Source organism: Cupressus sempervirens, chromosome 11 (assembly GCF_028749045.1).
Source record: "Cupressus sempervirens isolate cs-2001-9-10 chromosome 11, ASM2874904v1, whole genome shotgun sequence".
In the NCBI taxonomy this organism is placed as follows: Eukaryota; Viridiplantae; Streptophyta; class Pinopsida; order Cupressales; family Cupressaceae; genus Cupressus; species Cupressus sempervirens.
In genome coordinates, this window is record NC_143128.1 from 268,398,408 (window position 1) to 268,470,496 (window position 72,089).

The 72,089-nt window shown below is 33.4% G+C and overlaps 1 pseudogene; it reads left to right on the forward strand.

The window, feature by feature from the left end:
• Window positions 1-30,806: 30,806 nt before the first annotated feature.
• On the forward strand, window positions 30,807-46,612 carry LOC149529166 (putative protein S-acyltransferase 22; annotated as a pseudogene).
• The last annotated feature ends 25,477 nt before the right edge of the window (window positions 46,613-72,089 follow it).

The window sequence follows — 72,089 nt, forward strand, 5'->3', positions numbered from 1 at the left end:
TTGTGTTTATTTTAAGAGGTTGGATGATGATAGCTACATTATTTTATGCTTATATGTTGATGATATGCTTGTAGTTGGGTCTAACATGGATCATATTAAGAGGCTAGAATGCCAATTAGCACATGCATTTGCTATGAAGGATTTGGGGCCAACAAAAAAAATCCTTGGTATGAAGATTTGTAGAGATAGGAAGAATAAAACATTGACACTATCTCAGGCTGATTATGTTGAGAAGGTGTTGCAACGTTTCTCTATGGAGAATGCTAAAGCTATCAACACACCTTTACCTGGTCATTTGAAGTTGACTAAGGAGATGTGTCCCAAGACATAGGAAGAGGAGGATAAGATGTCCAAGGTACCCTATGCTTTAGCCATAGGAAGTTTGATGTATGCTATGGTATGTACCAGGCCAAATATTGCACATGCAGTGGGAGTTGTTAGCAGGTATATGAGTCATCCAAGAATTGAGCATTGGAATGCAGTCAAATAGATTCTCAGATATTTGAGAGGCACATCCAATAAGTGTTTACACTTTGGGGGCTCTACTACTAATTTATAGAGCTATGTTGACTCAGATTTGGTAAGGGATATTGATACTAGGTAGAGTACTATAGGTTATGCCTTTATTGTTGGTGGGGTAGCCATGAGCTAGGTTTCTAGGTTACAGAAGATTAATGCTCTATCTACTACCAAGGAAGAGTATGTTGTTGCTATAGAGGCAGCCAAGGAGATGATATGGCTTCAATTCTTCTTGGAAGAATTGGGACATTCTCAGAAGGATAATTATTTGTTCATAGATAGTTAGAGTGCTATTCATCTTGCAAAGAATTCAGCTTTGCATTCTAAGACCAAACACATACAGTTGTGGTGCCATTTCATTCGGTCAGTTTTGGAGGATGGACAGTTAAAGCTGGAGAAGCTATATACAAATGACAATCCAACAGATATGTTGACAAAGGTCGTAACAAGGGAGAAGCTGAACTCCTCTTCCAGTTCGGTTGGTCTTCTAGACTAAACATGAATAAAAGAACAACAAAGTCCAGGGTGGTTTGATCGAGTGGGAGCTCCATGTGGTAGCAATATTGCTATAGGATCAGTCTCCAAGTGAGAAATTGTTGTTTAGTGTGGAGCCTGATCAATCCCCAAGTGGGAGATTGTTAGATTGTGGTGACTGATCAGGAAAGTACTGTACATACTTCATAAATTTTGAAAATTTTTTTTGGGCCATGGTCGACATGTTGTAACCCTAAAATGACATAAAATACTTGTATAAAAGGGTTTAGGGTTAGGTATTTTTCATTATGTTGTGATGAAAAATTGCTTCTTGTGGTGATATTGAGCTATAAGGGATTATAGATTGTAATCAAGTTGTAATCACTGGATTGTAATAATATCAGACTTGCAGTTTGGTGGATGTAGCCCAGGGATTGGGTAAACCACATTAAATCTTGGTGCCTTGTGTTCATTTTTGTGTGATCTATTATTTTTCTATTATTGGTTATATTTGCATGTAGTTTTTATTTCTGTCCATGGTTTTATCCTAACAAAAGATTACTCAAATTAAGACTAGAAGAAAGTCGTACGAAAAGTGTTTGTTGAGCCTTGTTGAGCAAGCTGAGCAGAAATAAGTAGAAGCTTGAAAAATAATAGGTGCTGAGTAAAGAGGAAAATCAAGACAAGCCGAGTGATTGTTAGTATATGCCAAGTAAAGTTTAGTTGATGCCGAGCATTAGTAAACTTTAGTGTTCACCAAGTAAACTAGCATTGGACAAGTGGAAGAACAATATAGAAGCTGAGTGACAACATATCAATGTTGAGTGCTAGTATTTATGTTAAATCAAAGATTTGATGAATTTGAGCTGACCATTTTGTTTTCTTGAATTGTATGAAGCATGTGGAAGATAACAATGATGAGATGATGGGGCTTCAACCTCTTACCAATCAAAAGAAAAAAAAAACTATGATGAGATGGTGGCACATAATTCAAGATAACCATTTTGTGGAAAATTTAAGGAAGATTATAGAAGATGTTTCTAGAGGAACCAAATGGAAAAGTGGGTACATTCATTATATCCTACCTAATTCTACCTAACCCTAAAATAGATGATTGTGGTTAAGTGGAAAAAGATCTTAATTCTATATTTATAGATAGAGCTGGTCAAAAGGAAAGGTTGTCATATGTGAGAACCTAAGGAAGATAAGGAGTCTAGGGTATTGCTTCTTTCAGTGGCTGAACAAAAGAGATTGCAATTGACATGCAAAGAAAGAAGGCTTAAGAGTATGAATGCTTTAAGGGTCAACCAGCTATCAGAGGTAAAGTGTGTGAATGCCAATTAGAATGGAGGATTGAAACAAAGATCTATAATATGTAAGTGAGTTGTAATTTATTATTAGATCAAGCCTTACTGTTACTTTTTAATCATTGTATCAGTCTAGGGTAAATCCTTTGGATTAAGGTTGACCTAACAGTCATTTGTAAATCCTTTAACTGAGTGACATTCTAATGGAATGGTCTAAAGTCCTCTAACAAGGCTCACTCCTAATAGGGTTATTGAAATCCTTTAACCAGGTCACATTTAATAGTGTGTATTGTAACCTTAACAAGGTTGGCCTTTCACAGGGCATCATTTCAGAAGAGTGAGAATTAGTAACATGTTACTGGTATTTTTTTCCAAATTGGGTTTCCACATAAAATCCTTGCGTCGAATCTATTATTTTTCATGATTACATTTCTACAAAGTTGTTTTGACCTAGGACAATAACCTACAATGTTTAAGTATTGTATGATCTAATGGATGCATGCATAATACAATTTTATGGATATGGGTCTACTAAGAATTGGAAAGATTTATTTGTACATCTAGACCTTGGATAACTAATTCACTCCCCCTTAGTTGTTCTAAAGAATTCTAACATGTTGTTTCTATTAGTTTATGGTGATTGATTAAGAAAGTACTATATATACTTCATAAATTCTTAAAAAAATTGGACCATGGCTAACATTGTGGCCGACATATGGCCAACATGTTGTAACCCTAAAGTGGCATAAAATTGCTTGTATAAAAGGGCTTAGGGTTAGTTGTTTTCATAAGGAGTGATGCAAAAATTGGTTCAATTGAGTTGTAAGGGATTACAATTTGTAATGAATTTGTAACACACTTGTTGTTTGGTGGATGTAGCCCAGGGATTGGGTGAACCACATTAAATCTTGGTGTCTTGTGTTCTTATCTGTGTGATCTATTATTTTCTGATATCATTTATATTTGCATGTAATTTTTATTTTTGTCTGAGGTTTAATCCTAACAAGTGGTATCAAAGCAAGGTTATTTTTTAGTTATCCTCTGCAAGTTAGTCTCATAGTTGAGTCAGAGTCTCATGGTTGAGTGGGAGTGATGGCAGACGAGGGTAAGCTGAGGGTTGACAAGTTTAAAGTGCAAAACTAAAAAACTAGGAAATTATGACAAATGAGATCTGAGATCTTTTAGACAGAAAGGAACTTGGAAGTATTCAATTATACCTAGCATCATCAGTGGCATTTAACATTACAAAATAAAAGATGATGGAAGAGTTGATGGAAACCCTAGCAAAATTGTATGAAAAGTCCTTTGCTTGAAATAAGGTATTTCTCATGAAACATTTATTTAATATGAAAATGGTAGAAAGTGTATATATTACAGATCATTTAATAGAGTTTAATACTATTACTAGTCAGTTATCTTCCATGGGTATTAATTTTGATGAATAAATTAGGCTCTTTGGATTTTGTGTTCTTTGCCTAAAAGATGGAATGACTTGGTAATGGATGTAAGTAATTATGTTTTTGGATATAATACCCTAAAATATGATCATGTGATTAGTGTTATTTTGAGTGAGGAAACTTGTAGGAAATCCTCAGGTGGGTCTCCATCAAGAAGTACTTTGAATGCACAAAGCATAGGCATAATGGCTAAGAGGAAAAAATTCTCAAAATTGTGAGAAATAAAGAGGAAAGGCAAAGGGGAGGAGGTCTCAATCAAGAGGACCAAATGACTACGGCTACTATGGGAAACTAGGGCATAAAAAGAAAGATTTTTGGACTCAAAAGAAAAATGAAGGAGATAAACCAGATGGAGACAAGGAGGGAAATGTGGTAAGTAACAAATTTGAAGAGGATGCTTTGCTTCTATCTTTAGAAAGTGTTGATGATTCATGCGTTTTAGATTCTGGTGCTTCATTTCATGCTACACCTCATAGAGGTTATTTCATTGATTATGTCCAAGGGGATTTTGGGCTTGTTTATTTAGGGGATAATGAACCCCATCAGATTGTTGGAAAGGGAAAAGTTATGATTAAGTTGTAGAATGGGAATTATTGGCTACTACATGAGGTTAGACATGTTCCAAGGATGAATAGGAATTTAATTTTAGCTGGGCAACTCGGTGATTAGGGTTGTCTAGTTTCTTTTAATGATAAAAATTGGAAGGTTTCAAAAGGTTCCCTTGTAGTAGGAAGAGGTGTGAAAATAGGCATCTTATGTCTTTGTACAGGTCATATTGTTCCTTCTATTTTGATTATTTCAGAGAAAAATGAATGTTCTAAAACAATTGTTGCAGTTGAGTAGGGAGAACAAATAGTTGATGTAGATTCTAATACAACCCTATGACACAACAGACTTGGGCACATGAGTGAGAAAGGTATGAGAGTACTTCATTCAAAGAAAGTTTTACGAGGTCTAAAATGTGTTAATATGGATTTCCATGAAAGTTATTTGTATGGAGAACAAAAGAGAGTGAGTTTTGTGAAGATTGGGAAGGAAAATAAAAGGAAGAAATTAGAGCTTGTGCATACAGATGTATGAGGACCAGCTCAGGTATCTTCCCTCAGTGGCTCTCATTATTATGTTACATTTATTGATGATGAAACTATAAAAGTATGGGTTTGTTTCCTTAGATAGAAATCTAATGTATTTCAAACTTTTAAGAAATGGAAATGCTTGGTTGAGAATGAGATTGGTAAGAAATTAAAATGTCTCAGATTTGATAATGGCAGTGAGTATTGCAGTCATGAATTTGAAGATCATTGCTCCACTAATGGTATTCATAGATAGAAAGTTATTCCAAGGGCTCCATAGGAAAATGGAGTGGCTGAACACATGAACATGACCATAATGGAGTGTGTAAGGAGTAGGAGATTGCATGCTAGGTTTCCCTTGCACATGTGTGTAGAGGCTATCAATACTATTGTATATTTGATTAATAGAGGTCCCTCTACTCCTTTGGGTCATGGTATTATAGAGGAAGCATGGATTGGTAAGAAGGTGAGTTATTCTTTTCTCAAGACCTTCAGTTGTGAAGCTGTTTCTCATATAGATTTTGAAAATAGAACTATGCTAGAAGCTAACTCAAAAAAATGTGCATTTGTTGGATATGGCATTAATGAATTTGGTTATAGGCTTTGGGATTTTGAAATTTATAAAATTGTAAGAAGTAGGGATGTCATATTCAATGGGAAAGTGTTGTAGCAACATGAGAAGAAAGAAGATGATTATGTAGTGTTGGATGATACTCCAAAAGATGATGTTCCAAAAATTCCTCATGACGTGGAACAATTGCAACAAAAAATACCACACAACTCCATGAATGTTAGATGGTCAACAAGGCTGAGTAGACCTCCAGAAAGATTTTCTCCTTCCTTGTATTCTATTTTACTTACTAATGCTAGTGAACCAGAATGTTATGATGAAGCTATGTAGGTGGATACTAAGATTCAATGGGAGTCTACCATGAAAGACAAAATGGACTCTTTGCTGAAAAATGAGATATGGAATTTATGCAAGTTTCTTCTAGGTAAAAGGGCTTTATAAAATAAATGGGTTTATAGGTTAAAAGAAGAAGATGTAGGTCAGAAAAAGATTTAATGCCAGGTTAGTTGTAAAAGGATTTGCACAAAAAGGGCATTGATTTTGATGAGATATTCTCTTCTATTGTTAAAATGACTTCTATCCATACTGTTTTAAGTATCATGGCTACTAAAGATTTTCATTTAGAGTAGCTTGATGTTAAAACAACATTCCTTCATGGTGATTTAGATGAAGATATATATATGGCACAAGAACAAGGGTTTTAAGTCAAAAGTAAGGAGAAATTAATGTATAGATTGAAGAAAGGTTTATATGGTTTGAAGCAAGCACCTCAGCAATGGTATCTAAAATTTGACAGTTTTATGTATGAGCATGGATATAGTAGGTGTCATTCAGATCATTTTGTTTATTTTAAGAGCTTGGATGATGATAGCTACATTATTTTATGTTTACATGTTGATGATATACTTGTCATTGTGTCTAACATGGATCATATTAAGGAGCCAAAATGCTAGTTAGAACATGCATTTTCTATGAAGGATTTGGGGGCAGAAAAACAAATCCTTGGTATGGAGATTTGTAGAGAGAGGAAGAATAGGAAATTGACACTATCTTAATATTATTATGTTGAGAAGGTGTTGCAATGTTTCTCTATGGAGAATGCTAAAGTTGTCAAAACACCTTTACCTGGTCATTTGAATTTGACTATAGAGATGTGTCCAAAGACACAAGAAGAGGAGGATAAGATGTACAAGGTACGCTATGCTTCAACTGTAGGAAGCTTGATGTATGCCATGGTATGTACAAGGCTAGATATTGCACATATAGTGGGAGTCATTAGTAGGTATATGAGTCATCCAAGAATTGAGCATTGGAATGCAGTCAAAAGTATTCTCTGATATTTGAGAGGAACATCTAGTAAGTGTTTACACTTTGGGGGCTCTACTACTAATTCATAGGGATATGTTAGCTGGGATTGGGTACGAGATATTGATACTAGGCAGAGTACTACAGGTTATGTAATTACTATTGGTGCGATAGCTGTGGGCTACATTTCTAGGTTACATATGGTTGATGCTTTATCCACTATAAAGGCAAACTATGCTGCTGCTACAGAGGCAACCAAGGAGATGATATGGCTTTAGTTTTTCTTGGAAGAATTGGGAAACCCTTAGAGGGATAATTATTTGTTTATAGATAGCTAGAGTATCATTCATCTTATAAAGAATTTAGCTTTGCATTAAAAAAAAAACACATTTAGTTGTGGTACCATCTCATTTAGTTAGTTTTGGGTGATGGATAGTTAAAGTTGGATAAGATACATATAGCTGACAATCTAGTGGATATGTTTACAAAGGTAGTGACAAGGGAGAAGCTAAATTCTTCTTCAGATTCGGTTGGTCTTCTAGACTAAATAGGATTAAAAGAACAACAAAGTCTAGGGTGTTTTGATCTAGTGGGAGCCCCATGTGGTAGCGGTATTGCTACAAGATCAGTCTCCAAGTAGGAGATTGTAGTCTACTATGGAGTCTGATCAGTCCCCAAGTGGGAGATTGTTAGTTTGTGGTGACTGGTTAGGAAAGTACTGTACATACTTCATATGGTTGACATATGGCCAACATGTTGTAATCCTAAAGAAACATAAAATTACTTGTATAAAAGTGCTTAGGGTTAGGCATTTTCATAAGGAGTGATGCAAAAATTGGTTCTTAAGATGGTATTGAGCTGTAAGGGATTACATATTGTAATTAGGTTGTAATCACTAGATTGTAATAATATCAAATCTATTGTTTGGTGGATGTGGCCCAGGGATTGGGTTATGTTCTTATCTTTGTGATCTATTATTTTCTAATATTTTTTATATTTGAATGTAATTGTTATTTTTGTCTGAGGTTTAATCCTAACACTTTCTCTCTTTCTGTGATAGGTGTTTGCATGTAGGTGATTCTTGGGAGCTATGGGGTTGATCTTTCATCAACTTCAACACTAGCAAGACAAAAAGAAGAATCTACAAAGGAAAAAATGGATACTCAAACACTCATTACTCTTGCTAAAAGGGGAATGCCTTTTCCAACCCTTCCAAAATATGGAGCAAGTAATCAAGTAATTACATATGCTACTCCTACTTCCTCTAGTATACAAAAATCTAGTATTCCTAATCCAAAGCATCAAGCTAAAACTTTTAGTTCTTCATTGGCTAATTATTTTCAAGCATTTGATATCATTTATTATGCTAAAAAAAATATAATCCAAATGTATGAGGTTGAATACCTACAAAATTATCTAGATCAGATGGAAAGGCTTAATAAGTTTGTTAAAGAGTCTCAACCTAGTCAAACACATGGCTTCAAAACCTAAAGGACTTCCAAATAGCCTAGTTACTATTCCCTCAAGTGTTCCTAGAAAGATAGAAGCTTTCTATAATTCCTTGTTAATCAAAGGTTTTAAGATGAGTAACTATGTTATTGATTCTGGCACTTCTGATAATATCATGCTATTAAAGGTAGCTGCAGCACTTGGTCTTACTTTAACAAAGACTTTTGAAATTTTTTATTCCACGGAGAATAAACAAGTTCCTCTTCAAGGTTAAATTAAGGGTGCTTAGTTTGCATTCACGTCCTTGTTAGAGTAATTATTTGTTCTAACTTATTAATTAAATCACTTTGATTTAATTAATTAAGTTGCCTATTACTCTAGTTTTCTTAAGCTATCTTGTAGGTGCATATAATTAATATTTTATTAATTATATTGTGCAAACCTAGCTTTTTTAGGCTTTAGTTTCCCTTTTTAGGTTTCGTGATTCCTTTATAAGGATTCACCTCTTTGTATTTTAAACATTCACTTATTGGATTATATGAGATATTGCTCTTTGCATGTCCATAAGATGGATTTGGCTTTTTGGCCTCCTTGATTTTTCCTTGCCTCTGTTCTTTGCTTCATCCATGTGACAGGGTTATGCATGCAGGTGGTCTTGGGAGATTAGTTTTTCACCTAATCTTACATGGTATCAGAGCTAGCTTGCTGCTCGCTGTTCGTGGTTTGTTGAAGCATTTCAAAAGCTACATTTTTTGGAGCAGTGGGAGGCCGTACGGACAGCTTTTTAATTTTTTTTTTTGGGGCACTTTGGGCTCAAACAGACACTTCCATTGGATTTGAAAGGCCATTTGCAGTCAAAATCCATATAAAATTTGTCCATTTTGGACGCCGTTGGTCTGGGAGGCAAATTTTTTATCCGACAGGGCCGTACAGCCCCCTGCACGCAGTACGAGGCATCAAAAATCAAAAAAATTGCAAAAAAAATCCTTTTTCGACTATCTTAGCCGCAAGCGGTTATTTAACCGCAGTGGAGCCGCTAGCGGTCATCGCTGACGGCCACCGCCGCTGCTCCGCCCCGCGGTGGCCCTCCAACCTCCTGCCGCTCGGCCGCCGCTCCGCCGGTGGTGGAGGGGTTTTTTAAAAGATTTTTGTTTTTTATTATTTAAAAAAAAAAAAAAAAAAAAAAAAAAAAAAATTTGCATTTTTAGAGGCCCTGGAGGTTTTTTCTCCGTAACTTGAGCATACGGGCGTATTTTTTCAATCCGAAAAATGTGCCAAAGAGCTGGTTCTGAGACAAAGATGCTGGTAAAGGTGTTTTTGAGTTTTGATGCAGTTTGGTTTCCTGTTTTGTTAGTCAAAGCTGGATGTTCTAGTTTGCACTCCGGGAGGCGTATCTTGAGCTTCCGATCTCTGATTTTGGACTTCTTTATATCGTTGGAAAGCTCTTTCTGTGCTCTTTTTAGTGATGCTAGTTGTTGTTCCAGATTCTATTCTAGGCACATCCTATTTAGTCTTTTTCTTTTTAGCATTCTGGTGGATATCCTGTTTGTTTCAGGTCCGGGGATCGATTTTGTTGCTTTAGTTGCTTCATTTTGGGCTTTGCCTTCTATTGTTTCAGCCTTATATTTTTTTTTGATCATTGTTGATATTCATTGTAAGCATCTTTATGCAACGCACTGAGATAAAGTGCCACTCTTGCGTTTCGGGATCCTTTTCATCATTGTGATTCGTTGTACTCGCACTATTTTATAAAGTGCCATGGGGGGGATAGTTGTTTGCCGCTTATAGGCCCTCTTTCTCTAATTCCTCATGCAGTGTCAATGAAACGTGCCTTTATTGGTGTTTTGTACCTCACTCTCGATGTGTTTGGCTCCTGTGTTGTAGGAGATTCTTGGCCCATCTTTTCAGCTGCCTGTCACCTCACCTGCCTTAAGGGGAGGTTATATTGCTGCTCTATGATTCTTTGGTTGATGGTTCATGCCTTCTATTTCCATGGAGGTTCCTTTGGTTGATGGTTCATGCCTTCTATTTCCATGGAGGTTCTGCAGATCAACATTTTGACAGAGTTTTGCGGTTCTTCATGCTTGAATGATTCTCTTCTGATCTCTTTGTTCCTTCTTCTAGAACATTCTTTTCTATCTCTTTTTGGAGTAGGGTTTTTCCCTGTGGTTTTCTCTATTTCTCCTCTTTATAGAGATTTTTTTGTGATTGGGTACCTGATCTGGCCTTGTTGCCAGGACCCAATTCTCTTTCATAGCTATGCTAGGTTAGCTTCCTCCCAAGCTTCGCTTAAGGGGGGGTGTTAGAGTAATTATTTGTTCTAACTTATTAATTAAATCACTTTGATTTAATTAATTAAGTTGCCTATTACTCTAGTTTTCTTAAGCTATCTTGTAGGTGCATATAATTAATATTTTATTAATTATATTGTGCAACCCTAGCTTTTTTAGGCTTTAGTTTCCCTTTTCGGGTTTCGTGATTCCTTTATAAGGATTCACCTCTTTGTATTTTAAACATTCATTTATTGGATTATATGAGATATTGCTCTTTGCATGTCCATAAGATGGATCTGGCTTTTTGGCCTCCTTGATTTTTCCTTGCCTCTGTTCTTTGCTTCATCCATGTGACAGGGTTATGCATGCAGGTGGTCTTGGGAGATTAGTTTTTCACCTAATCTTACAATCCTTCCTTGGAAATAAAGTCAAAATTACTATTCTGGTTGCTAATGTTCCTGCTTCTTATGGCATGTTGCTAGGCTATAATTTTTGTAGAGATGTCAGAGGAGAACTTAATATGGATATGTCTAAAGCAAGAATACCTGTTAAGGGTGTTATGCATAAACTACTTCCCAAAAGAGAAACCAAGTATACAGTCATCAAAGGAAGATCCTCATGCACAAATTATTTTTGAATCAATTGGAATGGGAAATTATTATCTTCATGTTGATGAAATTTCAGAATTTTTTGAAGATTATCATTCCAATGATTCTATTATATATTGTATTTTAGATAGTGATAGATTTGAAGATGCAAATGAAGAAGTAATGAAAGTTTTAGTATCAATAATTCCTACTACTACGGTTGAGAAAGTGATGCTTCCTACTATGGAATAGGAAGATGTTACAAGTGCTTTCTAAACAAGTGATGAACTTGTTTAGACTAATGTCCTCTAGATTTTAGAATTTGATGGTAGTTGCACATCAATTAGTGCCAGTGCTGGGGTGGTCCTAGTCTCACTAGAAGGATAAATATTCCCTTATTCCTATAAGCCATAGTTCAATAACACCAACAATATTGAAGATTATAAAGCATTGATACTTGGTATTAGTGCTACACAAATTAAAGGAATTCATAATTTGCATGCTCGAGGTGATGCTGAGCTCATGGTATGTCGAAATCAATTTCAAACAAAGAATGAAATGATTAACCATTAAAAAATTTAGTTTGGGATTATATTTATGGATTTGATGATTTCAATATTTCTATGGTTCCTAGAGAATTTAATGCTAAAACTAATTCTTTTACTATGTTGGCAACACTCTTAGTTCCTCATGAGAGTTTTGAACAAGACAAATATTCTATCTAATTGGTCTTTCATCCCAGTCTTCTAGAAAGATGTGAGCATTGATAAATCTCCAATATGATCATCAATTTTTTAATTTCTTGGAGATGAAAGAAAATGTTGATGATCTCTATTTTAGAGGAATTAGTTTACCTCCTCGAGAGAGTGTTCTTGGCAAGGATCCTATCACATGGGAAGAGTTCATTCAGCTCAAAGGTAACAAGATTCCTCATGGTTTAGTTTCTTTGGAAATATTGTTTGGTAAGTATGATCGATATGTCAAGAATCAACAAGAAGCTAGATCAAGTTCAACAATAGAATTTGAGAAAGATAATCTTGGAAAAGGTGCCCATCCAAAGTTTGTGAGGATTGGCAAGCATTGCACTTCTGAAGAAAGGGACCATTTCATTGATCTACTAAAATAATAGAGGATGTCTTGGAATATTCATATGATGATCTCAAGTCTTTTCATCCCGAGGAGTTGCAACATGAAATTCCTTTAAAAGCAAGTGCAATTCCATTCAGGTAGAAAAAGAGACAGTATAATCCCAAGAATTCTTGTACTATCTTATTAGAAATTCAAAAGATGTTGGATAGAAAAATAATTTTTCCAATTCAATATTCTACTTGGGTGGAAAACATTGTTCCTATGAGGAAAAATAATGGCTAGATTCATATCTATGTGGATTTTCAAAATTTAGATCAAGCATCTTTGAAGGATAAATATCCATTGTTGATCATTGATCATGTTCTATAAATAGTTACCGATTCACAAATTTTATCCATGCTTGATGGTTTTTCTATCTATAATTAGAGTGAGGTCAAAGATGAGGATCAATATAAAATGTACATTTGCATACAACAGTATGACCTTTAGGTTAAATAATTGCATGTGCTACTTTTCAACAAGTAATAGATTTTTCCTTTTGTGATATCAAATACAGGATCATTATAGTATATCTGGATGATCTTACTATTTTTTCTAAACAAAGACAAGATCATGTTCACCATCTACGTCAAGTATTGGAGAATCACCAAAGACATAGGATTTATTTTAATCCTAAGAAGTCTATGTTCAGAGTTATAGAAGGAAAGCTTCTAGGATATTATTTTTTGAAGAAGGAATCAAGATTGATCTGAAAGGGTGAAACCTATTCAAAGTCTTTCTCTATAAACTAATAAGATAGTTGTTCATTCTTTCTTTGGAAAGGTGAATTTTTTGAGAAGATTCATTCTAGTTTTTACAAAAAAGATTCGTCATATTTCAAATATGTTGAAAGGATTTGCAATGTTTTATTGGAGTCCTAAAGGAAAGGAAGCCTTTCAAGAAATCAAGGAATCAATTGCACATGCACCAGTGCTAGATTGTCTTAATTTCTCCGAGGATTTTATCGTGTACTATGTTAGCTCTTCTCATGTAGAAGAATGCTGAAGATATAGAATCTCCGATTGTGTTTATGAGGAGTCCCCTTAAATCATATGAGTTGAAATACTCATTGGTTGAAAATAATGCCTTTTAGGTGGTGAAAGAAGTTAATTCATTCAAATTTCATATATTGAATTCACATGTGGTGGCTCTTGTCCCAAATACAATTATCAAATCCATTTTGACACAATAGGAGTTCAGAAATAAAAGAGGCAATCAGATTGCTAAAATTCAAGAGTATTATATTGAAATTAAGCCTACAAATTTAGTTCAAGGTAAAGGCTCATGTTAGCTCATGGCTGAAAATGAATCAGAGTAGGAAGAATTACCTAAAACATTACCAAAGGTTTTGTTTGTTAGTACAACTGATGAATGGTATTTTGATATAACATATTATCTTACATATGGTGAATGTCCTTCATATTTTTCTTATAATCAAAGAAGGAGTTTTAATCTTAGAGTCATTATTTTTGTTTGCTAGGATAATTGTTTATATATATATGCATAGTTGATGACATTTTCCTTCATTGTATTGATAAAGTACAACAACTTAGGTTGTTGGAATGTTTTCATCATTTAGCTTGAGGAGGCCATTTTTTAGTACCAATGACTTCTTATAAGAACTTACTAGAAAAGTATTAATAGGCAACTCTTTTTCAGGATACTTATGAATGAGTACATAAATATGAAAGATGCCAATATTTTGTTGGCAACCAAAAGTTAGCAACACTTCTATTGAAGCCAATGTCAATTGATGAACCGTTCCAACAGTTGGGTTTAGATTTCATTGATGCAATTAATCCAACATCCAATGAAAGCCATACTTATGTTTTGACTGCTACTAACTGCTTCACCAAGTGGGTGGAGGAGATTCTTTTGAAGAATGCAACATCATCAGTGGTGTGTTCATTTCTAAAATAGAATATTATTTCCCATTTTGTAATACCTAATAAGATCATTTTAGGCAATGGTTTAGTTTTCTCATCATCTAAGATTATACAATTTTTTTTTTGAACATGGTACTACTGTGGCTCATGCATACAATTATTATCCACAAGGAAATGGATAGGCAGAGTTATTAACAAGAACTTGATCACAATCATTCACAAATTGTTGGATGATAATAAGAGAACTTGGCACAAATAAATGCTTGATGCTTTGTGGGTAGATATAATTATACCAAAAAGACCTTTTGGCATGTCACCATTTCAACTTCTTGATGGTTTAAATTCAAAAATCTCCATAACTTTGGAGCTTCGTGCTCTCAAGTTAGTAAAAGCAATAGAGGACAATTTTTTTGAAAGTTCCTTGAATAAAAGAATCATGTATATTTAGGAACTTGAAGTACAAAGAACACAAGTGATGGATAGACTTGTACATCAACAACAAGTAAAAAACTTGTTTCATAAAAAGGCTAAGCATAAAGAGTTACATGTTGGAGACCAGGTTCTACTTTGGGATAAAATGCAAGAACCAAAAGACATGCATGACAAGTTTTAATCTGTTTGGCATGGTCCTTTTAGTATTCACTCAGTTATAGGGGAAAACACTTTCCTGTTGGCATACTGTGATGGAACTCCAACTAAGTACCCTTGTACATAATGTCCAAGTCTTTTTATTTTATAATTTTTGTTTTTAGTTGCCTAAATCTATATCCCAATGGTTTAGATAAAGGAACTTAGTGGTATGGACTCTATATCCCTCTTTTTTTCTAAGAACAATGAGGTATGTTCCCTAGCTAGAGCAAAATTGTCCTTAATTTTTGATATCACAAAATTGAGGGAACCCTATGGAATTTTCTCATGGATTCTTTGGTGTATCCTCTTTGCTAAAATGCATTGATAAGGTTTCATGAAAACAATTCATTATCCTCAAATTTTTCTTTGAATAGTATTATTTATGTGTTCTTTTGAAAGTTTTCCATTGAGATTATCCCCAATTGTTTGTAGGTAAGAGTTTTCCTTCTTGCACTATAAAGACTCAATGTTTGGTTATCTTCCTTTTCTTTCCTTTGTCTTTTCTTTATGTTGTAAATATTTTTTGATTTTCTTTGCCTTATATGAATAACCCTTGGAATTTCGCTCGATTTGAGCTAACTGAGGTCAAAATTAGAATTGTTTAGCTCAAGTGATTAGGGAAAAAAGTGGGGTTTTTTTTAGGTCAACAACATGTTTTTATATTAAAAACCTCATTAAAGTGGACATTTTATTGACAATTTCCTACATAAGATTATATCTAGTATTTAAAGTGGATTTTGTGGTCCATTAAAAAATTTCAGCTCATTCTTAGTTGGCTTGACCATAGTTTTTATATGTTTTATGAAAATAGTTATTTTCAAGACTATTTTTCATGTTAGTTTATTAAAAACTATGGTTAAATATTAAATATAATTACAAGAGATAACTTAAGTGCACAAGTAGAATTTTTATTTCATATTACATATATCCACATGAAAAATAATTCATGAAAACCACTGTCAATAAATTCTAAGTCCCAAAATCATTAATAGTGTGATTTTTAAATGGGATTGCAAATGTAATTGTGTTTAAAGTTCATTTTTAATAGTTAAATGCATATGTGTTTTTAATCACCATTTAAAGTAGGTTTTTTAAACCCACTTATACATAAATGCAAAATGAAAATGAGTTCTTTGTTCATTTTAAGCATAGGTGGTGATTTTGGGCCCAAATAAATATGTTTTTAATTAAAGAAAATGCTTTCCTTTAAGTCTACAAGCATTAGTGGTGTTTTTTGAGCCAACTACATATGTTTTGAACATATGTAAATGCTAATAAGAAATGTATTTTGACTTATAAGATCCACCTCAAGCAAAGTGGCAATTTTATATCATATTGCATATTTTTCTCAATATGCTTATATCTCCAAAAAACACGTCCAAATACTTAAGTGGCGACTTTTCATTATTTTACATATGCAAAAATCCATGTGTTTTCTTTCAAAAGGTGTCTATTGGTATTCATAATAAAAAGTGGCAATTTTTGTAGACATTGCATATGTTTTAAAAAAACAGATATATTTGCTCTCTCAACTTGCGTTTCTCTTGAAAGCCTTAAGTGGAAATTTTTGTTAAAAATGCACATATTTTGGGATATGCATTTGCCTCCAAAAAAGTGTTTGAAAGAATCATTTGAAAAATTCCTTATGGGTGGCATTTTTCTTCACTAGTGCATGTAGTTTGATATATATGTTTGTATTCAAAAAACACATTATTACTTTCAATCATTTTCAATGAAGGTTTTGGCTTTATTTCTAAGTGTTGGTGCCATCTAAAACCCCATCCGTATATGAGAATAATATTGAAAAGTGTTATACAACCAAAAAAACCCATCTTTATCAAATACAAAGACATTTTTGAAGGTTTTTCTAGGACAACAATTTTTGACAGAAATGCATATGGCTCCCCATATGCATTTTGACTAAAATAGCTTATTTAGGGCATCTTCTTTACTCAAAATGTCTCATACATATGCAATTTTTGCATTGAATCACTTTGAGGAAGCATTATAGGGTAAGTAAATTTATTCCAAGATTAATTTTCATCATTTTCAATCTACTTTCTTGCCCTAGACATCATTTTTATGTGACTTTGCATTTGAAGTTGCTAAGTCAAAATTTGTTCCACATTTTGGACATTGCATTTCTCTAACCATATCCACATGTCCAAAATAAAACCATGTTATGAGGATTAAGAAATCTATTTAAGTCTTGGATTTGGATAAATATAGAATCTATAAATCTCTTGGATTCTTTTCATATTTTCTCAAGATTTGGACAAGGTTTTGTCTTTCTCATTTTTGGTGGAGTTGAGGTAATTTTCCTTGCATATTTTCTCTAAGGCATTTGCACATATTTGTTTAAATGTTCTTGCAAGTCATTGACATTTCCATTTTCAAATTTTCATGACTTTCATTCTTGAAGTTGTTCCTGCTATCTTTCATCTTCTTCTCTAAGTTGCATATGCAAGTCCTCATCTTACTTGCATATGCAGTTGGGTGTAAAATCCCATTCTAAAAAGAAAGATAAGTTTTCCTTTCCCTTACATGCAAATCCAAGTCAAAACCCCACCATTACACATTTCATATACCTCCATATGGTTTCCCTATGGTTGAAGCCTTTCCCACATGTTTTCCTAATTGAATATAACATTTTGCACTAATTAAAACATGAGTTGTTCAATGTATAATTTGATTTTCTCCTTGCTTACTTAAATTCAAGCTTGCTGATCGTACATGTAATTCATCCTAAAAACTCATTTTAGGCTATTTTACTCACAATTTAGCCATTTTGAGCTTGACCCATTTTCTTATTCTTTGTCCTCATTCATTCCATCTGATATCCCCACTGATACCTTGTTCAAAATTCATCAAAATATTTATATGGATCCATCGCATGAAGATGTTCTCATTGTATGGGATTTTCATGTAATAGTTGTGTAGGCATAGCATTTTCCAATGTCAAAGGAATCTACTCCACCAAAGGGAAAAGTCAAAAATAAGATGAGTTACCAATATGACGAGTATCATAACTCCATCCCTTCATCACAAGTAACCTCATATTGTGATGAAGTACATGATACTAATATTTAACATATCAACATTGAAGACTTTCTTGCAAGGGTTGAGGCTACATCTATCGAATATATAGTGTGGATCAACCAGATTCATATTCATGAATTTTTCACTTTCCCCTTGGTAGATCATGAAATAGAATTCATCCTGGTATGTGCAATAAACTTTGATGTAGCTTCATGAACCATCAAAGATCAAGATGGAAATACTATCATTACTCTTGTTCCTAAGACCATTGATTGTATATTTAATGTTCCTTACACTCCAGTTGTTACAAATATTAGAAGGAAGTAGGCTATGGAGTGATGGAATGAGGATACTCCATATTGTACCAAGTTTTTGAATGATAACTAGCTGATTAATAAGAGACCAAATATTGTTAGATGGCCAGTTAAGGGAGTACACAGATGTGATTTCAAAGAAGAAATCAATCACCTCATCACACTTCTCAGTCATTTAGTAGGGCTTAAGGACTCAAACACCTTTGAACTTTAAATGTATGAATAAATCTAAATCATAATATGGTAAAAAATAATGTTCATTGGGCTGAATTGGTGAGTCACTTAGTATGCAAACAATTGGTGAATGTTCTGTCAACTGGTGTGTTCAAAATGAACTCCTATATAGTATACAATTTTGTTGCTCTAGGCACCTTTTTTGGTTTATCAACTAGAAATGATAGGTCTATAGTTCATGTATGGGAATATTATGAGAAATTTCCTTTGAATAAAATTTAGATACACTTCAAAAGTTCAAGATGCCTTCTTTGGGCATTTTATGTGTTTGTTTGATAAAGAGATTCCTAATAAGAGAGTATCCGATGAGGAATGGAACAACGTTAATAAGTATGGTTTCATGTTTTTCTACAATTCCCCAACTTTACATATTTATGAGTTGGCTGCTCCAAGGGAGAGCCATACACACTACCAAGTTATCCCACCAATAGATTTATATTGATGGAGTTAGCAAGACAAGTTATGGAAGTAAAGGCTTATCAGTCTATTTTACATTGACTCGAAGTAGGGATCTCATCTCAAAACCAATTGAAGATTAGAGGATAATCAATAGAAATTATACCTAAGGTCAATAATATGTTGTTTGAACTCCAAAGGATCATGCTAAAAAAGTTTGCAACTAGGAATTTTTTTGATTGGAGGGGATTGCATGACAAGTTGATGAAGTAGTTCTTGCACATACTGTTGACATATCAGTCAAGTTTTTTATTAGTGATGCACACTTATTCAGATTGTATATGATTACTGAACTCATTGTACCATTTTTAGTTGTTACCAAGAATTTTAGTTGCTACTGAATCCTTTGAATAAGTCCTAGTTGTTACTGAGCAGAGTCAGTTAATGTGAAGAGCAATAGTGTAAACTGTGCATTTCAGTTGATGCCAAGTTTATCAATGGTTACCAAGTAGTACAATGCTTACTAAACTCACAGTTCATCTAATGCAAATCTAGTGTTAATGGAGCCATTCTATTTCAACCAAATGATTTAGTTTATACTAAGCTCAAGGTGATAGTGTTTACTAAGTATTGGTATGGTAAACAAGCGATTCAGTTTAAGCCAAGTTGCACAATATTTATTGAGTCACCAGTGTAGACCAAGTTCAAGACTACTTAGAAGTGATCAATATGGACCAAGCTTCTACATCTACCAAGTGCATGATGATGCCAAGAAATGATAGTGGATGCCATGTATTAGAACCTCACTGAGTTAGTCTTTAGAACTTGAGTGTATTCATATGGGCCAATTTTGTAATATTTGTGTAAACTTGTATGATGGCCAACTTTGTAATTTGTATAATTGGATCGATATACATGTAATGCATTGTATCATATCTAGTATATGTATGTGTGTGAAAATATGAAGATGTGAATGAAAATTAAATTAAAGAAAAGTAGAAGAGGTGAATTACAAAGGCTACAATAGTGTAAGGAGTAGCAGAGACATATCTATCACAGAAAGGTGATTTGTACACAATGGAATCTCATTCAACAAACCAAGTTGCAGATCATAGATCTACTACTACTTCATTCTAATTGGTGATCCAATTGAATCCTTTAACAAGGTAGACCTAACAATCTTTCATAAATCTCTTTACTAAGTGCATACTTCATTGTATGTTTGAAAATCTTCTCACAATGTGGACCTAGTAGTCCTTATTGCTCCTAACAGGGAAGATCATTAGAAGTGATCAATCTAAGCCTTAACATGCCAACTTTATACTGCAGTACTAAAGTTGTGGGTATCATCCCCATCCCTTTTTAACTTTCTATTTTAAGGGTTTCTTGATCACCAAATCTTTGTGTCTCAGTGTTATGAATGCTTTCATGATTCCAGTTTCTTATGCAAGTAATTAGATCATAATTTATATGATGGATTAAATGCTAATTGAATGGTTGGATTAAGAGTTGAAATTGTTGAAGTTTTAGAAGTTACTAATTCACCCCTCCCCTCTCATTAAATTATCTTAGTCTTGAATATTTCCAACAATTGGTATCAGAGCATTATGGTTCTTAGGAGAAATCTTAATAACTTGAGCAAAGATCAAGGCTATGGAGATATTCAGACTTGTCAAAGCTATTGATAATGAGAAGCTAGATTTAGAAATGGCCATTTCCCAACTCAAGAAAGCAAAAGATCAAAACTCTCAATCCTTGAAAAGAAAAAAAAACTTGCAATTCAAATGAATGATCATCTATACATTGAAGAAATAATTGAAGACCTTCATTCAAGTAATTTAGATGAAGCAAATGAAGCAATTAAATAACTCTTAGAAAAGAATGGCTCCCTACAAGAAGAATTAAGAAAGCTAAGAAGAGAATAAGAAATTGAGTCGGTAAGGTTATGTGAAGTCTTGGAATAGAGAAACAAGATAAAAGAAGAGATAGATGGAAGGAACAATGAAATCTAGAAACCATCCCTTTAGGAAGTAGACCTTATTGATAAGCTCTCCAATGCAAATGAATAAATTATGAGCCTAAGATTTGAAAATGAAAGAATGAGGAATGATCTAAATTCTGAAAGGCAAATAAATGAAAGAATGAGAAATTATCTAAAATTTGAAAGAAAAATCAATGAAAGATTGAGGAATGATCTAAACTTTGAGAAGAAAATTAATGAAAGAATTATGAAATCTCAAGCAGATATGAATCAATTGAATGAGAAAAAACTCTATAGGCAAAAAGGAAAAGCATGAATTGGATATACAGAAGAAGGAGAATCATCCAAGAAAGGAGCTCAAAAGAATCAAAGACCTACTTGCCATCACTATGGTAAGATAGGTCGTACATCAAACAAATGTTGGAGTAATGGAAAATGGTATAATTAAAATCAACATGGTCATAAGGCTAATGAATTCAAAGAGAAACCAAGATTTGAAGGCAAATGTCACAAATGCAAGAAATATGGACACAAGTCATCAAAATGCAAAATCAATGTATTGAATCCAACAGAGCAAATTGTGAAAGCAATATTTGGATGGGACTACAACACCTAGTGTAGATGTCATTATTGTGGAAAATTTGGATACATTGGAATAAATTGTGTAAAACATCATTTGAGGAAAAGAGACACCACTAAAAGATGTTTCATTTGTATAGAACTTGGTCATCTTGCCAAGAACTATATGAATATTGGTAAAATTGAAGATGAAAAGAAGGCAAAGGCTAATAATGTCTGAAAGAAGATGAGACAACAATGGATTCCTAAATCTACCAAGGATACAAGTCCAAAAAATGATGGTCAAGTCACTCAAGAATTGGGTGAGTTACCATTTCTAATTAAGTTCTCAAGGGAGAACTAGAACTAGGATATCAAAGATGACATCCAAATTAGTTCCAGTTGAAAGGTGACAAAGATCTAAATTTGTATGTAGGATACAAAGGGATCACTGAGTGAGATCGATATCAATTATTACCAAGTTACCTTTTCTACTGAGTGTGGTCGGGTCATAGACTCTACCGAGTAAGGTTGGGAGTAATAAAGATACCTATGGTTAACAAGTCATGAAGACATCACCGAGTGGTGAATGCCAAGTAGTAGATGATAATCTTTCAACATATCTAAATTTGTACCAAGCATTAATGGAAATTTTTTAATAAAAGGCATGGAATCAAAATCATTTCTTATCGTGAAATTTTGAGTGCTATTATGAAGAGTGATTTTTAGTGTGACTAAAGCGATTTGAGCAAATTTCCAGTGAAAGTTTGTTGAATTCTCTCAATCTATTGAGTGAAAATTGCATCCATCAGCAATAAGGTTAAGCGAGGATCTAACATGTTGGTTTGTGGAGTTGAGTGGAAGGCACAAAATTTCAAGTTCACTCCTACAGTTGTCGAAACCCTAGATCCAAGTGGTGTGCAATCCCAAATTCCTCCAAAGGAACTCCTTATCAATGATATTTGCACTCATTTCAAATGCATTATTCAAGAGATTGGTACACTAGAAATGGATGATGCCCTAGGTCAGCTATGTGTGAATGGAGTCCTAAAACTTGAGCATCAAAATCTAGAAACCAAAGGGTTGACACACATCCCTCACATGCGCCATGAATTTCAAATCAAATGGATTAGGTTTATCCTCAGTTGAGTACGGGTAGCTATGGTTAGAACAACCAATTTTGATAACTTCACTGGCCTCCCAATGATAGCCAAAACCAAATTGACAAAAACCCTAGGTTAGGCAGAATTGGAAAAGAAAAACCCTAGCTGAATGGGATGGCAGAGGAATGAAAATCAACAATCTCACTGATGCAGAATTAAAGTTTGGAATTCATGTTATTGTGCACAAGATAGACAATTCAAGTAGACTGAATAATGTGTCATGTAAAGCTATGGAATTGCATACAAGGTGGTTAAGAACAATTTATCATATGACCTTGTCGACCTATTATTGAAGTAGCTCAACAAGAACATGGAAAGCATAAGAACATCAAAGTCAAATCCATGTAAGTTTGGTTCTTTGTTAAATTCTCTATACTTTTATGTACATAAATTATTCCCCTCTAAAGGCACTATAGTTTGGAGAAAAGATGTGCTTGTGCTCTATCAAATTAATGAGTATATTGCCAAGATGGTTGAGAAATACAACAACATCATGGACAACTACTTTGATGCATTTAAAGAGAAAATGAATAATAGGTTTAGAATTCCCAAGAAGCTATTTGAAGACTATAAAGATGATATATGTTTTATGGTGGATAGTGACAAGGTATATATTTAGGTAGCTAAGCCTAGAATTGTGTGGGTAAAACCTCTTGGTTATGAGGTCAACATTGATGAAACAAAGGATATCATTGAAGATCTTATCAACGAACCAGTTGATCCTAAGGTTGCATATTTTGGAATGTATGATGAAGCAAAGGCCAAGATTGAACTTGAAATAAAGCTCCCTTAGGCAATCAACAAAGGGAAAAGAAGGATTATAAAATTGAATTAAGTTCACCCCTTTTGTTAACCAAGGGGAAAGGTGAGGATGAGCAAGGTGAAGAAGCAGAGGATGAGGAAGAATTTGAGGAAGAAGAATCATTAAAGAAGAAAGGCAATGTGATCATCACCAAGCCAACAATACCATCCACTACAATATGCACCAGGAAGTCAAGAAAGAAGGCTAACAAAGAAGGAGGAGACATCATATTCAATAGACCTCTACCCACCTTCCAGGATAGATTAAAGCAATTGAAAGATGGAGCTAGTATAATAAATTTCAAGGCTTTGAAATATGAAATTAGGATAGATGAAGAGAAGAATAAAATAGAAGATCTGGTCATAGACAAGATGGGACAATGGAAGTACTCCCCTGACTAGCTTGCTTCTTAGATTCCCAATATTTTAATGGACAAAATCAAGCCAAGATGGGAACATGGTATGCAAATAGTCAAAGACATATATGGGAAAACCTTAAGGCTGTTATTACCAAACATATTAGATGTAGAGGTGAAAGAGCCACTAAATAAGAATGAAGGAAAATTAACTCTCAAATTCAATAGTTGTCTAATTTTGATGAAGGATATTAAGTATGTTGTGAAGAATGCAACAAACACTTGGAAAAATGTTTATCATCTTTACAAACCAAGTGATTTTCTAGTTGATGTCAAGGATGATGATGATGATGATGATGACAAGGATGAAGAGGATGATGAATGATAAACACATGTTCTTATAGTTGATTATGAAGAATACAAGGAGCAAGAGGCTACTGAGGAAGAAAAGCAAGATGATGAGGAGATTGACCCAGTCAAGATAGCTGCAATAGTCATTGCCTCACTTCCTCACTCTCCAAGAAAGCTAGTGTCAACATCAAGTGTGGAGAAAACATCAACAAGTTTGATTGTGACAACTAGTGACATCTCAAATTTCCAATCACTCTTTGCTCATACTTAGCTCAACACATCATTAATAGAAGTAACCTCTACTTCATCTATCGAGCTGCAAACTCCTTCTTATCAACCAAGCTGGCAAAATCATCTTTGGATATGTTAGTTGTAAGCACACTAGTTTTAGGTTCTACAATTTTGGCTACATCAATTTTGAGTTCATCAAGTATTTCTGTAAGTATTCCTTTAGTTAGTACAATATCAATTTTTACTACAAGCCCTAGTATTTCTATCATTGTTTCTATTCTGTATATAAAAGCAATAAGTGTAAGGATAGTTAATCCCAAGGTTCAATTGAGAACAAATTTTTTGGGGAAAGGAAATGAGATAAAGGAAGAAATTGATTTAGATGAGGAAATAGTAATCCCCAATTGGGATATTTACAAGCTTACTCCAGACCAAATGCAGACATTTGGTGAACTCCTCCAGAAGAAGGCTAAACAACAAAGGCTAAGAGAGGAGAGAGATAAATAGTACAAGATAATTGAAGATGCTAAGAAATTTTGGTAGAGGCCATAGGTATTGAGATTGATTCTTCTCAACCTATCTTGTATTAGCTAGTAGAAGCAGTCCAAAAATTTAATGAAGACACTGATGGACAAGATAAGATGGTGCAGAAGGCTGAAAATTTTTTTGACAATAAAGTGCTAGAGCACATTTCTCAAAAAAAACCATTCATCAAGTAGAGATTTCTAAAATTTTGGGAAATTTAGAAGCATCATGTTCAAATGTGTCATCACTTTTTGGGAAACTATGTGATGTTTATGAGTTTACAAAGCAAATAAAGGATAAATTGTCCAAAATAGATGAAGATCTAAAGGCCAGTGCTTAGCAGTTGCAACTTGACCCTAGTTCAAGCTCTGCATACTTCAAGAAAATAAGATTTTTCTCAAATATGCAAGTAGAATTGCTAAGGGAAGAAGCAAGGATCAAATCCATATTATTTGACATATAGAACATGATCCTTCCCAACATGGATGCACTGCAAAAGCATATTACATATTCAAAAACTCTAATCCATGACAATAACTTCTTTATTGTAGACCATATGATAGAATTGTTAGCAGAGCTACAAATTGCACTTCATACATGTAAGGTCTTGCAGGAAAATTCAGATAAAATCTTGGCAATCATTCTCAAGATAAATTTTGAATTTTTATCTCATTTTGGTGTTTCTATGTAAACAAAATAGAATAAATCTTTGGCATTACTATCAAAAAGGGGGAGAGAGACACATGGTATGAAGAAAAAGATAGAAGACAGTATGGGGGAGAAATATGCTATGGGGGAGAACTTGCAATAAGTAAGAAATAAATAGAAAGCCATGTCGTATATAGCAAGAATATTTATAGTATACTATATATACCTTACAAGATCAATTTTGAAAAGTCCCAAAAATAGTATACTCTACAGAGCCAGTATCACATGGTGATGGATATAAGGTATTTAGTTTTGGTTGATAAGTGTTTTTGTCACTAATGCCAAAGGGGGAGAATTTTTGACATATCAATCAAGTTTGTTATTAGTGCCACACAGTTATTCAGATTATATATGGTTACCAAGCTCATTGTACCATTTTTAGTTGTTGCCAAGAATTTTAGTTACTACTAAGTCCTTTGGACAAATCCTAGTGGTTACTGAGAAAAATCAATTTATGTGAAGACTAGTAGTGTAAACCATGCATTTTAGTTGATGCTGAGTTTATCAATGGTTACCAAGTAGTACAGTGCTTACCAAGCTTGCAGTTCATGTGATATGAATCCAATGTTAACCGATCCATTTTGTCTTAACCAAATAATTTAGTTTATACCGAGCTCAAGGTGATAGTGCTTATTGAGTATTGATGATGCAGGAGCATCTTGGATTTACTTGGTGACTACTTTGGAGTTCATGGGAGGAGGCTCAGTAGTTGCTTGGGAGGGTGTTTGGACTAGAGCTCAACATACACTAGGAGCTTAGCATGGTCTTGGGAGCTCGGTATGGTCTATGGAGCTCAGCATGGTCTGGGAGCTTGACATGGTCTTGGGAGCTCGGCATGGTCTATGGAGCTTGACATGGTCTAGGGAGCTTAGCATGGTCTATGTAGCTCGGCATGGTCTTGGGAGCTCAGCATGGTCTATGGAACTCGGCACGGTCTAGGGGACTCAGCATGGTTTATGGAGCTTGGCTTGATTTGGAAGCGTGGCATGGTCTTTGGTTGCTCGACATGGTCTTTGGAACTCGGCATGGTCTATGGAGCTCGACATGGTCTTTGGTTTCTCGGCATGGTCTAAGAATTTGGTGTCTATTTTAGGCTATATAACTAATTTTCCAAAATGAGTTAAAGGATAAATTTTTTTAGAGAAAGTTCTAATTCATTTGGAGCTAAGAGATATGATGATTTTACTAAGACATCAATTTTGGGAATTTAATTGTTGTAGGAGGCCGACTTTGGCATTTAATTTATGTATTTGTATTTAATTTGTGTTTTGGGCTGACTTGGGCTTATATTGGTATAAGTAGGGGTTGTGGGGAAGTCTTTAGTCATTATTCATTCATTCAGAAGAGGAGTGGGTGTGGGAAGTAGCTAAAGAGAAAGTTTTCTTGAGTCTGTGAACAGAGCGCCAAATGTGAGGTAGTTTACAATAGGATTGTGATGGAGTTGTGAATGTGTGAACAAAGTGCCAAATGTGAGGCAGTTTACACTTGGATGAAGTTGGAGCAAAGCTAGTAGCTACGGCTTGGAAAATAAGGAGATAGCTTAGTGGGCTTGCGAGCACAAGTTGAGATCTCCCTTGTGGGTTTCTACTAGAGTGTGGATCTGAACTAGCTAGGGTTTGGGTTTGGATCTTGAGGGATCTTGTAGAAATATTACTTGCTTTGTATCTGGTTGTAATCAAGAAGGCCTTATAGCTTGGCACTTTGCATGTAATTTTTTATATTTTATGAATATATTATTATGATTTGGTATCAGATCTTGCATTATTTCTTCTTGTTTATGTGTTTCTACTACATGGTCATATCGCACTATGTCAATTGACATGGTAAACAAGTGATTCACTTTAAGCCAAGTTGTACAATATTTACCTAGTCACTAGTGCAGACCAAGTTCAAGACTAGTTAGAAGTGATCAGTATGGACTGAGCTTCTAAGTCTACCGAGTGCATGATGATGCCGAGAAATGATAGTGGATGCCATGTATCAAAACCTAATCAAGTCAGTTGTCAAAACTTGAGTGTCTTTATATGGGCCAACTTTGTAGTATTTGTGTAAACTTGTAGGATGGTCGACTTTGTAATTTGCATAATTGGATTGATATATATGTAATACATTGTATCATATTCAATATATGTATGTGTGTGAAAATATGAAGATGTGAATGTAAATTAAATCAAAGAAAAATAGAAGTGAATTATAAAGGCTACAATAGTATAAGGAGCAACAAAGACATATCTATCATAGAAAGGTGATCTGTACACAAAGGAATCTCATTCAACAAACCAAGTTGTAGATCAAAGATCTACTACTGCTTCATTCTAACAGGTGATCCAGTTAAATCCTTTAACAAGGTAGACCTAAAATTCTTTCATAAATCTCTTTGTTGAGTGTATACTTTATTGTATGTTTGAAAAATCCTCTCATAAGGTGGACCTAGCAGTCCTTATTGATCCTAATAGGGAAAATCATCAGAAGTGATTAATGTAAGCATTAATAGGCCAACTTTACACTATAGTACTAAAGTTGTGGATATCATCCCCACCCTAGTTTTATTTTCTATTTTGAAGGTTTTTGGGTCACCAAATCTTTGTGTCTTAATGTTATGAATGCTTTCACGATCCTAGTTTCTTATGCATGCAATTAGATCAAAATTTACATGATTGATTAAATGCTAATTGAATGGTTGGATTAAGAGTTGAAATTGTTGAAGTTTTAGAAGTTACTAATTCTCCCCTCCCCTCTCAGTAACTTAGCTTAGTCTTAAATATTTCCAACACATACATCATCTAGAATATCTCTAGATTAACATATGTACTGAGGTGTATATACAAAATATTGATTATAATTAGTTAACAATGAAATAGGTTGTAGATTTCAACTTGGCTTCAATTCCTCTTGGTTTTGAAGATGATGATCAAATTTTAGATCTTGAATATTTTTAGCATGATGTGGAGAAGTTACCCATTCTTTATCCTGTATGGCCATGCAAAGAAAATATGCCCATTTGGGATAGATTCTAATCTATCCTTTCTAATACCAACACATATTAAATGTATAAAGATAAAGTCTGGCAAAGATTTTAATCATGTTGCTCCAATTGGTTTGAGATAAGAAATAAAAGGTAAAGGTAAAGATGACATGTCCTCATCTACATTTGAACCTCTTGTTCAAAGTTTGTCCAAGTTTTCTATCAATGGAGGAATGGATTTAAGATTACTTGAGGTGAAAGAGATTGAATCTTAGTCAATTCAAGTTGACTCAAGTGACATTGAAGTATCGAAACCAAAGGTGTCATCACCTCTTGCTTCATCTCCTCCTAAAGTTCTCATTGCAACCTCTCTTTTGGATTCGGCTCTAGTATTAGATGAATCTCATGACTTGCATTTAAGTGTTTCTATAGGTGCATTCTCCGCTAAGCATCTATATTTTGAAGATTCTGTGACTATTACACCAACATTGCATGTATCCTTAGTCACAACTACATTAGAAGCACAAGGAGATAAATATGATTTTAAAAATATTTTTGATGCATATTCCTTATCTATTCCTTCTTCCACTATTCAATCTACAAAATTACTTTATGTAATTTTATCTTAGTTTGAACTATTTATGACTGAGGTAATACACAACACTCCCCCTCCTACGACCATTTAGACTAATACACTAGCTATAGTTACTACTATTATGCAAGGTAATCCTAAGTTAATTATGGTAACTACTAGTTTATTTAGTTCAAATTCTTCTTGTAAGAATTTTCCTTAGGGAAAAATTCACCCAAGATCAAGGAACTCAAGCAAAAGCACAATAGTAGACCAAAAGAGTATGATTAGAATATCAATATGTATTCAATTCAATGTGAAAGTACACTAGGAGTGCCTATATATAAAGGCCTCTAGAATGCTTCTAAAATGCCTAGGAATCAACAACATGATTAGTCATACAACCAGACACATGTCCACTAGCTATGGATCAATATTACAACTCATAAAAGTACAAAAACTCCTAGGTGTCAAACTAATAAATAATAAAATAATGCATTGACCTAAGTAAACTTAAGTAAAGTGTAAATAGTAAATAATTATTTACATCAACACCACCCCTTAAGTACAACTTAGGGGAATGCACTTAAGCTTATGAAAATTAGCATGAAAATGCATGATGGGTACTGACTACTAGGCCATATTAGGTACCCATGTACATAATTTAATGCAATGAAATCTCTCATAAAGTGGAGAATGATGAAAAATCTCATGGGAAAAACCCTCTCCCAAAAAGAGAGATGAAAAAATAAGATGCATGGATGGATGGAGTAATCAAGACACCCCCCCCCCCCCCTCCCCCCCCCCCCCATTATGACATACATCAAGTATATACAAAAGATAAGTAGGAGGAGAAAACCCCATAAGAGGAGAAAGTCCCCAACATAGAAGAGAAGAAGAAGAAGACAAGGTAGTCTCCTGCCCCCCCCCCCCCCCCCCCCCCCCCCCCCCCAAACATAAGGTGCCGATAAATGAGAGATGATCCATGATTGTTGAATAATGTTCCTCCCCTTTGGAAGAAATAATGGTAGAGGTACAGGTGAGATGCTTTTACTATGTGTAGAAAGAATCCTGAAGATGAATGGTGTGTTTGAAACCTGCTCAACTATCCCTCTATTGATGCTGATAGTTGCCTCTTCAAATACAACTGAAAAGAATATGAGCAGATCTAGCAAGGATGGATGTAGACAATGCCTCAAAGAACAAACTATCTCCTCAAATGATAAAGAGACCTCCTACAACTGATGTACTTAAGGATCCACAATGATATCAACCTATGAAGACTGATCATATAGAGAATGGAAAGGAGGGTTAGAGTGAGCCCTCATGACAACTAAGGAAGATTTTTCTTCATCAAAGACAAGATGTAAATCATCAAAGATGTCTCCCAAATTTTCTATGTGTGACTCCACAAACAAACCTAAAGTATTTGTCAAGAAGTCACCCACTGATGTTGGAATTGGAAGACAAGGTGTACCCTATTGTGCTAAAGTACATGAACCTATCACTGTGGTAATGGATGAAGTATTTGCCTCAACAAAGAGAAGGAAAATGTCATCGATGATGTCTCCCACATCTTCAATGTGAGACTCCACATATAGCTTTGCAATGTCTGGAAGGAAGTCATTCCATGGAGCTAAAGTTGGAAGAAATGGCATTTCCTACTGAACTAAATTAGGAGCATCTGAGGCTAGAACTAGATTAGTAGTAGCAACAGAAGCATTAGGAGGTGTGATCTCATCTGAAGATGTAGGTAGCATAACTGGACTGACTAGTGATAGAATGTCCTCTAGAAATGGAGGAACTATTGGATCTCCATATGCTTCCTAAAGAGCCATCTAAATATCATAAGGAAACCTTGCCATTCCAAGAGGAGCAAGAAATTCCTTACTCATACTGTTATATAGAAAGTGAAGAAGTTTAGTAATATATGTCCAATTAGGATTTGGTGGCAATGTCTTTGAATAGAGATAAGGAAGGACTTCCTGATGGTCTCTTAGATGATCAAGTATTAATGCACTCCACCTATGATAGTTTCATGTTGTTAACTTCGGTCTAACACCAAACTAACATGTGTGACAAGAGTCTATGAGATCAATTAGTGAACCCCCCAAGATGCAAGAGAGAATCAAAGAAACCTCCCCTAGTGGATGATTCAGGCACTTTATAGCCACTTGCCAATTTAGGGCCTATTTCTAAAAGTAGTATTTCTGTCCACACAAGCCTATAATCTGATTGTAGATCTAGAAAGTAAACAAAAAATTATGTACTTTTAAAAAAAATGGAACTTGATTATGTGTCTAGATGAGCCTATACTAAGTATTTGAAGTGGTAAAAATTAGGATTTGTGAGTTGTAGCAAAATTCAAGAACAAAGATCTCAAACCACCTACACCAATGTGTAGATCATGAAATTCTACCCCAAAACAAAAAAATTTCTCAAAAAAAGGAGTCTGTATGAGGGAGATATCACTGTTTGAAAATCACCTTTGTTATTATTTTTCCTAAATCACCGCTGTCACACCTCCAAAAATAAATTGACTCTAGATTTCACCTTAGATGTTTGATTTTAATGAAACAAAAGTCAATTTGGGGTTTTTATTGACCTTCTGAATATGATGCCAATATTTTATTAGCACCAACAAGCTTCAAGCTTCACCTACAAAAATCTCTCGTACTAGCCTTATGGCCAATTTTTTTTGAGAAAATAATGCAGATCTGATTTTTTTTTATAGAGATGTAGATGAAAAAAATATAGATATGAAAATTAACTGTAAAAATTTGAAATGATCATACCAATTTCTACAATTTGGGCCTTTGGGTGCTGGTTTGCAAAAAAAATTTGCCTCAAAATTGAATATTGCTTAGGGTAGGAAAATTTATAGTCAAATTCCACCAAATCAATATTCTAGATATAATGGCAAGGTCCACTTTGGCTCTAGACACTCCCAATGATTGCAATACTCCAGATCTGGGTCAAGGTGCTGAAGCAACAATGGTCTCAAATGACTATGTGAAGAGAAATTCTCCAAGCTTTGATACCATGTAAGAATTTTCCTTAGGGAAAAATTCACCCAAGATCAAATAATTCAAGAAAAAGCACAATAGTAGACCAAAATAGTATGATCCAAATATCAATATGTATTCATTTCAATGTGAAAGTACACTAGGAGTGCCTATATATAAAGGCCCATGAAATGCTTCTAGAATTCCTAGGAATCAATAACATGATAAATCATACAACCAGGGACATGTCCAACAAGTGTGGGTTATCCTCCATTAAGCATAGGAATAAGTGTGATGATGAGAGGATAATCCTACAAAGGTGTAGCACACAAAATAATGTTGTAAACAACATGTGCTAAAATAGGAGTGTGAATAACTATGTTGTCTATATGACAACTTAGTTAATTATGCAAACTCTAGTGTTGTAGACACCATGTCCTGAATTTAGAGTTGCTTACTTCTGTCAACATGAAAACACATAAAAATATGCAAACTCCTAGGTGTCAAACTAATAAATAATAAAATAATGTAGTGACCCAAATAAACTTAAGTAAAGTGTAAATAGTAAATACTTATTTACACCAACAATTTTAATCTTCCTCCATGGTTGAGTGTTGTCACACAAAAAATAAATTCTACTTCAAGGCAATGACAAAAAAGTAAGAAAATCAAGGGTTTCAAAGAATAAGAAAGGTAAAATAGTTTCTTGAGTGGTGGTTGATGATAATCACATCAAATATGCTGAAGTGGCTTAACCTCTTATGTAGAAATCTATCAAAGACAATTAGCTTTTTGATTATAGAATCACAAGGGTCAAACTTGGTAAGAAAACAAGGCTAAGTTATTAATAGGATGCACATGAGGTGGTAAACTTTGTTTTTTGAAAGAATAATGAATTTTGGGGAAACAAAGTGAAACTCAAAGAAGAGAATGCTCATTTGTTGGGAATCATTGAAGACATGAAGAGGTCTTTTGTAGGAAATGAACCTATTTAATTTGTATGCATAGAAAGGGAGAATTAGAAGGCACATATTGTTGATGAATGGGACAACAACATTTAAAAAAGAGGGAATCCAAGTGATTTGAGAAGTATATTGGGAGTTGATAAAAGGAAGAGAAATCTATGCTAAATTGGAGATATGTTGAAATGACTTAACCGTAAATTTGATTTGTTGGATGGGGATCTTGGTGCTTGGAACAACATGATGATAGTTAATGTAGACTTCTTATGTGAGTATGATGTCCTTAAATCCATTGAAATGTATCATGATTTTGTGCATGTGATGGAATACAAGAAATAAGTTATCCAAAAGCTCATAGAAGAGTTAAAGGCACCAATACATATGGTATCTACTTGAGAAGAGTTTCTATGTGAGATCATTAATGATGACAACAACATAAGAATTCAATGAGAAATATTCATAGAGTTTGTAGAAGCTATTAGCCTACAACTTGAGGTAGATTACTTCAACATTAGTGTTCTTAACACATTTGTAAATTAGAAATTTTTATTGAAGAATTTGCATAATCAAATAGAGGATTGTAACAAGGAAACATCTAAGATAGAAAGTGCACTCTAGAGAGTTATCATAATTTTACAACACACTAGAGAACCAAATGTTGCTATTGTATGAGAGTCCCTACAAATGTTTTGAGAGTTGGTTGATACCATGTGAAAACTCCAAATCATATCTTACATGCCTAAGTAGATTAGTGATAGGAAAGATACATGTAAAGAGCATATATGTTGTAAGTACAAGATAACATGTACATGTACAATCAACTCATGTAGTTAAGTTGCAATTGCATTAGGCACACAACTTTGAATAAAGTCAAAGTAGTTAGTTAGGATAAGTATTGGTGGTTTGCACTTTTTCCACTTTTTCCACTTTTTTGTCCACCTTTCTCTCTTATTTTTTCCTATATAAAGGAGAAATTTCATTTTAAATAATCATCTCTTGCTTTAAAAGAGACAGATGGGCTTCTGACTAGAAGGCTTTGTATTTCTTATTACAAATCTCTGAAGTGAATAAAGTAGAAATTTTTTCCCAAACTTTGTGTTTCAATACTTGGAATTGATCAATTATTTCTCATGCTACATTATTTCTTTCATCTTTGTTACTTCTTTCTTTTAAAACATTTGAGTGTTTAATGTTGTTTTTTAAAGACTTTGATCTTTCTTAAACAAGATTAATCTAGTTTATTAGTGGTAGAAAGTACTAAGATTTGGATACTTTGAGCTTAATTTATTACTATATTATTTCATATTTGGATAGTTGAACAAAGACATTGAGCTTTTCTAGTTATTCACCCTTTGTTTCAAGAAGGGTGCTTGTAGGAGACTTTGGGTTCTTACTATCAACCACACAAGTCAAGATATAACTGTTGTCTTAAGTTTGTTCTTGCAGTAATACTTAAGCCACTAGTATTATTATAGCAACAAATTCCCTTTTGTTTAATTGTGAAGTAGTAGTTAGTAATATAAAATCATTCTTGAGAAAGAGGAATTGATTCAGTGAACTACCCTTTTGATAATTCTAGGTAGGTCTTATTTGTAGTCACCTAAGGTAAAAAGGGAGCCTCCCATATTGTTGAGAGGAGAGATTTATCTCACTATACCATTGTCTAAAGTTGCCATTTTTTGAGCTGTGGTTATAGTGGCTTACAAAAAAGTTAGCCCACAAAATGAAAGCTATATTACAAGCTACGATTGTCATTGCACCAAAATATTGACATGTCAATGCTCAATACAAAAAGTAGACTTATAGAGCAGTGGAGGTGATTAAGCCATGTCAAAAGTCCTAAAGTGCAACATTGGTAATTAGTCCAAAAAAACATCCCTGATTGTTAACTAGGGAGATTTAAAACTTGTAACCAAGCTCTAAAAATACTCGTTGTAATTTAGTGTTGTTGTTGCACCAAAAGATTGACTTGTAAATGCTCGATACAACTACTAAACTTATATAACACATAAGGTAGTTAAGTAATGTCACAACTCCCTAAGGGGAATACTGGGACTTAGTTCAACAAGATATGCATAGAAAGTGTTGTCAATATAGAGTCTTGAGAAAGGTTGGAAGAAGAAAGGTCCTCAATTTAAATAATTAAATTCAAGAGAGATGTCTTGATGTACTAAACCATAGTAAGGGGGACTAAAATGATGTAGGAGAATTTGGGTGTAAGAGAAATCTTGCATCACCCAAAAATATTTTCCTTTTTAGTCTTTTTCTATTTTAATAAGAACTAGTAGACAGGGTGGTTACTATTTTTAGGAACTTGCTATTTTTAGGAAGTTTTTTTATATGAGCTCAGAATGTTCTCACTTTCTACATGAAGGTTCACTTTAGAACTATAATCCTACTGTAAAAATCTCATTGCTCTAGCTTTAGTATTAGAGAAGTTATTGCGGATTTTTGGTGGAAAATTTAGGGGAAAAATATTTAGGCTCACCATTAGAGGCCTTAGAATGCTCATATGAGGTCTAAAAACTTGACAAAAGGGAGCTTACATAATTTCAAGCTTGTAGAACATAAGTTGGTATTTTTGAAAAGTGGTTATAATAGCCAATTAGAGCAACAGTTCGAGAGTTATGGCCTTCCAAAGTTGGGCTACACAAAATTTCTAAAATAATTATCAAAGATGTATTTGGCCAACTCTATATGTTTTGTTAGGGTCTGTTGGCCCTAGGTATTAAGTTTCAATGTCTAGAATCTTCCTGGGTGGCATAAAATTGCCTATTTAAGAAAGGCTCAAACATTGTCTAGGATAGCTTTGGCTGGTAGTTTGCAACTTAGTCTTGCAGATTACTGTAATGAAGGTGCCCATGTGGGTTAGCATATTGTACTTGTGAATTTTGTAATTCCACATTTGTAGTTATAATAAGAAGTCCATATTTTTGTTCTGTCATTTATTATTGTTTCTTTGTTTCTATTATGAGTTTATGGTTTTAAGGGGAGCACCCTTCATCAAGTAGCATCAGAGCTAGAGTTATCGAGTGTATGGATAGATTGCCAAATGTGAGGTAGTTTGTACTAGGACTGTGGTTTGGGTTGAGCATATAGACAGATCATCAATTGTGAGGTAGTTTTCCCTAGAGTTCCAACAGAATCACAAAAATGCCTCCACAAAGAGAGTATGGCAGAAGAGCTATACGTGTTACACTCGAGGGTTTTAGAGCCCTCCAAAGAAAAATACAAGTATTGGAAGAAGAAATGCATAGAGGAATAAATATTCTTGGAAGAGATGAGAGTGAGGATGAGGATGAATAAGAAGAAAATGTGTAAGTAGAGACTATTCTTAACCCAAAGGAAGAAATGATTTTATGGCCATCTCCAAGATTGGAAAAAGACCTAAGTTTGAGGTTTCCAAATTTTTTAGAAATCTTAACCTAGAGGAGCTGATCGATTGGATCAATGAATTGGAGGACTACTTTGAGTATGAAGATATTTAAGATCTTGATAGGGTCAAGTTTGTAAAAGTGAAGCTGAAGGGAAATGCAAAGATCTGATGGCAAGATGATTAGTTGGAGCAAAATAGAAAGGGAAAGGACAAAATCACTAGATGGGATTAGATGATAGCTAAATTGAAGTGACAATTCATTCCCATTGATTATGAGCTTGATTTGTTGAAGAAAATACAATTTTTGAAGCAAGTGAGAAAATCTATTCAAGAATGTATCGAAGAGTTCTACTAAGTTCTCATTAGAATTGGCCATGCAGAAGATGATAAGGAGAAAGTGACCTGTTATCTTAATGGGTTAAGGAAAAGTATTCAGGATGACCTGGGTCTAGTTCCAATGAACAATATTAAGGAGGCATACTAGTTTGCCCTAAGAGTTGAGGAAAAACTGAGCAAGAAGTTTAACAACAAGAATACTAGAAGAGGTCACGATGGAAGATTTGGCAGATGATCTTATAATGATGATATGAAGAACAAGGATGAGGTTGGAAGTAGTAGTTAGAACCAAAGGGGAAAAAATTCCAATCATTTCCATGATTAGAACAATAGAGATTTGAGAGGAAGAGGTAGAGGGAAAGGATCTGGAAGAGGAGGATTCCATGGAAAATGTTTTCACTATGGAGAAGAAGGTTATAGAGCATTTGAATGTTCCCAGTGCCAAGGAAGGACATATTGAAGAACAGAAGGCTAAGCTAGAGTTGCCTATGTTGATCACGATGCTAGATCCTCACATTCTAAAGATGCTGAAAGTGGAGAAGTCCAAGTCAATAGAAGAGTCCTATTGAGTGGTGAGAATGAACCTAATCAAAGGAGTTTTTTTTTCACAAGGTGCAAATGTGAAAATAAGTGTTGTGATGTGATCATTGATGGTGAAAGTACTAAAAATCTAGTATCAGAAATGATGGTCACAAAGTTGAATTTGAAGAGATAGAAACACCTGTATTTGTACCATATTGCTTGCATGCAAGATGACCACAAGGTCATGGTCAATGAGCAGTGCTTAGTGAAGTTCAAGATTGGAAGCTACCAAGATGAGGTACTATGTGATATCAATGGACATATGTCATATGTTGCTGGGTATGCCATGGCAGTTTGACAGACATGCTGTACATGATGGATAAGAAAATATCTACACTCTAACCAAGGATGGGGTAAAGCATAAGTTGTAGTCATTGAAGGATATAGAAGAAAAGGTATGTGGTGCTACTAGAATATATTTTGTTGGTGGAAAAGAGTTTCTCAAAGGTATGAAGTGTGAGCATATATGTTTTTCTATAATTCCAAAAGATAGTAAAGAAGTAGAGGAGGTACCTACAGAAGTTGCACATATGTTGGGAGAGTTTTTTGATATTGTATCAGATAATGTACTTGATGGATTTCCCCCAACGGGGAAGATCAATCACTAGATGGATTTGGTACTAGGAGCCAATTTTCCAAATAAGACAGTGCATAGAATGACACCAACAGAAAATGAAAGTTGAATAGATAAGTTCATGAGTTGTTGTAGAAGGGGTTGATTCGAGAGAGTTTGAGTCCAGGTGCTATCCCAACTATATTAGCACCAAAGAATAATGGAGAATGGAGGATGTGCACAATTCTCATGCTATCAACAAGATCACAATCAAGTATAGATTTCCATTGCCAAGGATGAATGATATTATGGACTGTTTGATTGGGGTTGAGTATTTCACAAAGATAGATATGAAGATTGGGTAACATCATATTCATATCAGAGAAGATGATGAGTGTAAGACTACTTTCAAAATAAAAGAACTATATGAGTGGTTAGTCATGCCTTTTGGGCTAACCAATGCACCAAGCACTTTCATGCAGCTCATGAATGAGGTACTAAAGGAGTTTTTGGGTAAGTTTGTCATTGTTTAGCTAGATGATATTTTGATCTTTAGTAAGACATTGGAGGAGCATTTGATTCATATTCACAAGTGGTTTGATAAGTTGAAGGAAGAAAAGTTGCTGATAAACCTAAAGAAGTGTAGTTTTGTAAAAAAGGAGTTGGTGTACCTGGGATTCATAGTCTCAGTAAAAGGTCTAAAAATGGACCCATAGAAAGTGAAGTCTATCCTTGAATGGCCTACTCTAGAGAGTATGACAACGCTAAGATCTTTTCATGGACTAGCTAGTTTTTATAGAAAGTTCATAAGAGGTTTTAGCAGTATTTGTGGACCCTTGACTGAAACAATGAGAGGGGATATGAAGGAATTTAAGTGGACTCTAGGAGTAGATAAGAGTTTTAATGTATTGAAATAGAAAGTTATTGAGTAGCCTATTTGGGCACTTATTGATTTTAACAAGGTGTTTCAAGCAGGCTGTGATGCTAGTGGTACTATAATATGAGTTATTTTGAGCCAAGAAGGTAGACCTGTTGCTTATTAGAGGCCTTAGAGTGCCCAGATGAGGTCCAAAAAATTGACAAAAGGGTGCTTGTATAGTTTTGAGTCTGTAGATCAAGAGCTGACATTTCTGAAAAGTGGTTATAATAGCTAATCAGAGCAATAATTTTCCTTTTCAATCTTTTCTATTTTAATAAGGACTAGTAGACAAGGTGGTTACTATTTCTGGGAACTTTCTATTTTTAGTAAGTTTGTCATATGAGATCAGAATGTTCTCATTTTCTATACAAAGGTTCATTTTAGAGTTATAAGCCTACCATAAAAATCTTAGTACTCCAACTTAAGTATTAGAGAAGTTATTGTAGATTTTTAGTGGAAAAATCTCTAGGGTCACTGTTGGAGGCATTAGAGTGCCCATATGAGGTCCAAAAACTTGATGGAAGCGTGCTTGCGCAATTCTAAGTTTGTAGATCAAGAGCTGATGTTTTTGAAAAGTGGCTATAATAGCCAATTAGAGTGACAGTTTGAGAGTTATGGCCTTCCAAAGTTCAACTACCCAAAATTTCTAAAATTATTGTCAAAGATGTATTTGGCCGACTCTATATTTTTTGTTAGGGTTTTTCGGCCCTAGGTATTAAGTTTTGTAGATGCTTAAAATCATCCTAAACCCTATATTAATTCATTCAATATTTCCTTTGACATTATAATTAATTAATTATATTTCTCATATTCTTGTACTTATTTAATTAAATTTATTTAATTACATAGGTTCATTTCCCTAATGTATTTAAATTTAATTTGAATACATCCGCTCTAATGTATTAAATTGAATTAATGCATAGTGCTCCATAAATGCCCTTTTAAATAAATTCTAATTTATTTAATTCTGTCCACTTTATTAAATTCTTTAATCATGTGATTAAGTTAAATTTAATTTAATTTAATCTTAATCCCATCCTCAAACCTAGTCTACACCCATCACTCTCATCCTTCTAAGCCTATCCATTAATTAATCCCACTTTATTATCCTAAACCTCTTTTAATCACCTCTTTAGCAACTAAGTGGTTGCTCACACGTGTGAGAAACACAAGGCTCAAGGAGCCTCCTTTCATTAAACTCTCCAAAAAGGTACTCTTACACCTTTGTCCTCCACTCCTTTCCCTAAGGTTGCTCACACATGTGTGAGCACACCTTGAGCCTCTCAACCATAAAGGCTCTTTTTGACATTTTCATGGATTGTCCGTTAGCCCATGTATCTCCCTTGTGGCACCTATGTGGATACCACATAGATGCCACCTCCCCAAGGCCTCTTTCAAACCTATAAATAGAGCCCTTGTCTCAAGCATTTTATGTCTCCCTCATATGAATTGTTATCATGCTAGTTTAGAGTTAGAGCTTTCTAGTTGTTTTAGAGATTCACATGTTACTAACCCCTTTTGGTAGATGTTAGATTTAATGCACTTATGCTTGCATCTCATACTAGATTATTATTGCTAGTTTGCTTCATTGCTTCATTCCATTTCATATTCACATTCTTGGAATCTTTTGAGTATGGCTTACTCATAGCCCTTGCTTGAAGGCATTTCACATACATTTTAGTGTAGATTCAAATTTGCATATTTGCATTCATTCATATTGGTTTGAAGGGATTCATTCATAGTTTCATTTGGGAGAACACATCTACATCCTTCACACTTAAGCACACCAATAAGGCCTCTTATGGGCACCCTTGTTGAGCTACTTTGAGGTTGTGTGGAAACTCTTTCTTATCAGTTGCATTAGTACTAAAATATAATATTAGTTAGTAGTTTTCTTGATTTCAATACAATTTTATGCACATGCTACTAGCATTTTATTGTTTATGCATGCTCCTAATAGGTTAGGTCTTCACACATACAATTTTCAATGTCTAGAACCTTCCCGAGGAGCATAAAATTGCCTGTTTAAGAAAGACCCAAATATTGTCTAGGACAACTCTAGGTGGTAGTTCACAACTTAGTCTTGCAGATTATTGTAATGAAGGTGCCCATGTGGATTAGCATATTTTACTTGTGAATTCTTTAATTATACATTTATGACAATAATAAGAAGTCCATTTCTTTGTTCTCACATTTGCTATTGTTTCTTTTTTTCTGTTATGAGTTTATGGTTTTAAGGGGAACACCCTTCATCATAAAAGGTCTCAAATGAAAACGCTTCAATTTTATGAGAGTATATTTAGCCCCCAATTTAGTATGAGTATGAGGGAATTCATACTCATGATAAAGGAAGTGGGAGAAGAAGAGAGAGATGATGATTGGGGCAATGAATTACAAAGAGATATGATGTCACTAAAGCTAAGCACATAACCCCCAAACTAAGAATCCTAACTCCATGTCTAGGCACAAGAGCACTAAAATACCAAAGAAATAAAAGGTGACAAAATAAGATACACAAAAAAAAGGGTTAGTACCAAAACAAACTCTAAATAAATTAGTGAAAGAGACCTCAACCAAGAAATTATTCACCCACTAATATAGTGTCTAGAAATCTATTTGAAAAGCTTATATAATTACATAGGAAAGATAAGAGCACCACTAAAGATGATATGAATTCAAAATAGAGAGAACTAATTATCTCACCTATTAAGATTTGTGTGTCCCACTGTAAATCATCAAGGGGGTAGGATTGAATAGTCAAGTGGGTGATGCAAGGCAAGAGGGGAAATAGTTCACCACCTAGCTACCCTCATTAAGAGTTACACATAGAAGCCAACCACTTTGAAAAAACCACAAGAAATTATAGAAATTAATAAAAAAATGATGAGATAATCTTCATTCAAAATTATAGGCATAAGGCCTACCTAGTTGTGGTTATATATGTTCAAGTTACAATTTGTGAGCTTAAGTTCTTCGGCTTGCAGAGCCAAAACTTAGTATTTTACTTGTATCTAACTTTATTGTACTTTTCATAATCCTAGATTTCTAATTATATAGCTAGTAAGACCACAGGTCAGCCTATCAGGAAATTTATTATAATTTATAGGTCATGTCCCAAACGAAAATTTAGAGACCTCATAAACAAGAAAATAAACTTTTTAAGGGACATTGATAGGTCCACATGTGATCCAATAAGAGGTTCCCAAGTGCATGGAATGCTATGATGTCAATGAAACCCTCATTGAAGCCAAACTTGCATGTTACTTAAGCTATCATGAAATCAACATGCCTTGAACAAAGAGAAGGATAACTCCCAAAAATGATGGAATTACACTATTACATTTAACCTCATTTTTCTACCAAAATTTTTGACCATTAACTAAATAAGTTTAGGTTGGTCGGAATGTTAAGGCAAAAAATTTATTTTTTTTACATGTAAGGCCCACGTTGGTCAAAATTTCAACCAACATGGGCCTTATACATTTTTTTTAAAAAAAAGAAAGAACATTTCACTTTCACTTTGTCTTTCGCCCACACAAGTTTTCTATTTTACAGTAGATCGAATCACATTGGATGTTAGGAGATAGAAAGCAAGCCTATCGAGACAAGCCAACCTCAGCTTTGGGACAAATGTGGATCGCCTCTTATTCCTTTGATTGAGCTTAGACAACTGAGATTGTCAAAGAAATAGGATATTGTTCCTGATTCGGAGACCCTAGACATACTGGACACTGCTGCAAGGCAAAAGGAGGTTTCTTTTTTTTTTAATCATCTTCAATAGTTGATTTGGTAATATCATTAAACATTTTGATTTTTTTTACCTATAGTCCACCTGAACCATCCATCCTTTATTCATCTCTAGCTGAAACTCAAGGGAAAATGATATCAGGAAATGCCTTGCAAGTCACATTTTAGTCTCTGTGAGAATAGTTGGCGAATGGATGAAATTTGCTACCAATTCATGATCCACTTAGGATCAAACTAATAGGTTCAACTTTCATTATTTAGGATGTGAAACAACATTTCCATGATGACATTTTTAAATATCCTTCACATGATTTCTACTGGTATATGTCTAGACTGTATTCGCTTATGTTTCTTGGTCCATTTGGAAAAAGAAAGTAATTGACAAGCTATCTCATGTTACTCATGACTTCTGAACTTCTGTGAACTTACTTGAGTTGGGCTTTTTGTTATACTCATCATGCCTATGTGTATAGTTTTATGTGTTTTTGAATAATCCTTTCAATCATTGTGCTAGATCATTTGGATGTGGAAAATAATTGCTAATAATAGTTTATTGAGGTTATCAGAATACTATTTTATATAAATGTACCAATTTATGCCATTTTTTTTTCCTTTATTGATAAATGTGCTATCTGTTAGAGATAATGTTTTAGCCCTTATGCCCTAGATCTAAAGTCTTCCCATGTATAGTACTACAATACAAATACTATTGTAGTCTTTTTGAGATGATGGAAGTTTACTATGTTTATCTGGACATAATCTATTATTTTTCCTAATTTATGTTGCTATATCTACCATAATGCCTAAGATTTAATTATGAAATCTAGATGTTAGCATGTTTGTAGTGGTCCCTACACTTTTATAAGGGGGCATTATCTTTCCTGAATCATGGCATTCTTACATTCAATTTTTTAATTTTTGAACCTACTTTTCATCTCTAATTCGAAGGATACAGAGGACACAATTTCATTCATAGCTCATCTGCATGTTGAGATGTGCCAGGATGATTTTTTTTCATGTGCTGATCTCCAAACAAGAAAAAAGAAGAGAAATGATCTCCTTATTCACCTAGAGACTTTTGGCTTTATGTTTATGCATTTTCAAATCATTTTATGACGTAATTCTACACTGGTATTGAAACGAGTCTAGTTCTAAATTAACTTGTTACCTTTTCAGATCTTTGAAAATGGAAAGCATTGTCGAGTATGTGACAAATGCATTGACAGGTTTGATCATCATTGCTGGGTATAGGACGACCAACTATATCCTAAACTTATGGCTTTATTTTCATTCTGTACAATTACATTATTCTTCTATTCTACCTTAGATAATGCATACAACATAAGTTAAAATGTAGTATCCTTGCACTAATTAGTGTTTGTTGATGCAGTGGATTAACAATTGTATTGGACAAAGGAAATACAAAGAGTTTTTTGTCCTGATGATTTCTGCCCTTCTCTTGGTAAACTTGGTTTTTTCTTTTCTTCAATAAATATTCAAAATGAAAAAGAAAAAGGAAAAAAGAAAAATGATTCCTATTATATAGATTTTTATAATTACTTAATGATACAAATATGTTTTTCCTTGTTAGGCTTTTCCTCCATACTTTCCACTCACTACTACAAAGAGGGGGCACTGAAGACAAATTTAGAGATGAATTTTTAATAAATTATCTTCATTCAAGACAAATAAAAAGTTGCATATCATCTCAAACATGTCTTTGAGTGGGTGTCTTAATATATTGTCTTTACAGATTGTCTCTATAAGATAATATGGAAGAGAAATATTCTTGTCTTATAGAGACAATTATGTAAGACAATATATTAAGACACTCAATTATAGACGTATGCAAGTTTCCTCATTTGTCTATACATTTTGTTAGAGACCATTAAAGAAAGTTCTAATTTCATTTTAAAATATTAAATATTAAAAATTAAATATTTTAGACATTATATTAATTTCATCTAAAATCAATGTCTTAAAATACTATATTGTGTAGTAGTGACTGCACCTTATGACAGAGTCTAGGGAAGAGAAAGTGGAACTAAATCAAACCAATTCCTTTAAAGTTTGAGTTGTAAGCCATAGAAACCATATGTTGATCCTTATACATTGCACCTAAGCTAAGAACACGTGGCCAACATATTTGCATTAGTTTTTAGCTGATTACAACATGGTGCTTAAACCATCATCCTCCAAATCCAGGAGCATTTTGATTGAGCCTCCCTTCTGCTTGTTTAGACCCACCTTAAGGTCTAAAATTTTATTCTAGCTTATAGAAAGAAATCATTTAGCCCATTTGGCTCTCACTTATTATTATTGATAGGTACATGGGTTGTACATCTTGGGCTTGGATTGCAACTTATACTTCAGTGGTCAATTGGACTCTTTGTAATAGTGCAATGTTTCCTTAATTGGAGTCACTTTGATGTAAAGATTGTATCTAAGCTGGGTAGTAGTTTCTCATTGGGACCATTTTTTGTTGTCTTGGTGAGTTGTGCAACAATCTTAGCATATTTTTCCTCTCATTTTGAAATTTATGCACAAATAAGAATTATAATATTTCCCATCAAAGTGATAATGAGTTATGTAAAACAAGCTTTTTATCATGCAGTGTTCATCTTTTCAATTGGGTCATTTTACAAGGTTCATGCACTATTTTTTCTATGATTGCAATGCTTCCTCTTGGACAACTTTTCTTCTTCCATGTTTTTCTCATAAGAAAGTTTGATAATCTTTTCAAAAGTTTGATTTGAAATATTGATATTTTTTGTATTCAACTTTTTGGTATTCCTTTTGTTATATGATGAATGTATTTTATGCTTATTTGCTTTGGTTGAAATGCCAATAATAGGGTGTCAGCACATATGATTACATTGTTGTAATGAGGGAGCAAGAGTAGCAAAATATGGGAGGAGCACAAAGCCCATAAATGTCAATGACAAGTTCAGTGTCAAGATTGAGTCATTCAATTTCTATGAGTGCATTACACCATGGCTCTCGGTGCACTCGACCACGCCTTTTTATAGAGGACCAGATCTGAATCTACAGTCTTTCAGACAAATGCAATGCGCACATGTTATTCCTATTTTATGTCAATAGATTTATATAACTTACTACACTAGTTTGATGATTTGTAGTTCTCTGTGTTGCCAAGAGATAGTGTCATGCCATCAATAAAGGTAGATAATCAAAATATAAAGAAGACACCTAGTGAACAAATGGTACTAAAGAGTAAAGGATTTGTAAAGATTATCCCTTAGTCATTGGATCGAACGAGTACAGAAGAGGTTTCAAGGATTGCTACACAAGCAAGGAAAAACTCAAAAGTTCTACGTCTTATATCCAAGAAAAAAGGCATGCCAGTGATAGAGATAGATAGTAGTTTGGAAAGTAGTAGTAGAAATCTAAGCATAGAGATCTATTCTAATTCTAAACATCATAGATGAATGAATAAATGTGGCAGATCACAATCACTGGGGAAGAATTTTCCTTTTACAAGGTCTTTGAAGTTGACTAAAGTGTCTTTGGAACAAGCTAGTAAATCAAATCACAACAGGGATAGAGGCCTTATGAACATCAGCCAACCAATCAAGGAAACTTGTATGGGATTGGTTCCTTTATAGTTAGAGGCACAAAGTACATTTCGTTCAAGCTTGGCAATGTCAACTAGAAGGTTGATTGCATCATCTGCTCAAAGAAGCTTTACTTCACCTGGTCTTCAATCTTTTAGGGAATCATCGTCAAGCATTGTAGACATACCGTCTTCTTCAACTAGCCCTTCATGTATTCTCGAAGGCTCCAAGCTTCAAAGATCTACCAATGATGGGTATGAAGCTTTTGGAGGAGAAAGTGCAGATGACAGTGACCGAGCCTCAGCAAGGTTATGTAAGCTACCCTATAATAAAATGCTTTTGAATCCTACTTATATAGGTCAAACAAGAACTTCTAAGTCCGTTGCACACAAAAAAAGCCAAATGTCGTATGATATGAATAATTTTAGAACTTTTGGACAAGGAAGAGGTTTGACAATGCAAGCAAACAATGGGAAAGGTGTTATGATTGAAATTCGCAAAGGACAATATTATCCAATAGAAGGGATTCATTCTCTTCCTCCACAATTTGATTCACTAGAAAGGGATATGAATTTCCTTAGTGTGAAAGGTTTTGGTCTTAGCAAATTTTCCAAGGAAAGACCCACCACTCTTGAAAATGTGGTTCCTTTGGTCCTCAGATCCTCAATCTTAAAAAGGAACTTTGATTCCAACATTGAAAACTAAGAACTCAAATGACTAGTACATTGTGATCTTGTTACACCAGACATCTGGAACCAGATCACTTGAGTAGATTGAATGAAATTTCTCATCAATGGTTTGGCAATATAAATTGCAAAACTAACTATAAAGGAGCAAAGACTGAGTTTCATTGTCAATATTTAGGCATTTTTATATCTCAAATCACATGTATAGGAATGAAAAATGTTATAGTTCTAGATCCACATTAGCTCTCCAAGCGGTAGGTAGCAAGCCTCTATTTCCCATTGTGACTAGTAATTCAACTATGCTTTTCAAACCTCTAATTTTGTCATCTACCACCAACCCTAAGAGCCTTCCAGGTGATCTATGTTGTTTAAATCTCTCTCAAATATTTCTTATTTATTTGTTGCTTTTGTCAATCCCAATTGTAGGGAAAGATTTATCAATTCACCCCTTGTACCATAGTTATCCTAGTATAGCCATTAAAGTCAAATAGTGAAGGTTGAACTTCTTTTGAAATTCTCATGCATGGCTCTAAATACATTTTTGTCACATTAAATGAATAGACAACTATTGTTGTTTACCCTATTATTCTGACCAACCTTCATATTTTGCATCACGTTTCATAAACTGGACTATTGGCTATTGTCCTCTAGCAACATCATTCAGAATTTGCATTGTACTGCCCTCATTCTAGTGGCTTGTCCTTTTATCTTTGGCTGATGGTTCATTTCCTCTTTTTTAAACTAGTAACTCCATAAAATGTTTGGCTGTAAAATAATTTTTTGTGAACAAAAAGAGCCTCAAATTCCAACTAGCTGGAAGGATACGAGGCTCTAATACTACCATAAAACCTCATATTGGTATATATTTAAAAATTTATGATTTTCACAAAGTTTTATACTGGAGGATTTTGTCAAACAGTTTACAATTTATTGATTTGAGTTTGTATTTTCACTTGTTTTGGAGGATGGTCAATTTCTTCTTCCAAAATGGATAGCATTAAATGCCAATCATATTATAAAATATTTGACAAGTTGAAATAACCTTTCTATTATACCTTGTATTGCTGATATAGGACAGTGTGCTCAAAAATTACACAACAATAATATCATAAATCAAATTTCATTTTCTTATATTCCAAATGGCTGACTTGCTTGATTCACTTGAGCAACTTGCAATCCAAATTAGTGCCAACCTAAAAATTTAATCCTTCCTTTCGATGTTCAAAATCTTTGAGTATATAAAAGCTTTTGGAAAGTGGCGGGTCTCCTATATGAGTTTATGATAGGCTTTTCTTAGTGCTACAATTCCCTTTATTAGTTAACAGCTACCTCAAAATAATCCATTGAAGACTGCATAGAAAGTTGTGAGGATTAATAGAACCTTTTTCTATGAATCTGACCTTTATTTCCTTCGGGATGGTGGTACATTAGGTTTTGTTTTTAGGCTTCTAATTTTTTTGTGAAGTGTACGACAGTCATAAATTGGCCTGTGCTAGAACAAAGAAAGGATTTGAAGTGTCCAAAGCAATATTTTTACTACTTTGCAGGAATTACATCTTTTTTGAAGGTAGAAATGGTACAGGCCTACTGAACTGAACACATGGTATGGCTTTGATGATAATTATGCCTTTAGTGTGCAAAACTATGTGATTTTGTTCAAATATGAAGCAATAATTGCATATGGTTATTGTTTTTAGTTTTGGTGATTTATCATAAACCAAGTATCAGTTAAAGATTGGCTTGTTATTACTATAATTACTTGTTAATTGGTTTGAATAGTCATGTTTGAGTTTTTGTTATTAGATGTTTTTGTGGATGGTAGAAAAAAGAATTGATGGAAAGAAAATTATGTCATATAAGAGAAAATAGTATTAGATAGGATAATTTTACCCTTTGTGAAATTAAAAGGTTGGTAGTTTTCTTTTACTAAATTACTAGATGATTCAGTTACCCTGTTATTTGCCTCTATGAAATTGATACAAATCTAGGTATGCTAATATTTATTTTGCTACATCTGTATACATCATGGATACAACAGTGTGTATCTACCTTGCATGGAATCACTAGTCTAGTAGTTAAAAGGAAAAAATGGCTACCTTCCATGACAAGTCATGTATTTGGATGTTTTACTTAAAGTGGGTGAATGATATTTTTTCTTGTTTGCCCAAGGACAAGAAAAAGGATTGAGCCTAAAATTTTTCAAAAAGAAACAAAATCCTAATATTATATGAAGAATAATCTGAGCTATTACAAAGGTTTTTCATTTATCCTACACTAAAAATAGAAAAAGGCTTAGAAGTCTAAGTGATAGTTTATGTCAAGCAACATTGCTTCAGTGTGCTCCTAATTTTTCATTTTCCTGCCTTTTTGCTATTTTGTGTTTGATGTGAAGGATAATAGGGCATGGCATTTTTTTCAAGAAAAGGAGATGCTTTCTAAAAAAGGAGGCCAAGTTGTAAGGTTCTGGATGGCCAGGAGAGGTAGCTAGACCCCATGGAATTGCCACTGGTTAACAACTTATAATATTGTAAAGAAACAAACATAAAGATATATTGGTGTAAAAGTGTCTATATCCATGTCCTTATAACTTAGCTCTGTGGCTGTTAGTGCTCTCTTCCAAGTTGGGGATATGTTCATCTTTGATTGTATTGTGGGACATTTTCTTATTGCCCTCCCCTTTCCCAATATCCAAACAAAAGTAAATGTAGGAAAATATTCTAAATCCTAGTAATTATTCGTGGTTGATTCACTTCTCCAGCGATTAGTTGATTCTCTTGATGAATATGACATTTGTTCTTAATTTTCTTAAGCTACCTAGATTGTGCTCATGTAGAGTCCTTCAGTCAGGCTAATGGTTGACTTTAGATTTCTATTTGATTGCTTAACAATTCCTAGTATATTTATGGAAATTATAGTTATTGCGTTATTTTTATGATAGCTGGTACTTTACCATGAATCTAAAAATTGCTGTGAATTCACAGGCATTTTTCACTATAGTTGTGAGGATCAGTTAGAGTGGTATGATTGATATATAAAGGAATTTTGAAATTCACATTGGTAAGGGAAGTGACAAGATGATACTGAGAGCATTGCTGGGCTTACTTTCTTTGAGGATGAAAAACTCATAACTTTTTAAGATTATTTTAGATTGTTTCAAACTCGTTATACTTCCTTCAACTTTAGATTATCGAAAATTAGACAAGGCATCTAGAGAAGACATAAATCATGTTTAGTTCTTTTTGCATTTGAAAGATTAACATTCTTTAGGACATGGGCATATGTAGCTTTCCACTCATCCTTAGAGGAATGGGCAGCTCACTTGATTGCCTACTCTGAACAGTTAAGGCAAGTTGCTACTACAATCAGAAAAAATATTTTATGAGCTCTATGTATATTTTCTGGACTACATCATCTGGGTACTTTTGATACAGAGTGCTTCTTTCAAGATGTAGATTAGGAAAGGATTCTATAGCTGCAAAGTTTAAGGTTTTCTTTATCTCTAGAATGTTGTGCTCTATAAAGTTATAGTTGAAAAAGGTTGAATTAAGTACTTTTAAGTTTTTGTATAAGGCATATAAAGACCATGCCTACTCATTATTTTGGTGACCCATTTTGGCTTTTCTTCTTCACATTGATCTTTATTTGTTGTTTAATTAGCTGCTAGAATATTTTTTCCCTCTCAACATTTTGATTTTGACCCTATTACATTCACTTGCAGATTCATAGGGCAAGACAATTTTATGAGAATTTGGTTCCAAGCTATACAATATATGACATTGAATGTACATACTGCTCATTTAGGAAGTTTACTAGTGATAGCAACTATCTTATATGTTGTAGTAGGAGTTATCAGGAATTGGTAGTATATAGACATCGTTGGCTAAGTTATTGTTACAAGGGTGAGGATTGTGAATGTAATTATCTCCCCCCAAAGGTAAAGAATTTTGAGAGCTATTTTTCTCATCTATATTCCATTCCTCTTACTTCTAGCAATGAATTTATCTGCAAAGAATTCTTTCTTTACATGGAAAATCACCAGTTTGGTATAGTTGCTACATCAACTACTCCGGACCAGGATGCACCCATATTCGAGGGAGCCATTCAAGGAGTTACCTCTATAGAGAAGATAACTTTTTTTCTTGTCAAGTTGGTTTGTGGATTTTCTAACTTATATTTTGAAACTATTGTTTTTTAAATACTTTTAAGTTAAGATGGGACTGCTCATTAATCATTATATCTTTGCTAGGTGTAATTGAACTAAAAAGTTATTTATATTCTTGTGATAGATGACTAATTTAGTCACAACAACCATGATTGAAGTTTCCTATTGCAGTCTAGGAAAATTTGCACTGACCTACTTTGGCATTGTTTGGAGGTTGACAGATGGCATTGTTTTGAACATATGCTCTTCTGGGTTGTCTTGCAGAGATAATTCTTGGAGCCTCAAGTTACCCCACAAAGTAAACATGCCACTATGTGTAGTCCCTAATGTTCACAATATGATCACTTGTCAATTAGGACAAAAAAAAGATACAACAATACTTTCCATCAAAGCTTGTGCAATATTATTGACCAGGTAATCCATTATCATATGAGGTTTTGCTGCCATTTAATTTGATACTTATTGTATTAATGTTATTTTTTCTATGGAAAACTAAAAATAGCTTCTATAAAAACAATACAATTGAAATTTGAAACCCCTAGCAAGCTTTTGAGATTGACTATTTTTGAACATTGCTTTTGAAATTGATTGTTTTTTGGCCTTTCTTTTGACATTAATCTTTTGGTATGGAATAAGTGCAATGCTGGTGTAAATATACCACATTACAAATTTTTTTGATAGTATTGCTGAGTACAAAAATATGATTGGTCTTTACGACTATCTTTGTTTCACTCTATTCAGTACTTATTAATTTAGTAATATATGATTAAGAAGGCTATAGGAAAGAGAAAAGCATTTAGATAACACTTTATTTGTAGTTGTATTTGATAGCATAGTGTTTTTAGAAGGGTATATTGTACATTTATGTTACTATATTCAGGGTACACTTTACCTATGGCACATGCCTTGGGGGAGCTATTAGCATTTTCTGTTGTAGTTTCTACAAGTATTACTTGTTTCTAATGTTTCAAATGTCATTGTTACTTCCTAGTGGAATATTATAATTTTCTCTTGCTCTGATATGCTATGTCTGGGGAAATGTATTTCACTTGATGAAACAAAATTGAACAAGGAATGAGGCAATGAGAGCTTCAATATAGTAGCAAGTTGCTTTAATAATCAGATTGATGATTTAGATATGAGAATGAATAGCTAGTGGGTGTGAAACAACCAATATAGCATGAAATGGAAAATAATTCCTATTTGATCATTTAGTCACATATGATTTTAAAAAAAAAGCTTCTAGTGGCACTGAAGTGAGTAAAGTAGGTTTAAGAGTTATTTGCAATTAATATGAGCAATTAGGGACTATGTAAATATGGCCAAGGGGAAGTTTTTCTATAGCAATCAAGCAATAGCCACAGAAGCCATTTTCCAATGATCACATAGTTGCTGCAGAAGTTGTTTCATAGCACTCACATAGCTATTCCATAAGTGTTTTGTAGCAGTTTGGTAGTTGCTGAAGAAGTTGTATTTCAATAGTTTTGTACTGGTTACAATGTGGAGCTCGAGAAAAACAACATTCTTGGCATGAGTCATACTAACTAAGTAAGGGTTTGTAGGACACATGCATTCTATTTTGTATTAACTTTTCATGTCTATGCAGTTCAATGTTGCAACAACTCTAAAGTCTTTTGGTACATTAATGAATTCAATAAGGCCACGCAGAGGGTGGGAAATGTTGGTATGAATATTTTGAGGGAATATATTTGGTACATGTTGTTTAAAAAATACTAAGATGAATGGTTGTACTTGTAAACATCATAGAGAAGGGGTCTGGCAGGAACACTTGTATTTATCAAATCAACATTTGGCACAAATTATATACTTTCATTTATTGTTGGTCTCAACAAGATGACTAGTTACTTCCATTGGCTTTAAACTCACCTAGTTGTTGTCATTAGGTTGAGTGACTTGACAATATAATAGTTTCATCTTTGTCATGGATCTTGGAGGTGAATAGAATAGTCCATCTTTGTTGCTGGACTTGGAATCTTCACAGTAGTTTTGACCTAAGAGATGAGAGCAAGTGCAGAGTTGACATGCACGTGAAAAAATAATGCTCCACAAGGGACTAATTTTGCAAAATTAATCTTTTCAATTCATTTTTTGAGGGGGAAAAATCCTTGTGGAACATTGTAAAGTTTTGCCAATTTAGAAGCAGTTTTTCAGGTGTATGTCTCAAAGTTGATGCATTTGTATCCTCACTCTCCATGGTACTAATGCGAGCCATTGTTAACCTTGTGGGACCTCACTAGCTTGTTATTCTAATGTATGATATACCTATCCATTTACTACTGCAAGCTATTTATAAGGTGTCATATCCCTATGATAGGATTTCATGTCACATTAAGAATCTCTATCTTCCATTTCCCCACTCCCATGCCTCATTTCCCAATATAAAATCACCAACCAAGATTTCAGTAGGAAAGTCCAGATTTATAATAGAAGTATTTGATGTACAGATTTGCAAAAAATAATGTAAACACAATTTCAGCTCCAACATTAGGTAACCAAAAATTAGAAACATCAAGTATTTGCATCGAGATCCTTTGACTTCATTACACTCTCAATCTGCATCCACAAGAAAATGTAAATCAAATTATTTGTTTGATAACTCCTAGGTTGTTAAAAACAACACAATGAATTCCATGCTTACATTCATTAGCCTCCTTGGCATCATCAAGTTGAGAAGTGGTTCCTCAGTCTAGTCAATATAAGATTCATCATCATTCAGATATTGTGGCTTTATTGAGCCGAGTTAGTCTTCAGTTAAATTCTCCACTCTAACAGACAAATAATTGGATGCACCAGAATAGTTGAGGAACTTTCTTTGGTAGCCATTACCTACCGTATGGAGACAATCAAATGTGTACAGCAACAACTCAGAATTATAAATGTTTTTCTTTTATTTCTATTTGTGTTGTTGACCTTCTTGAGTATGTTGCTTGATTTTTTAATTTGGAACAATTTTGTTAATCTTTAACTTTGCAAAAGGAAAACTACTAGGCTTCTCTGCAAATTGGGCTTCAAATGGCCCCTTTTTGCATATTAATTTTTTTGATAATAGAAGTACAAGGGATGATAATAGCAACATCCACCATAGTAAATGCCATTCCACAATCCCTAGAGTTAAAATAGCTCATCCTCTTTCCATTCCATATGTTGTTTATAGAACCTGTACTTGGGAATCTATGTTTCTTATCTCCTAAACTTAAAGTAGGAAAGCTTCCCATATTACCTTAAAATTAAAACATAACACATGAAAATATTTTGAATTTTTTCCTTCTCAAAAGAATAAATCCTAAAATTCTGACTTAAATCTTATTATTTCTAACCAATAGAGAGGACATCATGATCTTAGTGACATAAATTCAGTCATTGTGAAGATTTAATTGACCTAAGAGAGCATTTTGTTTTGAGTCCATTTGTTTGTAGGTTGTTATATTATTTCTAGTCTCGAGTCTTGAATACACACCCTTCTGTTCTCTTCGTAGCTTGCTTTGTCTTTCTACTTCTATTTCTAAAGGTACTTTTATTCCTTTCAAGCTAGACTTTTTGGCAAACAAATGGTATCCAAAGTGGCTTAAAACTATTAACAGGACTATCTCAAAGCTGAAGTTAAGCCACTGTTTTAACATTTAGGCTAAGATCATTGACATCCGAGGGTGACTTCCAATAGATGTCACGCAATTCAACTTCATATTCTTAAGCAACTGATTAGTTGAACTGATAAGTGTAGAAGTTTTGAATTTTTTCAGGTTATGTGATGTTCACATATATGTTCATGCTTTCTTAGGTAGATACTAGGGATTTTGTCCTTGTAAAATTCACAAAGATCAAGGATGTGTTGAATTAGAGTTTAAGGGATCTAGAAGAAATGGTGCCACAGGATTTATCCAGGGAGGTACGTGAGTCAAAAATGATTGCATCTAAATTTATGCATATAATGTACTACATAGAAGTTAGAAACTTAGAACTATGTTTTGATAGTTTAGAGTTGATTTACTTGGGATGGTATGGATGAGATGTAAAGGTAAAATTCAATTTGTTTGTGAACCTTCAAGCATCCTGTCAAATAGTTCACATGACTTACATATATCAAAAGTTTTTTAATGTGATAATTTTTTTGTTGTAGTTTATGTCATCTGGATTAGATCTAAAGTGCATATTAGCTTTTAATTTCATCATGCTATGTGGTATTAGTTAGGCATGGAACTGCTAGCTTATTGAGATCTATTGAGATTCATGTTCTTGTATCATTGTTTTCTCAATTTTGTTGAAATGTCAAAAAAAAATACATGTCTATTGTTCTATTATCTATAAGACTACAACATATATACCTCTTTTTCTCTTGAGTTAGTTTCTCTGCAAGAAGGGACTACCTCATTTGAATTTTGCATTCAATGGTTCCTCTATTTCTCTACTTAGACTGATAAAATTTGGTTATCTTTTGTTGAGTATGTTTGCAGAGCAATTTTTTTTTTTTTTTTGTAGCATCTTTTGAATAATTCTCTACAAATATACATGTTCCCATTTTAGTAATCTTTAGGAAGAGCACTCCATGTTCCCTATATTGGGATAATAATGATAATTTAATTGTTGATGCTTCTTTTACATAATCTTATTTGATAAGATGTTATAAAGGAACACATATGAGCATATATAGAGTTTTTGTTCTTGGTTGTTTACATAATTTAGAGTATCTATTCCTTTTGTGCTGAATATTTTATTGTTTATCAATTTAGAACTTTCTCTGTGTTGTGGTCTTGTGTTTGTTATTAATAGATTTATCTTCATTCCATCTCTGAAGTATTTTTTGGGTTTAGTAGAGAGTATGAAATAAGTAATTTGCTTAAAACTTGTCGACCAAATGGTATCCAACTCCTAGCTGTGAGTATGGTGTTGACTTCGTAATTGGAAGTGGGTGCTATGATATCACTTGCAAATGTTCACACAAATTTTTCTATAATGTAAGTTCTGTTATATTGTGCTTAGTAATAGTCCTTCTGGCAGGTGCTTTTCTTTTCCAACAGATTGTTCCTGATTGTAATATATTGTATTGAAACTTAAATAGTTTAAAATTTTGACTAAAACCTCTTCAGTGCTCCAAGGAAGCTCATCATCCAGTTGATTGTGAGATAGTAGAAAAATGGATTTTAAAGAAATAGTGCAGAATCATAAAACATGAACTGGTAAGAAATTAAATATTTTATTCCATTCCATTTTAATACTTGAATGCTAGCTTTGCTAATTATTCCACACTTGATTTGAATTTATCAAGTTGCTTTCTACTCAGAGCCGATGTGTCTTGTCTTGAGGATCTTAACGAGGTAGTATTAGGCCATCATCAACCCAATACTAGTCTAGTTAAGCTCCTTGAGATAGAAAACACATATGATAAATGTGGTGCTCAATATTATATACAAGATGGATGAAATGTTGTTGGCTACTTAGTGGAGCTTTTATTTCAAAACTACAGTAAGAGATTTTCAATATTAGCTGTCACAAATTTATTGCAGGTTGAATATGCCTACTGGTAGAGACATAAAACTTTATACAACGATAAGTGTGGTGAGATGTGATGCCACACACATGACACATATGACTAAAAATCATCTAGGAATAGTGACCAATACATTATAGGATCCTAATGGATTGTTCAAAATGCTGATCCTGATGGTATCTATAGACTATTCAATTGAACTATATATTTTTTGTAGCCTTCCTTTAGGAGGAGGATTTAGTTGAACTATTTGTCTAGGATTCCAAATTTTGCATGCATGTCTACTAGGGAAGTTGCAACTTAAACAAATATATTCTCTCAATATATCTATTTTGTGCATATCTAGCAACCATGACTTTTGATGACCACATTACATTCAGGCATCCTATCAAATAGTTCACATGACTTATCTATGGTTCCATTTTGCAAGCATGTCTCCCAAGGCAAATGCTACTACTTCATCTACACCGTCTGACAAAATCCTTTATAATTTGATGGATGCCTATAGCTTATCCCAAAGCTCTCATTCAACAGTTATTAGATGATCAATCAAGAGGAAATAGTTGAGAGCTTAGAGTGACATAATTTTCAGATGATCATATGAAATGAAATGGGCATGTGAGTAGAAAGAAACTAGAAAGATATTGTGTATAGATAAAGGCATCATAGGTTGTTATTTGCAGCATCTGGGCCTGGAACACAAGTTCTAGCCAGATCATTTGGGATGTAGCCCTCAAAACTGTGCTAGTTGCAATTGAGATGTTCAATTCATTAAATGCATTGTCAGAAGATGGAAGCCTTCTTGCCATGCTGATGTACTATATTTTTTTGATAGGTGAGACATGTGATTCTATAGTCACATATTCAGCCCAAGCATGTAATGAGGAAGACACACAAGCTCCTAATGATAGAAGTACAACATCTTCCTTAACATCTTAATATGGCAGCTTGCTTTAGCTCTAACTGGTCTGTTACATAGCTTCCACCTGGTTAGAGATAGATCTGCAAAATTTTGAGGTAAACTTTCTAATTAGTTTAGATTGGAATAATATAAAATCCTTGACATTTATTTATATGTAACCTGTTGGTAGAACATAAACTATTCTCCAGATTACATGTTTTCCACATAGAATAGTTAAAATAAAACTTGATGGTGCAAAGAACAATGGGAAAAATAGTAAAGAGTTTTTCTTGCTAAACAAATGATTTTAGCTAGATCATTAGTTTTGAGTAAATGTGTTGCACCATATAACAAACTTTTGCTTGATGTTTCATATAAAATTCACCAATAAGTAAATGTGTTCAACATTTTTCAAGACCTTGGCACTTGAGCTGTAGTATCCAGTCTAAGTGTTTCAAGTGCTTGTACCATAAATTTTTATCCATTCAATTACATGTCATGTGTTTTTGCAAGGATCCAAACTAGTTTAAGCCTTCATCAGGAGAACATGTTCATTTCAAAGGATCAAATGCTTACAATGTTCACATTTTAGGTATCAGTTATGATTTCTTTCTACTCTCTTTTACATTGATTAATGATATAAATCATTTTTAGGATTGATATGGTTTACATTTTTGTTTTAGGAATACTTTTGTATCAACATTTCAGATGATATTTCATAATCTATCTTCTACATTAACTAAGATCACAAGCCAATTAAGCCTCTATAATTTCTTTTCATCTAGAGACAATTCTAACACTTTGTGAACATTATGTTATGGCAGAAGAAAATAACAAGGACATTCTTGGCATCATCTGCAAGGAGCCATGGGGACAATTCAAAGAAATATGCTTCTCCAAGTAAAAATAAAGAAGCCGATAAAAGAGATGAAGCTTCCTTCCAAGGGGCCAAAACACCTTCCACTCCACGTGAATCACACAAATTCCCAACATCAAATTCTTCCACATACCAGTCAAATGAAATTGAGCTCTCTAACCTTGTTGATATGGACTATGGTAAAGTGTATGATGGAATAGAGCAAATCTAGAGCACCACTATAACTTATAATATAGAGGGATGGTGATAATAGTTAGTTGGAGGTCAGTTCTAACATTCCATCCATCCCTTTTTGGGTACATGATGATAATTTTATTTGGTGGTTGTTGTTGAGCAACATAATTGTTCTATTCACATTATATATTAAGTAAATAAATGGCTTGACATTGCTTAAACTTTTCATGCTATCCATTTCTTTATATAATCAAAAGGCTTGAAATGTGGCAAAATGTTCACCATTAAATGGGGACAATCCCTGTGGAGATTAATTGAACTTAGTTGAATTGTACAATAATAAGTCATGTTATGTGTACCCCATATGTTCAAAACATGAAAATAATTTTTTTTTATCATATGTTTTATCTTTTGGTGGGCCCTTTCAGCCATGGATTGCCTTCATACAATGTACATGATTTGTCTCAATCATATAACTAATTATATATTCTTCATATTAGTTACTGTTAGTGTTTTTTAGGCATTCTATGAAATAGTTTACATACCTTGCATATGATATGACATTTTGCATGCATCCTACACTCTTTCTCATCTGGTTGATGATGGATTACATAGAGTTATCTGAAACCATGATGCTAAAAAACACACAATCAAATCCAAAATTAACTTGCACTACAAATGGATTGTGGAAATATGATATTGGTAAAATTGCATGCATGTCTACCAGGACAATCACAACTTAAACATATATTTGTCCTGGTAGACATGCATGCAAAATTAACAATATTAGATTTCCACAATCCATTTGTAGTGCAAGTTCATTTTGGATTTGATTGTATGTGTTTTTTAGAATCATGGTTTCAGATCACTTTGCGTAATCCATCATCAGCCGGATGAGAGAGTGTAGGATGCATGCAAAATGTCATATCATAGGCAAGGCATGTGAACTGTTTTATAGAATGCCTGAAAAAAATTTACACCTAGCTGTTGGTGGAAATTTCCACCTTCATTGGTCGAAATTTCCACCAACATCAAAATTTTTTCCTACCTTTGTTGGTCAAAATTTCCACCAACGCCTAAATCTTTTTCTACCTTTGTTGGTCGAAATTTCCACCTTCATTGGTCAAAATTTTCACCAACGCCTAAATTTTTTTCTACCTTTGTTGGTCAGTTTCCACCAATGCCTGTATTTTTTTTCTACCTTTTTTAGTCAAAATTTCCACCAATGCCTAAATTTTTTTCTACCTTTGTTGGTCAAAATTTCAACCTTCATTGGTCAAAATTTTGACCAATTCCTGATTGAACTTAAACAATGGCTTTGGAAGGTTTTTGACCAATAGATTGGTCAAAATTTCAACCAACCAGTGAGTTGGTCAAAATTTCAAGTAGAAAAATATTGACCAATGGGTTGGTCAAATTTGGTCAAAATTTGGTCAAAAACTGGGTCAAAAATTCGACCAATAAAGGTCAAAAAATGAACCCAAATGCACTAGTGTTAGATTTTGTGATCTTAAACATAGGATCCATGATAGGTCCACATTAAGAAGATAATTGAACATAAAGAAAGAAACACAAGTACTGACAAATATTCCTTTAACAAAAAAATGAATAATGAAGGGAAATCTTTTTGGTTGACGCAAGATTGTCAAAATAACAAAGATGCTCTTGCATCAGACACTTGGGGTAGCGAAAGAAATGATGTGCACATTAGGAAGCCCTAATGCTCCAAGAATTATCATAAAGATCAAAATCATCTTCTGTGATCCAAGAATTGTCTTCAATAGGTTTATTCTACCACTAAACCAACAACTCTTTGTAATCTTTTCCTCTCATGCTTTTTCTAATTTTGGTATCCAAAATCTTTTCAATTCCCTCTCTCTTCTTCTTAGGATTATTAGGTTCATCAACTTTCTCTTCATCTAATTCATGATATTTTCTTCTTCAAGTATACCATTACCTTATCTCCAACCTCAAAAGTCTTATGTCCCCTCTTCTTATTTTCAAGCTATCTTTATATCCTTGATTAAAATCATGTAGTTTTCTTTTCACTTCATGCAAATTCTTCACAAAGTCCACAAATTCTTTAGCTTCATCACTGTGTTTCAATTCATTATTTTCTCTAGGACTTATGCCATTTACAACTTCAAAAGGAGTCTTCTTAGTACTTCTATTCATGGAATTTTTATATTAAATCTTAGCTTGTGCCAAAATAAAATCCCAAATAGAAGGCTTATCTCCAATGAAAGATCTTAAAAGGTTACCCAAACTTTTGTTCACAACTTCAATTTGCCCATCATTCTATGGATGAAATGTAGAGCTAAACTTAAGATCGATATTTATCTTCTTCCAAACTATCCTCAAACAAAACTGGTAAACTTAATATCTCTATCTAAAATAATAATATTAGGAAATCTGTAGGGTCTCACAATCTCTTTGAAAATAAGTCCACTATGTGGATTGCATCTGATGTTCTTATACGGTATAAAATAAGCCATTTTAGAAAATCTATCAATCACTACAAAGATAGAATCATCACCTCTATGAGTTCTAGGCAACCCTAGAACAAAATCTATATATCTATCTTCCCAAGGCCTGCAAGGAATAGGAAAAGGTGTGTACAATCCAAAATTCTCCCTAGTTGCTTTAGAAACTTGACATATTCTGTGACTCTTTACCATCTTTTGAATATCCTTATATATTTGTGGCCAAAAGTACCTTTTTGAAATCATCTCTACTATCTTATCAATCCCAAAATGTGTTACAAGTCCTCCACTGTGTTTTACTTTAATGATATTATCCCTCATAGATCCTCTAGGTATACACAACTGATCTCCTTTAAACAACATGTCTTCTGGAATGAAATAATCCAACCCACTTATCTTGTTCATATGTCGTAGGGATCTTACAAGCTTTCCAAGGTTTTGTAAAATTAGGGTAAGTTTCATACAAGTTCTTCAAACCCTCAAATTTGAGCACTTCAATGCTCATCTTTGTCAACAAAATTCTTCTTTTGATCAATGCATCTACTACCTTATTGGACTATCCACTATTATGTGTCAACATAAAAATAACTTTTTTGAATGTACTCAGCTGACTGCATATGTCTTTGGTTATACTTATTATGACTTCCCAAATACTATAAAGCTTTATGATCATTGTACAACACAAACTCTCTAAACATTAGATAATGTCTTAGTTTCTTCAAAGCCTGAATAATTGCAATAAATTCTTGATCATAGTCTTAATATTTATTCTTAGCATCATTTTTCACTGTAGAAAGCTATAGATTTACCTTCTTCACTCAAAACCATGCCAATGACATTACTACTAGCATTATAGTCAAATGAAAAAACTTTGCTAAAATTAGGTAAAGCAAGACACGTCAATTTTCAACCTTTTCTTTCAATGTTTCAAAGATTCTATTTGCTCCATGTGTCCATTTGAAATCCTTTTTATCACCTCACATAGTCTCTATCACAAAATTACAAATTGAACTAAATGTTTTGATAATCTTTTTATAGAAACTCGTAGATCCATGAAATGATTTAACTTCCCCAAAATTCTTAGGTGCAAGCCAATCAAGAATAGATTTTATCTTTTCAAGATATGCCTTCAAACCATCAGCATAGATCACAAAACCAAGATACACAAATTCCTCCTTCATAAAAGAATATTGCTTTAGGTTTATCAATAACTTCTCTTCTTTCAACCTTTGCAAAAATGGTTTGATATAATCAAGGTGTTCCTCTTTAATTTAATTGTAGATTAGTAAATCATCAAGGTATACAATCACAAACTTGCTCAATAATTTCTTCAAAACTTCATTCATGAGCCTCATAAAAGTACTAGGTGCTTTAGTTAAACCAAAAGGCATAACCAACCACTCATGCAAACCTTTATTAGTCTTAAAAAAACTCTTCACTTTATCTCCTTTTATCATGATCTAATGATAGCCACTCTTCAAATAAATCTTTGTAAAATAGTTTTCTCGACTCAATCTATCCGCAATGTCATCTATCCTAGGAAAAAAAAACATATACTTCACATTTATCCTATTTATAGCCCTAGAATCTATTCGCATTTCCATTCTACATTCTTCTTAGTTGCTAATACAATAGGTACTACACAAGGACTCAAACTCTCTCTGGTCAAATCTTTGTCAAGTAATTCTTGCACTTGTCTATTCAATTCTTCACTCTCTGCAAGTGTTAGTCTATGTGGTGCTTTATTAAGAAAACTACCTCTAGGTATCAAATCCATACAATGACTTATACTTCTAACAGGGAGTAATCCATCAGGAGCATTATTAGAAATAATATCTTGAAATTTAGCCAACAAAGATCTCACCTTAGGTGCATGCTCAAGTTTATCTTTTTTCTCAATCTTTAAAGGAATCAAAGCAATGAAAACATTCTATTTCTTCAGGTCTTTCACAAACTAGTTTCCTTTAAACAAATGAACTCTTATAGAAGTGCAATGATTTTCTTCATGTTTCTCAATCAAAGGCAATAATAATTGTTTCTATTAGATAACTAAGAGGGAGGGTGGATCAATTATGTCCAATTATCATTTAGTCCCTTCAAACAACTCCAATACCATTAAAACTTCATAAACTATAACAATAATCACTTGATGTAACTATTAAACTTATCATTTAACTCTTTCAATCAATTTATTTAAAATTGTTAACTTATTGTTCTTTGCACTATTGAGTGTCAATAAAATTATTTAGTTATAGCCTTGTAATTACTTAATTGCTATCGAGTTGTAGTAAATTATAAAACACTTAAAACAACTTGCAACACAAACAAAATCCACAAATTTGACACCATGATTTTAACAAGAAAACTTTGTGAAGGGAAAAACCACCTAGGACTAGAAACCCAAAAATATTCACTCTTCTGAAGTGAGGTCTGCTAGGAGCCAACCTTGGTGAAGGTTACATATACATTGGTTTATGTGACCTTGTTAGAGGAGTTCACTAAAAGATCATGTAGACCTTATCACTCCTTGTTCTTGGCTAAAGAGTGTCATACTTTAAAGGACTTACAAACACCACTAATCAATGTTACCATATGGGATTTTATAGATTTTTTAGGTCCACTCAATTCTTTGAAAATTGTATGCTACAATGGTTAAAAAGTAATAGTAGAAATGTTTTGTTAAGAGTAGCAACTACATTTGCATGTGTAGATCTCTATTCCATTCCTGTCTTTGTCTAATCGCTCTCTTGGATCTCCTTTCATTCTATACTTTTGACTGGCTAATTAACACCTTCACTTTCTCCAAATTTACTCAGTTTACCTAGCTCAACAATCTTCTTTCACCTTATTTAACTTTACATTCACAACAACTTAACACACCAACAATATGATCAACAAATAAATCAACTTTGAACCAAAATCCTAAAATTGTCTTGACCTCTTCCTTAAATAGTCATCTCCAAGCCAAATTCTTCCTTATTTTTCTACTTAATCACAATCGTTGATCTTAGATTCATACAAAATTTTTAGATTCAAAACTAAATACAATGATTCTAGATACTTGAAAAATATAACTTTCATAGAACTTTGTGTCCATCCTTATCCTTCTTCAATCTCCATTGTCAAATTCTTCTTGAATTTTCCTAGATATTGATCTTGTAACAAACTTTGAATTGTGCCTTGGACTATCTCAAACTTTCCAATTTTCCATCAAAAGTCAGCCTTAGACTCCAATTATCCAAACTTGTTCATCCAGTTATTACTCGATAAACATAACATTTACACTAGTAGTATAGACTCAATTATTATTGACTGCTTTGGGTAATACTATGTTTCTCTTCTTCTTTTCTAATCACTCAGGTAGTACTATAGTCACTTAGTGAATATAATCCCCCTTCATTGTTCTTTTCACTCAGTTAAGCTTGTGTTCTTCAATATATTGCAACAATACATTATCATAAAATAAATAAACCCATATTACATTACTAGTTTCCAACTTATTCAAGCATCCATTGAAAGTCATACTTATCAATTATGTCTTCATCATACTTTCTTGAAATCATCTTCATCAATCTAATAATATGGTACTCTACTAAATTAGCATAATGTCTAGCCAACTTAGAATTTGACATCAATGACAATATAACAATTGATATGACTCTTTTACATACATTCATATCATTATCAATTAGGACTAACAATCTCCCATTATCAATTGGGGCTAACAGTTTCTTACCATTAGCCCAAATAGTTTATTTATTCAATTTACTAGAATGTAAAGCTTTCTTACCATATTGCCAAGGTCTTACCAAAAGTATATGACAACAATTCATAGGTATAATATCACACAAAACTTCATCAAAGTAACTCCCAATCTTGAAATTCATAAGGTATTATTCACATACTAGAAATTTTATGTTCATTCTTGGTCCAAGCAATGTGATAAGGTTTAGGGTTCTTCAATCTCTATAATTTCAACTTAGTTATTGATTTTTGAGATGCCCAATTTTTAGAATTGACACTATTAATAATCACCTTGCATTATTTATCTCCAATCTTACATCTGGCTTTAAAGACACTTTCTCTTCAAAATAGGTTCCTTATCCAATTGCTTGAATTCCACAAAGTTCTTCTCATCATTAGGTTTTATGCTTTCTTAGGTTTATTAGGTGCATCACTAGCCTCTATTGGAAATTTAATGACAAGAAAGTGACTAAGAGGGGGGGTGGGATGTGAATCAGGAAGCACTTTAACCTTTTCACACTTATATTACCTCAGTTTTACTTCTTTAGATTATCTAACCTACTTCTATGCATGAGCATAAAGAAATAAATAAATCAACACCATAATGCTTTGACACAAGATATGGTAACCCAAAAACCCTCCAAATAGAATGTAAACTAGGGTGGGGATGACACCTACAATACTTCACTACTAGAGTAATAAAGTTTGCCTATTAGGGCTTACAATTGATCCATTCTAGTGATCTAGTCTATGAGTAGTATAAAGGACTGCTAGGTCCACCTTGTGAAAGTATTTTACAATATAATGAAGTATCTACTCTATTAAGAGATTTAGCAATAGGTCCACCTATTTAGAGTATTTAACTAATGCACCTACTGGGATGAATGAGCAAGATGATCTCTGCTATGCAACTTTATTTTCTAGATTAGATCCCTTGAATAATATGATCACCTAACTATGATGGATGAGTCTTTGCTATGCCCTTTATACTACCTTGTAGATTGATTACTTAAACTACTTCATATTCACTTCTTCTCTTCAAATAATCATGTATCTTCCTTTGTATGTATAAGGCAAATGAATTCTCATTTCTTATATATCCCCCAGTCAATAATGTCACATCAAGTTGGCTCCCACAATAGATATCTTCATAATAATCAATTATACCTTTAAGTAAGCTCAAATACTGTTACTCTAGCAATACAATGCTTTTGATGATTTGCTGACACTTGGGAAATATAGTAAATTTGGGTGACACTGTTACTTGGATAACACTGGGTGCTTGAATAATATTGTGAATCTTGAGTGATATAGGAGCTTAGTTCACATAGAGAGCTTACTTAACTCTATGAATTTGGTTCACACATGAAACTTGGTTTCCACTTAATTGAATAAATTAGTTTATACTATGAGCTTGGTTAACATAGTATACCTTTATCTACTCAAGCTACAGTAAAATCTATTCCCTAGTGGAAAGCTCAGTTGCAGTATTAACCAAATTTAAGTGGTTTATCACTAATTGACAATATATCTTGCCATAGGGTCAATAGCTTCCTAAATCAAAACATTTCTACCACTATTTCCCACCTTCTTACCAGAAAAGTTACATTCCAAATCTTTATGTCCTTCTTTACCATATTTAGAACAAGTTCCCTTAAAACAAGATATATCTTGTCTTTTTCGATTACTATTATTCCTAGAGTAACTAGTATAATTAACTCCAGTGTAGTTGCCTCTTCCTTTATTACCATTATCTTCTTTCCATTCAAATTTTTCCTTAGCATAAGGCATGTTGTTAGAGTTTCTGCTCTCTTTGTAAGATCTTCCTCTACTTCACTGAAATCTTCCACCTCTTGCTTTCTGTCTATGTTCTTGTTTCTTTGCCATTTTTTCTTTAGCTTTCAAGGCATGAAAATATGCTTCTTTTACATAATCCATCTTTATAAAACTAATTTCATCTTGTATAGAATTACTTAGGAAATTCAAATATCTATCAAATTTCTCAACCTCATCATCAACATGTCCAGATGTAATGTCCAACTTATAGAATTCTTCAATATATTCTTTTGCAATCATATCTTTCTATCTTAGATTTTACATTCTTCTCTACAAATTAACTTGATAATCAACAAGAAGGAATTTATTTTTCATCTTATGAGCCATCTTTACCCAATTCTTGATATTTTCCTTTCCTCTTCTCTATCTATCATTCTGCAAGTGTTCCCACCACAAAGATGTATATCCTTTCAACTTTGTAGATTCCATCCTCACCTTCTTATCTTTAGGAATACTTTCATAAAAAAAATATTTCTCAATCTCAGAGACCTAATCAAATAAAGCACCAGTACTGAATCTGCCATTGTAAGTAGAAAGTTCAAAAATAGGTCTTAAATTCTCTCTATTCAAAGCTCTCAAAAGTCTCTCTTCATCTTGTTCCACTTTAGGTTCAAGATTAGGTGTTGATTTTTCTTATTCATCACTAATATCTTCATGATGTACTCCTATTCTCTAGGTTACTTAAACAACTTCAAGTCTAGTTGCAAGCTATCTCAACATATCCATAATATAATTGTCTTCATTTCCTCTACCTTGAACCATTTTGACAATACTTCCTACAAGAATTTTAACCTTCTGCAAGTGATAGGTCAAAAAAAAGTTCTTCCACCCTATGATCAATCATCAACAATGTTCTTCACATTCCAAAAATTTGCAAGAAAGCAACCTTCACTTTGATACCACTTGACACAAGATATGAAGGGAAAGAGTTCACCTCCCAGCTACCCTCACTAGAGTTACACATGGAAACCAAGCAACTAGAGAAACTATAAGAAATCATCAACAATAGATAAATTTATTGTTTCTTTATGTGATTCATGTCATGTAACTATGATAGAAGTAGCTCTTTGTAATACTATGAAAGTATTCATTTATTTCTCTTGTAGTTCTATTTGTGATCCTTGTGTCTCATTTCTTAATCATTCTTGACTTTCTTGCAGCTTTCAATAGTCCTTGCTTCACATGTTTTAGGTCTAAAACTCTCTATAATTGGTATCCTTTTCAATGCTAATTTGGAGATTTTAGTCTATTTTAAATTTGCACCAACAAATAATGCTTACCTCTTAATAACTTTGCATAGTTGTACCATAAAAATTTTATGATACATTTTGGCTCATTCTTTCCTGAATATGATAATCTTTTATGAACTTATGATAGTGTCATTATAGCATCACATAACCTATGGATGCAAAATTCCATCTTCTTTTATAATTTTGAATACTGGCAGCCTATTCTCTCCTTTTCATTCTTGGTCTTCTCTTCTATTATTCTTCCAGTTATCTCTTTACTCCATTTTGTATGCTGAAGCTATGGATCCTTTCTTGTAATTCATGACATATTGTTCTTTAGAATTTTTTCTTTATCCATCCATATTGTGCAACTTCGTTTTATTTGTAGATGCTCTCTATCTTCTTTTCAATTTTGTTGCTCCATATTGCTTTTGTACTGACTGAGAATAATTGAAAAATCTAAGTACTTGATTGTTGAAAAATATGTAGCTGATAATTATAAATCCAATCCTTTTCTTTTTATACATTTTGACATTCCATTCTACCATAACTTGTGAGATAAGTGACTATCAACTTTTCTTGTGTTCTAGCTTTTCAAAACTTTGACTGAAACATATAGTCAAAAAATGTTACAAATATATATCAATATATTCAGCAATAAAAATTTTCTTTACCTAAAATTTATTAGGTTTTTTCATTTATATGTCTTCAATTTGATGTTAAAATTTCAGCCTAACCTAGTTTATAGATTGGGAGAAAATGTAAAACTATGAAAAGTGGTCAAATCACTATTATTTTCAATCTAAGAAAAAAAAATTTGTGTTTTTTTTTTTTGCCAAAATTGTTCTGGGATCTATAAGAATGTTTTAATGAATCACATCTTCTAAAATTTTCTTTAATTTCCTCTAAATCTTGCTTGTACAACTGCTCGAAATAAATCCTTTTCAATTTGCTCTATGTTTTGACAAACACATCCTGTTGATATTTTCTTGCTTTGATACCATTAACATCTATGTTAATTCCAATATTTTTCCTTATTGTTACATGTTAGTAGACAATAGAAGCATTGTAAAATGTGACAGGTATCAATATGGAATAGTGCTCCATTTTATTTAGATTATAGATTATACATTTGGTCATCATATTAATCCAACTTTATCAAAAGATAGATTATAAGTCTCTGATGTCCCTTTCTTTACTATCTACAATACCTGGACGGTTGTATGTGTACTCCCTTTTTAAATTTTTGTGCTTATAAGGAAGGCCTCAATCATGAATAATGTCACTCTTATTCATATGTAACATATATAGTTTTCTTTCATAAGAAATTCTATTTTTGTGTATGTTTTATCATGAATCTTTGATAACCACTAGTATATATAGGCAGTTTGTATGCTTCTTTGACATGCTTGCCATCAACTTTCATAAATATGTTATTTTATTATAAATGTTGATTGTTTCTAGTTTTATATACTTTCCCATGGTTAGTGAAATTATCTTGGTGAAATATTCTCGGTTTCAACACTCAAATTGAGCCACTTTGCATCTTTATCTTTTGGGGGTTTATTGCATTTTATTATGACCTCCTATGCTGTAAATTTTCATATATGTTCTTATTGTAGAAAAGTCCATGATTTCTCATGTAATGTTATATACTTATCTTTTTTTACTCATGCAAATACCAAGGAAATTTAGCCTAACCACTAGGTTTGTTGGCATCTTTACTTTGCATTTATATTTGTGCATGATAGATATTTTGAAGAATTCTAATGCTAGCATCGTTGCTTAATGCTAACTTTTTAGTTTACAAAATTAGAATCTAATAAGAAATTTAGTTATTTAGAATCTAAATTTTTGTTATACATGCCCCCTTTACTTTCTCATTCATACATGTTATGCATAAATTTAATGTATAAAACTAGTTTTCTTTAGCTAGTTATGATCCGTTTTTGATGCAAGATCCTTCTCTTGAGCATTGAAATGAACTCTTTCTATAATAGAATCCTTTTCTCTCATGTAGCTAATCTAAAAAAAAACCTTGCAACTATATGAAACCCCATAAATATCTAAAAACTTTACATACACTTGCAACTCTTTAATCTGATAAAAATGTTCATGTTGTTTGAAATATACAACTTTTAATGGTTTTAAGGTTTCACAATGAAAGTTGTGTCCCTTTAATAGCCTCACATTTCATGTGTCTTCAATAGATCCATGATTTGGTTGAAAGTTTTCATATATGTAATGGATACATGTCCCTAAATAATCTCCTCAAACCTTCAAAATTTGTTCCACCTGATTTGACCATAGGTTCCATGCTTATAGTTTATGCAACCCCTTCTATGATCTCCTCAAAATATTCAATTAGCTACTTTGGTTCATCTAAAAGGTCCCATACTTATAATGAATGTATGCCCCCTCTATAGTCTCCCCAAAATCTTTGGTCTTCATACCTATATCTACAAATGGAACAAACATATTATCATAAATTTTTTTTTCTTTCCATTTCTTCCTCTCCTTTGTATCTAATGCATTTTCTAAACATCCATGTTGTACTTGGATATAATGTAGTAGATATATATAGGAATAAATTTCATTGCTAAGTTTTTATGAACTGATCGCTTTACAATTTTGTAGGTTACTTTTGAGATGGATGTAGGTCTAGGTGTACATCAAAGCTTAATTCAACAATCTTCCATTCAGTTAATGGAGGCCTTTCCTTTACCTCTTCTTCATTTTATGCATTTACAATGTGTCTATTCAGATTATGTATTTTAGGCTGCCACAAGTTGTGAAGATTTTGAATGCATTGTGAAATTCTCTATATGAATTTTGAACACCTTGTATATAAGTCAACAATTTTAAACGATACACAAGAAAACTACACTATTTTGTACTTATATCTTAGTTTTGAATAGTAGTGATCAAATTTTCATATATATTTTACTTTATAGTTACTTTTCTACATTCAAATAACTCTACAATGTATAACATCAACAACTTAAGATATATAGTTCAATACATAAGTAAACTCTAAACTTAGCAATTTAGGTGTAGGCTAAATTGCTAACAATAGCAACATGGATTGAATACATAACTTGGTATACATGTTGACAATGAAAAAAATTTAAACTCTTGCTTCTTTGCAAGTACAAGTTAGCTATGCTCAATAATTCCCTCACTTAGAGGTCTGTGGGCTAGTGTTGTCTCACCTATAGTGGAATCATCTACTTTGTGCTCTATAGAGTCTCCTCATGTTTGATCATGTTCAGTATCAACATTAGTATTCACTTGTTTGGTATATGTAGTTATAGCTATTTCATCCCCTTGTCTCCCTTGCATTTCTTGAGCCTACTACTCAGTATCTACCTCTATCCATTATCCTTTGGTGTCCATGGGGATAGTATCCACTAAATTATTAGAGAATAAATAAGAATATCACTTATTATTTGTATCACTATCTTAGGAAACTCTTTAATGTATTCAATTACAAGTGTATAGCTAGGTATATGTACATGAGCTGGCTTGGTAAGTGTTGATCCTTTAGTGTTTAGCTCAATTACTACCATGATATCTTCATCCTTCTTCTACTCCTTCACTCGATCATCATCTGTCAGATCTTCAATAGTGACATTCTCCTATCTCCTAATTATATCTTCTACCATATTGTGCATTGAATCTACCCATTCTTCTAGTGAAATACTAATAAACTCTTCCTCTTTGTTGTCAAGTTTAGTGTTGTTCTCAATCTTAGTGTTGTTAACTTGTATAACTTCTTGTAGATCTTTAATGTTGTATACTTTCTTCCTAATCATTTTTAAGTCTTCATCAACTAATTGAAAATTTCCTATCAAAATATAAATAGATCTTCATTTTTTAACAAATATATCTTTGTAATGCTCCAAGGCTTCACTTATATCTTCAAGTCCAAAATCTAGCATAAGAGTAGCTAGTGACCTTCCTCTCATTTCCTTCTTAGTCTTTAGAGAATATTTCCATAAAATGTTAATTATTCTATATATTCCATTAGGAATTTGATTTACAATTTTTATAGGTGTGTATTTGATTCTAGTCATCATGACTATTATAGCATCTTCCACCATTTTCACATCCTCATCACTCATAGAATCATCCTTGAAGAATTTAAATATAGGAAAACCTATGTTATTTCTAATACTTTAAATTATATCCTCAATAGTCTCTAATCTCCTATGTGTAGAAACTGTAAAACTATTCTGGTGCAGGAGCATCAAGGTAAGGCTAATTGGTAACCTAAGGCTCCTAGTCTAGTTTTGGCTTGTAGTGGCCTTAGCCAAGCCACTAGTGAAATAAAGGGGCTAATGAGTCCTAGAGTGCCATTTCCATTAGGATGTATAATTATGTCCTTAGGAACATGAAATTTTACTTAGTTGTCCAATGTTGCTAAGTGTGATACAATTGTTGTCATTCTTGTTAAAAGTGACATTTGTGCATTTGGAGGGCTAGATAAGACAACAAAAATGTGGAATGATAGTTTCATGTCCTAAGTGACATGTTCAATAATTTAGTAGAGTTTTAGAAGGCTTTAAACAAGATTGGTCCAAT